Source organism: Eucalyptus grandis, chromosome 8 (genome assembly GCF_016545825.1).
Source record: "Eucalyptus grandis isolate ANBG69807.140 chromosome 8, ASM1654582v1, whole genome shotgun sequence".
NCBI lineage: Eukaryota > Viridiplantae > Streptophyta > Magnoliopsida > Myrtales > Myrtaceae > Eucalyptus > Eucalyptus grandis.
Genome location: NC_052619.1, coordinates 60,774,880 through 60,835,449, shown reverse-complemented (window position 1 = coordinate 60,835,449; position 60,570 = coordinate 60,774,880). Strand labels below are relative to the sequence as shown.

The window sequence follows — 60,570 nt, the reverse complement described above, 5'->3', positions numbered from 1 at the left end:
TCTCCTAATTTGTATTGAAATATTAAGCATTTGTAATAAATAAATACACAAATTTTTTGACTAAACGAAAAATTAAGGATCGATAGGGCTAATTATAATAAATAAAATCATAAGACAAAAAATTAGCAACAAACATGGATTTAATATTAGTTTTATTCCCACAACTATACATGAAGCTACTCATTTATGTAAGCATAAATTCTCCTACAAAAGAGAAATTAGGCTAGTTAATTCATGTCGTTCATAAGAATTTGTCGGCAACAAACATCGTTTGTCCGTCGGATGGTGCGTGAGGGAGCCAATGAGGGAGGAAAGCAAGTGAGGATGAGGAAAGACGAGGAGGAGTGCCATCCGTGTTTGAGAGAGACAAAAGGGAAAATATCGTGTGATTGCGATAGTAATAATAGAAATAAGGGAAAAAAATAGGATTTGAAATTATACTTACAAAACCGGTTCCTGGGTGGGTAATCAATTGGATTTAGTTCCCGGACCGGTTTAAACCGGTTCCGAATTTCGGGAATCGGTTCCCAAATTGGTTTCAACGGGAATCGATTCCCGACCCTATTTTCCTGGTGGGCCGGTCCATTTTTGGTTGCACACCCTTACCATTCAATACTGAGCATGACAATTCTACAATTTAGAGAGAATATCAAAGCAAAATTCTAAAAGCTTATTGGTCGTCTAACAACTTAGTAGGTATGTGCATGACATCGTACTCCCTTAGCGTGTTCAATTTTTTTGAGTTCATGAATTTAGCAGTCGGTTTCTCCTGCAATTTCTTTTTGACCACACCGGTGCATGGCTGATGATGATTCCTAGGCTCAGCTCTATTGAATTTAAAACAGGCGGTTCAGGCAATGTTGATCAAGACAGCTTTCTATGGCATGATGAAAGAAAAAGCTCAGCTTAATCACACCATCTTTGCCTGGCAGTTTTCGAGCTTCTGAGGGTGCATTTTGGAATTAATGGCCAATGATGGTACCTTTTTAAGGGTCCCTGGCTAATTGCAGGGAATCATGTAGGCTTTGAGAAAATTGTGGCTTGAAAGTTGCTGTCTATCGGTCTAGCAGCGTGCCTGGAAGTGGCTTGCTTATGTGGAAGCCGTCTAGGTCTAAAGCTTCGGAAGTCTCAAGTGTAGCGACCAAAGATTTGCAAAAGACGTGCATTTGCTAGATAGTTAGATTTGTAGGGCGTTCAGAGAAAAGCCCGTTGCTGCCTTCACGTCGGCAGTTAAGAAAGCTGCTCGGCCAAGCTGTCCGAATGTTTTGCAGGAATCTAAGATCAGAGCTGGTCTACCCTTAATCTCTTGCCGTCTATAAAATCGGGAAAGGAAATTGATCGTGTCTTGGAAATGAAATAATTTCTTTTGGTCCTAATAATACCTTTTCGTTTTGTGCTGCTGCTTTGGGAATGTTTGTGAATGGATGGATACACTGCAAGAAAGCAAAAACCTGACTTAACCGCACGAAAGCAGATAATGGAATCAATTTCCCCCTTGGCTTTATAGGACTATTGCCAGCTAAGCTGACAGCAAACCTCCCATGAAAAACTCGTTACTCGTTTGTTGGATTGCAAAGAAAGATGCCTAAGAGAAAAGAACTAACATGGAGTGCGGTACAAAACCTTCCATAGACATTGACGTCTCCACCAAATAGAATTGGACATGATCTATAGAAAAAAGTATTAACCTTTTATTCCGGCGGTAGCAGGGCAGAGTCGGCAGACGACTTTCTGAACAGGAGGAAGCTTCTTCTCGATCGACTTTATGGATTTCTACATTCTATTGAATGGAACTTAGTTTGTTTTCAAACCGGGCGTGCCCTATTCTTTCCTACTCCCTTTTCTTTATTTTTTGTGTGGATCCCACCACCTTCGAAAAGTCAAATATTATGGTAAAGGTCTACCGGGAGTCAATATATGAAATGTACTGGAAATTTGTGGTATCTGCTTTGCGCATAAGAAAATCAACTAGTGTGGAAAGTGATGTGGGAGGCCACGTTGACTCTCTAACGACTGTGTTAGGGCGGCCAGAAAACGTCAGCATCGAGGGCCTTTCTAGGTGGTTTCAATTCTATACGTAATCAAGTGAACGTCCTCTTCTCCTGAGGAAATAATTTTTGGTAGAGGCAAGGTGGCTTAAAGACAGTAATTCCTGTTAAGAGAGAGAGAAAGAGAGAGAGAGAGAGAGAGATAGATGGGGGTGTGTTATGGAACTCCTGACTTCCCTACTCCTAGCTATGCTGGTTATCTCAAATCAGGTACTCTTTAAAATTTTTCCGACAGTGATCTTTATCTTTACATCCGTGTAGTCTCTATAAAATGAATCTTTGCGCTTCAGATTGGAGTCTTTGATCTTCTTCTTGTCATCGTCTGAAGCAATTTTCTCTGTTCTTTGTTTTTCTTTTTTGAAACTACAGGAGCGAAGTGGAAAATCACTCCATCATCTTCTGCCGCCACTACTCCATCTCCTGCAGCCAGCAATAGCCTTGACTTACTGGCTGCCCGCGACAAAAAAGCCTTCAGAGGTGGAAAGATTGTGGCAGGCTCCAGCTTGACCGTCTTCAGTTTCGCAGAATTGAAAGAGGCAACCAAAAATTTTCCAGCCGATGCGCTGCTTGGAAAGGGAGGAGTTGGTCGTGTCTATAAAGGGATGCTTCATGGGGAGCAACAGCCTGGAAGTACAGAGACTATAATAGCTGTGAAACTATTAAACCCGGATGCTGCTCAAGGGCATAGAGAGTGGATGGTAAGAACTAATTCGTCTTCAATTCCTTTCTCGGAGTACAAATACTTTGCTTTGCCAATTACAAAACCGAAGCAACCCAAATGCATGATGGTACTGATGGAGGCTTGTCATACCCAACTCAACTTTGTCAATAAACACCCTCATTGTGAAAATAGCAGGAGAAATACTAGACAACCTCAATTATGATGGCTATGTAAACGCAAAATCCAAATGTATTTGAAGTTGATTATCCCAGGATTTCTATAAGTGGTGGCCTGGCCTTTTAATTTTGTTTCTGAAAGGGCCCTTGTGGAATTGCATCTGATTTTGGTTATAGAGAGATCAGATATTTCTGAGAGTTCATTGATGGCCTCATCGGCTTTGTTGGGGTGCATCTATGGCAGTAGGCAGCAGACAACACTATTGTTGGTGATATTACCTAAATGTATGTTCACGATCCTCGTGAAGTTTTCAGTTATTAACCCCCCACTTTAGTGTACACAATGTGCATTATTTGAATTGAAATTAAGTAAAAGGAGAATCTGAGAAGTGATTTTGTTCTTGAGATTATTTGGTCACCCTCAGCAAAATAGATTTTACGGCTTCATTTAGTTAACGGTATGAACTTTCTTCTTGCATTTATTTTATTTTTTAATTGACTTAGTAAACCCATGTCATGTAGTGTGTGTGGCCATTGGCTTGTATGATGCTAACTATTGGAAGAACATACTTAGTGTAATTCGATTGCAACGAATGAAGAAATTGCGCATATATAAGTTCAGTCTTTCATCCATGTAATGATCAACCTTTTCGATGTGATCATAGCCCTTAGGCAACTCATCTTTCTAACCTTCTTTGACTAATGCAATGCGGTTCTTTTCATAGTGAACTTGTTTTCTTCTTCCTTCGAGCGAGTTCTCCTTCTATATTCAAGAACTGAAACACATTGCAAGGCTTATCAAACCATATAGGGTGGATACACCACTGCCAGATAAAGTCACCAGTTTGATCGCAAATTATAAGTGGTTTCAGTCATAAATTCTAATGATACTGCATAGCTAGTACTGGTTCATGGCGAGCTACATATTTTCTACAGAGCTATTATGACTTGAAGTACATTTTACCAATATTGATATGTTTTTAATATTACAGGATGCACAATCACAATGAGTCTTCAATCAAACTACTAGTTAAACTGAACATTTCAATGGAAATTAGGTCTAAGTTCCCATTCTGTACCTTTTGTTCCGATATCAACTTTCCCATTGTGATTGTTTCATTTCTTTGACCATTTAAAGCTTAAGGAGAAAAACATCTACCTGGTTTAGTGTGGGGGCTTCCATTTCTTTCATATCTTTTACTACTGACCATGTGTGAGACTCTTTTGCTTATTTTCGTGCAGAGGGAGATAGCCTCTATTGAAAAGATATCTCACCCTAACCTTGCCAAGCTCCTGGGATTTTGTCCAGATGATGAAAATTTAGCTCTTGTTTATGAGTTCATGCCAAAGGGCAGTTTAGAATACCAGCTATTCAGAAGTAAGTGGTCTAATCACTCTGTAAAATTCGGAAAAGTCTCCTTAAGGATGCCAATTGTTTAGCATATCTACTTGGTCAGTTGATAGTCATAGTCGATACATGTGCTAATTTCAAAATTCAGGCTGGTTTGAACATGAACTTGCATTGAAGCATCACTTACGTTTTACTGTCCATTACTCTGGTACAGGTGGCTCCACTGCAAGTCTTCCATGGGATGTACGCCTCAAGATTATGGTCGGGGCTGCCACAGGCCTGGCCTTCTTGCACAATTGCTGTCGCATGATACACATGGATTTCAGAAGTGCAAATATTTTGCTAGATGGGGTTGTTATTTTATCCTCCTTATAATGATTATTGTCTTGTATCACAAAATTTATATGAACTCTATTATCATTCTAGTTAAATTCTTGGGAGAAGCATAATGATGACGATGACATGCCTAGTATCTCACTTCAAAGACTTGGAATTTTGTCCTCTAACCAGGAGAAAGGAGTCATAGTTGATTGCAAATCTATCCTTCTTAGATTTGATGTTAAGTTCACAACATGAGACATGACCATTAACCGGTCCCCAGTTACTTTTAGATACCTCCAAATGGTTTTTTGCTAGATTCATGGAAATTTTTGATTGATATTTAGGCTGAAACCCGAGTCTAATCCATTGTCTGGTTCTTCTGCAGTCTTACACGGCCAAACTCTCGGACTGTGGATTGGAGAAGTCTGGTCCTCAAGTGAGGGTGTCGCCTATTTCAAAACAGGTTATGGATACCTATGGCTATGCTGCCCCTGAATATATAGCAACAGGTAATTTTTCCATTGTAAAGTGCTTTTTGGTGATTTTTAGTGCTGAAGGACGTTCAGTCTTGAATTTTCACAATAATATCAGGAAGTTATATTCTGATGCTCCTCTGCAACATGGCATAAAACTCGTGGTTTTTACAGGGCATCTCTATCTAAAGAGTAATGTTTTCAGTTTCGGTGTCGTGTTGCTTGAGACACTAACAGGCTTGAGGGCAATTGATCCAAGCCGTCCAGCAGGCAAAGTTGATTTAGTGAAGTGGGCCAAACCACTCTTATCCAGTAAAAAAAAAGTGAGGACTATAATGGACTCTAGATTGAAGGGCAAATATTACGCAGACTCTGCACACCAAATAGCACAGCTAGTTTCATTATGCCTCCAACCGGAACCTGAGCAGCGGCCTTCCATGTCTGAAGTCGTGGAAGAACTGAAATCAATAGAAGCTGCCCGTGCTAATGGAACACTTCGGAAAGCTTGAATTTATTATGTCGTTTGTACTTCATGTCATGGGATCAAAGTCTGTTGCTTCCCAGGATAAATCGTGGGCTTTGAATGTTCTTTTCTACTGTACCCAGTAGTTACTAGGCATTGTGTTTTCTTGTAAGCTCTTTGGAATATTCATGCGTGTCTATCATTATGTGCATCAACCTAGTTGAGATGTTGTGATTACACTTTCTTTAAGAGGGGACTGGTTTTTCGATTGCTAATCCTCAATTTTGTTAGCAATCTAAGGTTTACCAAAAGTAGTCTGTAGCTCTTCAAGAGTCCAAGCTCTTTTGTTTCTTCTCATGCTCAAGCTTTGAACGTCAGCAGAAGCACATTGTTATTGCTGTCAGAAATTTGTTCTTGCAGTTGCAGTACTCGGCCCGCCACCAATCTCCAGAAGTATTATGCTGTTTGGTCCGTTCTCGTAGTCATTTTTGAGCTCTGGGACAAGGTTGGGTTGCTGATTGACTCATTTAAAGCAAAGAGCTGCCCAGTTATTTATTAAAGATGAACAAGACATGTAATGTGGTGCTATTTTGTTGCAGCTAAGACTTGTCCAATTGTTTCGTTATCGTTTCTTGGTGTCCTGGAACAACAGCAAATTGGAGGCAGGACTTCAGCACAATAATCTAGGCTCGATCTGGATACAGATTGTTGAACACGGGAACAACAATATAGTGTCGAAAACACAAATCATGGTATACAAAGATCTGCAGGGAATTGGAAACCGAAACCTCGACACATGACTAATAATGTCAACTTAATCAATTTCTTACCATTGCAATGTATATTATAATGTGCCTATGTTAAGGGACTGTTGCTTACACATGAAGTATGAACAAGATTTTAGTTTTATAAAAAGTTGCATTTCGTTTTTTTCGAGAATTAAAGTACCCTCGAATCGTGCAAAGGTTACATGCTAGTATTGACTAAAGTCGAATTGAAATTCTCTCAAAATGTTATCTATCCTATTTTTAATTCATGTAGGACTAGAGTGGGGAAATTCTTTTGCGGTCGACAGAAAATACACTTCTAAAACCGGGGATCATTTTTTGCCCCTCTTTCTCACGGGCTTCTTGGTACGTCCCTCGGCTCCACAGATCTGCTCCGTTCCCCCAGCTTTCTCAGCTAACCAGGGCTTCTCCATCTCACGCCTCATCTCCAGAGCGTGGACGACTCAGGCTAGAGCTTGTGAATTTTCTGCAGGCGGAGGGGGGATTTTGGACGGAGGAGAGGTAGATTGTAGTGGGGCATGGATTATCTCAGGGGTGGTTGCAGTAGCGGATGAGGAGGCTAGGTCATGGCTTGGCTGGGGTTGCGGTTGGGGTTCCCCGTGGGTTTGTGCCTGGATTTGTTCTAGTATTGATCCAATTTCTTGGAAACAAAGGTAGATTTATCACAAATGAACTAAATTGGGGTTTTTGATGGTAAAAAAATTAATGTGAATACTAATTTGTGGTATTTCGTAGCATTAAATTTCAATTAGTAAGTGCCGTGCAGCACTCCCATGGCTGAAGGGGAGATTTTCAATAATTGTGCCTCACTGAATGGCTTTCATCTTTCTCTCTCATTTATTGTTTTTTTGGTTGGTAAAAAGTCCCCCGCGAGTGCGAACTATAATTGCACTGGAGTTTTGTGGGATCTGCTATGGTAGAGACAAGAAAATCAACTAATGAGGACAAGGATGTGCGTGCAAGTCAGGCTGCTTGTGGGCGAGAAAAAGAAAAAACGATGTACGGTCTTAGGAATTCAGCGTGAGTATATTGGCTGTTGTTTCCGTGGCATGATCGAGGAAACAAGACCTGGGAGAGGCAAGGAGACAGATGGGGGTGTGTTATAGTACTCCTGACTTCCCTACTCCTACCTTTACTGGTTCCCTCAAAACAGGTACTCTTTGAAGTTTTTGCAAGAGGTTTCTTTTATCTGTACATCTATCTTGTCTCTTTAAAATGAATCTTTGTGCTTCAGTTTGGAGTGTTTAATCTTCTTCTTGTCATCGTCTGAAGCAATCCTCTCCGTTTTCTCTTTCTTTTTTGTTTGTGAAACTACAGGGATGAAGTTGACAATCACTGTTGTCTCGTTTCTCCAATTGTTTCTCGAATGCCAAAATAATGTATCCAATATGCACCAAAGTGAAGTGATTTTAATGCGAGAGGTTCATTTCAGGATTAGATGTTGCCTTCTTTTGGCAAGTCCAACTAAGAGGACCGAGCACCAACAGGCAGAAGTCCCTACATATTTCCAGGCACATCAAATAACAATGAACATAGTTTTGCGGCTTACTTACATTTTCTTATCTCAGTCCTTCCTCCGCGTACGTGAGCATGTCTCTCGCTGCCCATTCCAGTCCAAAACTGGATATACAAAACTAAAATCACACTCCTTTTACTGCTGGATGACAGACAATGGCTCTCAAACAGATGAAAATAGTTGCTAGTAATAAGACAGATAGGGAAAAGGATTCATGGAATTTCGAGTCACTTGAACTTACTTCGCACGCAGAAAATTCACGAACATCTTTGACTTCACTGATCTTCTGCAGAGAAGCACTGGCCAATGCTGCCTGTGCGCTTGCCCGTATGCCGGTCCGGCAAAACAAGGTGAAATGCTCATAGTTGTTATTGATGAGGTTGTACTTGCTGAAACTATCGTGCTCATGAAGCTCGCGAGCCTTGTTCACGATTTCCTGGGGCAATTTGGTCTCGGGTAAGGTGGTGCGAGTCCCCCATCTCGTCAGCCAATACCCAAGTTGTGGCCCCCATATGCATATAAGCGGAGGGAATGGAGATTCATGCCTTCTTGCTGGAAGCGATGGAGACTGTCTCCTCAACTCCTGTTCGTGTTAAATGAATCACATAACCCTCTCCAGCGTAGATTCCTGTTATAATCAATAATGAGTATGTGGAAAAAGAATCAATTGTCCAAATTATTCCACATGTGGTAATTAGTTATTGTAGAATCACCATGATTTCTCCGCAATACCTTTCACTAAGTAGAATGATGCATTGGCAGCAAGGAAATATCCAACAAGACAATTTTCAAAAAGTGTTTTACCCTTGATTAAAGCCTCAGAGGGAGGAACAACGACGAGCTTGTTTCCCGATGACGATGACGACGACGACGACGACGACTTTGGGACGCTTGCTTTCCCATGCCATGTTCGTACCATCGTTGTCGGATCTATGTCCTTGAAAACCTGCGAGATGGATCGTTGTCACCAACAAAAAGTAGCGAAGCAGAGATGAAGAGTCTAAGATAGAGATTCGCTGGAGATGGAGATGGTCGAAGCAGGAACTGCTGAGAAGTATAACAGCGAAGCTGGAAATGGATCGGCGACTAGAAAGAAAGAAATGAAGCACAGCTCAGTCAGGTTCTCTCTCTGGCATTTCGTCGAACACCTGGACAGCTGAGGAGAGGGGCGGCAATGGGGGAGCCGCTGGAACGTGCGACGGTGGCAGAGGACCGTTGGAGGAGAGGCTTTATCTCTGAAGCTATGCAACTTTTATTGTTTGGGCCAACATAAGATAATAAAAGGAAAATTTAGTCGAGCCACATTTAAAAATATCCATGCTAAAAATGAAGAACAATAAGAAGAGGAGGATGAATAACTAAACATGGTGGGTGTATAGGCCATGCAGCCGATAAGTACAGATGCGATCTCCAGGTTTGAGATCTTCCGGTCTTACCACGTCCCCTGTGGGTCGCAACAATATTGCGAAAACAGTGATGATGATGTGAGCCAACATTTTGTCTCTCTTGGACCCTTTTGCACTCTCTTGGACTGGTGTGCTTGGGCTGGTCTTTAATTAGCGTCCCACCCACCTAAATGAGCCAAACGGGATCAAGAGAGCCAAAAAAAGAGTTAGAATGAAGGTTAACTAAGGAGGAGGAGGAGGAGGAGGAGGCGGAATATGGAGTGATGGGAAGAGAGGAAAGTGCTTTTTGAAGGATAAGTTGGATCTGGTCCGGGGGTGACATGAGTGAGCGAGAGAGCTGCAAGTTGGGTTGAAGCTGCCCCATCACCACAAGTGGAATCCTAGAGAAGCATGGCACGGTGCCGTTTCTCAAAGGAATTTCCCCAAAACAAGGAGCCAAAAACAGAGAGAAAGAGAAAGAGACGGGGCAGGAGGAGGCTGAATGTGACGGGGTAGGACGAAAGAAGGGGGACCAATTGATGATCTTAGGTGAACCTGACAATGTCGGCACCGCCCATTTAGGTGGTTTCGCCTGTCTATCCGTAACATCAAGTCAACATCCCCTTCTCCCGAGGAAATAAAATTTGGTAGAGGCAAGGCAGCGAAAAGACAGTAGTTTTTGTCGAGAGAGAGAGAGATAGAGAGGGAGAGAGAGAGAGAGATGGGGGTGTGTTTTGGTAGTCCCAACTTCCCTACTCCTAGCTATGCTGGTCATCCCAAATCTGGTACTCTTCAAATTTTTTCCTATATTTATCTTTATCTTTACGTCTGTGTGTAGTCTCTATAGAATGAATCTTTGTGCTTCAGATTTGAGTCTTTAATGTTCTTCCTGTTATCGGCTGAAGCAACTTTCTCTGTTGTTTGTCTTTATTTTTTGAAACTACAGGAGCGAAGTGGAAAATCACCACTTCATCATCTTCTGCAGCCAGCAATAGCCATAACTTGTCGGCTGCCCGCACTACTTCATCATCTCCTGCAGCCAGCAATAGCCATGACTTGCTGGCTGCCCGTGATAAAAGGGCCTTCGGAGATAGAAAGATTGTGGCAGACCCCAGCTTGACCGTCTTCAGTTTCGCAGAGTTAAAAGAGGCGACTAAAAATTTTCCAGCAGAAGCGCTGCTCGGAGAGGGAGGATTTGGTCGTGTCTATAAAGGAATGCTTCATGGGAAGCAACAGTCTGGAAGTAAAGAGACTATAATAGCTGTGAAAATATTAAAGCCGGCTGGTGCTCAAGGGTATAGACAGTGGCGGGTAAGAACTAAGTCGTCTTCAATTCCTTTCTCGGAATACAAATACTTTGCTTTGTCAATTACAAAAATGAAACAACCCAAATGCATGATGGAACTGATGGGAGCTTGTTGTCATGCCCAACTCAGCTGGGTCGATAAACATCCTCGTGAAAATAGCAGTGGCAGAATTACTGGACAACATGAATTTATATGACTATATAGACGCAAATCCATATGTATTTGAAGTTGATTATCCCAGGATTTCTATAAGTGGTGGCCTGGCCTTTTAATTTTCTTTCCGAAAGGGCCCTTGTGGATAGAGAGATAAGATATTTTTGATAGTTCATTGATGGCCTCATCGGCTTTGTTGGGGTGCAAAGTTATGACTGTGGGCAGCAGACAACACTATCGTTGGTGCCTGACTGAGTAGTGTTAATTGTTTGGTGATATTACCTAAACCTATGTTCACAATCCTTGTGAAGTTTTTAGTTATCTAACCCCCCACTTTAGTGTACACAATGTGCATTATTTGAATTTTGAAAAATTACTACCACCTAGAGGGGGGATGAATAGGTGTTAAAAAAATTAAGAAAATAAATGCAGAATAAGTTATATTGCAAACAAAGTTTGAGGAAGAGTCAAAGTCTGACTAGAAGCGCCGCTAGACTTTTGAAGTAAATTCAGACTCAAATAAAAATGGTTTAGAGTTTTGAAAAGTTCAGAAGAAGATTGCAATGAATAAAGCTAAAAAGAGTGAAGGGAAGAGAAAATTGCACAAGAGATTTATAGTGGTTCGGCAAGCCTACGTCCACTCTCCCACGCTGATAGCATTCTAGCTGAAATTCACTAAAGTATCAACAGAGAAGTACAATGTTTTGAGTGCAAACACTCAGTGGAAGATTTCTTTTTCTCTCGCTAAGTCACTTTTCTTGTGTTTTTCTCTCTTGAATACAATTTGTAAGCGCTGTCATTGAAGAACAAGAGGTTGGAAAGGCCTCAAACTTTGAAATTTCAATTTTCACGCCCTATCTCAAATGGACTGAATGACCTCCTTAAATACTCCTCTACGCTTTTTAGCCGTTGGCATTCTCTAGAGGAATTTCTTCCAATCAATCTGTTGGACAAAATTAATTAAGGAAATCTTGTAACTGTTTAAAAGATTGAGATGAAAACTGGTTGCCCATACAATTAGAATCTAGGTTTCCAAAAGTAAATGCTTTCCACAAAGGAACTTGTTTTCAAAATTGATTTCATTAATTCGTGATTGATTCAATCAATGTATTTATAAAAGGTAAGTGAGATTCTTCGCCAAAAAACCAGATATTAAAGATAAATCTCTATAACGTTCATATTGAATCCTTGTTGTAAGATCAATAATCCTGACTCTGATTATATCTTCGTTTTGGACTTGGTTTCGCCTGGATCACGAGTGAGAAAGACTTCGAAATAAATAGACTTTAACAAAAGTTTGTGATATAGCTCAGAAGTCTAATATTCTTCAGAATAAGAACAAAAATAAAAAGTTTTGTCAACTTCAAAACCTGATAGGAGTTTTTTCAACGAATTTAAATGAAGTAAAAGAAGAATCTAAGAAGCGATTTTGTTCTTGAGACTATTTGGTCACTAAGCTCCTCAGCAAAATATATTTTAGGGCTTCATTTAGTTCACGGTGATGAACTTTCTTTTGCATTTCTTTTATTTTGTAATTGACTTAGTAAACCCGTGTCATGGAGTGTGTGTGGCCATTGGCTTGTGTGATGCTAACTAATGGAAGAACCTACCTAGTGTAATTCGGTTGCAAGGAATGAAGAAATTGCGCAAATATAAGCTCACGGTCTTCCATCCATGTAATGATCAACCCTTTCAACGTGATCATAGCCCCTAGGCAACTCGTCTTTCTAAATTCTTTGACTAAGGCAATGCGGTTCTTTTTTTTTCATAGTGAACTTGTTTTCTTCTTCCTGCGGGCGAATCCCCTTCTATATTCAAGAACTAAAACAAATTGCAAGGCTTGTCAAACCATAAAGGGTGGATACACCACTGCAAGATAAAGTCACCAATTTGATCGCAAATTATAAATGGTTTCAGTCACAAATTCCAATGATTTTGCATGGCTAATACGGGTTCATGGCGAGCTGGATATTTTCTACAGAGCTAGTACGTTTTACCAATATTTTTTATATTACAAGATGCATAATGACCATGAGTCTTCAGTCAAAACTACTAGTTAAACTGAACATTTCATAGGAAATTGGGTCTGAGTTCCATTCTGTACCTTTTGTTTCGATATCAACTATTCCATTGTGATCGTTTCATTTCTTTGACCATTTGACGCTTGAGGAGAATAACATCTACCTAGTTTAGCGTGGGGGCTTCCTTTTCTTTCATATCTTTTACTACTGACCATGTGTGAAACTCTTTTGCTTATTTTTGTGCAGAGGGAGATAGCCTTTATTGGAGCGATATCTCATCCTAACCTTGCCAAGCTCCTGAGATTTTGTCAGGACAATGAAAATTTAGCTCTTGTTTATGAGTTCATGCCAATGGGCAGTTTGGGAAACCAGATATTCAGAAGTAAGTGGTCTAATCACTCTGTAAATTTCGGAAAAGTCTCCTTAAGGATGACAATTGTTTAGCATATCTACTTGATCAGTCCCTACATACTAAACAGTGCAAATTGACCTCGATGAAACTTAGTTGATGGTCATAGTCGATGCATGTGCTAATTTCAAAATTCAGGCTGGTTTGAACATGCACTCGCATTGAAGCATTACTTACGTTTTACAGTCCATTACTATGGTACAGGGGGCTCCACTGCAAGTCTTCCATGGGATGTACGCCTCAAGATTATGGTCGGGGCTGCCAGAGGCCTGGCCTTCTTGCACAATTCCTGTAACATGATACACAGGGATTTCAAAACTGCAAATATTTTGCTAGATGGGGTTATTATTTTATCCTCCTTACAATGATTATGGTCTTGTATCACAAAATTCATATGAGCTCTATTATCATTCTACTCAAATTCTTGGGAGAAGGATGATGACGACGATGACATGCCGAGTGTCTCACTTTGAAGACGTGATATTTTGTCCTCTAAGCAGGAGAAAAGAGTCATAATAGCGAGAGGAGATCCTATGTTCCCCTCTGCCCAACTGATGGACGGATTATAGTCGATTGCAAATCTATCCTTCTTAGATTTGATGTCAAGTTCAGAACCTAAGACAAGACCCTTAACTAGTCCCCAGTTGCTTTTAGATATCTCCTTTTTTTTTTGGCTAGATTCACTAAAGTTTGCAATTTATAGTTAGGCTGGAAACCGAGTCTAATCCACTGTCTGATTCTTCTGCAGTCTTACATGGCCAAACTCTCGGACTTCGGATTGGTGAGGTCTGGTCCTCCTGAGGACAAGTCACATGTTTCAACACAGTTTGTGGGTACCTCTGGTTATGCTGCCCCTGAATACAGAGCAACTGGTAATGTTTCCATTGTAAAGTGCTTTTTGGTGGCATAGTGTTGACTGACGCTCGGTCTTGAATTTTTTCAATAGCACGGGGAAGTTATTTTCTGATGCTTCGCCGCAACATCACATAAAACTCTCGGATTTTACAGGGCGTCTCAGTGTAAAGAGTGATGTTTACAGTTTCGGCATCGTGTTACTTGAGATACTAACAGGCGTAAGGGCGTGTGATCCGAGGCATCCATCAGGCATGGCTACTTTGGTGGAGTGGGCCATGCCACACTTATACAGTAAAAAAAACTTGAGGACTATAATGGACTCTAGATTGGGGGGTGAATATCATGCAGAATCTGCACTCCGAATAGCACAACTAGCTTCAATATGCCTTGAACAGGAACGTAAGCAGCGGCCTTCCATGTCTAAAGTTGTGGAAGAACTGGAATCAATAGAAGCTGCCAGTGCTAATAGAATACTTCGGAATGCTTGAATTTATTTGTTATGTTGTTTGTACTTCATGTGATGGGATCAAAGTCTGTTGCTTCCCAGGATTAATCTTAGGCTTTCAATGTTCTTTTCCATTGTACCCAGTAGTTACTAGGTGTCATGTTTCCTTGTAAGCTCTTTGGAATATTCGTACATGCCTATCATTATGTGCATCAACTTCTGAATTGAGATGCTGTGATTACACTTTCTTTAAGAGGGGAATGGCTTTTCGATGGCTAATCCTAAATTTTGTTAGCAATCTAAGGTTTACCAAAAGAAGGCCGTAGCTCTTCGAGAGTCCAGGATCTTTTGTTTCTTTTCATGCTTAGGCTTTAAACATCAGCAGAAGCTCATTCCTATTGCTGTCATGAATTTGTTCATGCAGCATAGGGCCCGCCACCAATCTCCAGGAAGAATTATGCTGTTTGGTACATTCTCGTCGTTATTTTCGAGCTATGGGACAAGGTTGGGTTACTGATTGAGTCACTTAAAGTAAAGAGCTGCCCAGTTGTCCATTCCAATTGAACAAGACATGTAATTTGGTGCTATTTTGTTGCAGTCAAGACATGTCCAATTGTTTCGTTATCTCTTATTGGTTTCCTGGAACATAGATAACAAATTGGAGGCAGGACTTGAGCACAATAATATAGGCTCAATCTGGATACAGGTTGTTGAACATGGAAACAACAATACAGTATCTAAAACATAAATCATGGTATACAAAGATCTGTAGAGATTTGGAAACCGAAATCTTGACACATGACTAATGTTAACTTAATCAATTTCTGATTATCGTAATGTATATCATCAGCTGCCTATGCTAAGCGACTGTTGCTTACGTATGAAGTACGAACAAGCTTTTTAATTCTATAAAAAATTGCATTTTTTTTTTTTTTGAGAATTAAAGTATCCTTGAATCGTCAAGATTACATGCTAGTATTAGATAAAGTTGAATTGAAATTCTCTCAAAATGTTATCTATCGTATTTCTATCTCATATAGGCCTAGACATGAAAAGGGTACATTTTGAGTCTAGAACAGGTCCTGTAATTTAATTTTCAGTCATAATTTATATTTAATCGCAGGAACTTGTTTTCACTTATAACCAATAACTCACCAATAACTTACCTTTATGGACCATAGCTTGATTATATAGTCGGCAATCGTAATTTGAAAATAGTAACACTCAATAATTAATCAATTATAGAAGACGAGTTATTACTCCTTGTTCAAATATTGTTATTTACCTCCAAATTTGAACTTGTGCAGGCATGCTCTTTCACGCACATGCATTGGGTTTACATTCTCCCTTTTTCCCTTTCCACGAAACAACGCCCTAGTAGAACAACGTTCTTTGTGCTGCCGCTCAATACAAGGAGGTAAAGTTGATTGTAGATACTCTTCTGCGACGTCTCTACCGATTTCACCATAGGGGCGTGGGGTCCATCAATATAAGAAATAGTGAGAATTTTTGATCAAATCCCGTCTCCATAACATCTTTGTGATAAAAAGGGATTTGTTCCAAATATTGAATAACTTGATTTATAATAATGAGGTTCCTTTTTCTTTACCAAAAATAAAATAAAATAAAATAATGAGGTTCCTTTTTTATTTCTTACTTTGTGTGCCTTTCTTTTATTTGCAGGTGCAGTTGCGAAATCGGCACAATTCCCCCTTCATGTATGGTTACCTGATGCCATGGAAGGCCCTACTCCCATTTCGGCTCTTATACATGCCGCTACTATGGTAGCAGCAGGCATTTTTCTTGTAGCTCGACTTCTTCCTCTTTTTATAATCATACCTTACATTCATTGTCCATCGGGATCATTCCTTCTCTGGCAAAGCACTCCAGAAGAGACATTACCCTACATGTTGCTGCTGAAGTAAGATGCTTTGAAACAACTGTCCATTAAGTTTGCAAATCGACTGCATTGGGTTTTTGAATAAGGACAAGTTGATGCATGCAAAGAGATTCTTCGAATGGCAAATTCGGACAAGGACACACTGCACTGCACTGTGCAGCGAGAGAAATTGCTGATTGAAGATGATCATGAACTGTGTAACATTTTTAATGCTGCCGATGAATCACCACTTTACGTGGCGAATGCACAATGGGCTCATCAAATTACAAGGCTGATGTTAGATGCATCCCTGTCGTTGTCCTCTTGTGAGGGTCCCAAAGGAATGAGTGCATTGCGTGCAGCAGCAGACTATGCTTGGTCCCGCTGTAAGTATCCCGAGAATCTTACTTATGGGAACCGTGCGGGCGATTTCTACACCAATCTTACTTACCCTCTGGGTATGTGGTTACTTTCAAGAAAGCAAACAACTAGATCAACTGTGCACAAGTATTTAAAAATTGAATAAACCTCTTGGCTCTAGGATCTTCCAGGCTAAACTGCATTAGCAAATCTCATTGAAATGGAAAGGTGAAAACTCGAGAGGCGAGAAGTAACAGAGGTGCAATGCAAAGTCCTTCATTGAGTGATGTTTTCATCAAATTTCTTTTGACCTGATACTTTGACATCTAACTAGAGCCTCAGCCTTCAATTTCAGGAATGAAAGAGCGGATGATTCCCTAGATGAATACTAGAGGAATCCTCTGCCAAAAACTTCTGGCATTGAGTTTTGCATATGTATTAATTGCACCAGTTTATCTAAGAGAGGCGAAGATGGATGATGGAAAAAAATCGTCAAGATAACCATGCCATATATGCTGCCGCATTACCCTCAAGAGCACCGTAAAAAGAATTGAGGGACTAACGCATCATAAGAGTCAATCTCAATTCTGAAACAGTCTTAATTATACCTTGCGACCTTGTCCGTGACCAAAGGGGGATCGACTCTTATGATGTGTCACGGACATTGGCCCTTGTCCGTGACAAAAGGGGGGAATTTTAACCGCTACTAATGATGGTTTGTCCACCCTCCGCATTTTCTATGGTCATCTAGAGGTACGTCCACTTAAACACTATTAGATGCTCTATTTGTTTCTGACTTCCCATGCGGGCGCACCATTCACACTGACTTGAAAACCCAAAAGACTACAACTATCTAACTTAGATGTCTATCGTGCTGCAAAAATAACTTAGGCTCAGGTTGGCCGGGGCATAGAGGCCACTGCTCGGACAATTATTAGTCACGACCATGTATTTGTATTAGCAGCTACAGGGTACCCTTTTTCCTCGGTGAAACGAATCCTTTTGAGGCAGGACCCTTTCCTATGTCTCATCCGAGAGAACAACAAACACCATTCTACCTCTAGATAATTAGATGGATTGTAAACAGAATAGCAACTATTAGTAAACTTTGCTTGCATTTGTGTTCTCTATAAGTGGACTACGAGATTGCTGATATATCCCACTATGGAAGGGGATAGCTCATCGACTGATATATTCTGTCCTTTCAGATTGGTTTCGGAACAGCGAAAGTAGAACACACGTTGAGCAGATCCGCTGAGTTATTGATTATGCCAGGCAACAAAAATGCTTAAGAGTCGATCAGCCATGAGCAGGACCACAGGAAGCAAAATGACACAACTAGATGGAATAGATTCCTTCATAAAGAAGCTAGGAGAAAGAAATCCTATGTAGCAATTTTTTAATAATATAACTTGCTTACGTGACACACCGGAGAACTGAGTCAGCAACGAATCACCAAAACGACATCGTTTTGTCTTTTGAATTCTAATATAAATATTAATTAAATTAAAATATTAAAATATTAATAATTAAAAGGAAAAATAAAAAGGGAGGAGGCAAAAGGTGAGGGTCGAGCCCTTGCCGCCGGGAAGGGCTGGCAACGGGGTCACGAGCGATGGCCCTTAGCTAGGCCAGTGAGGGCCGATGACCCTCGTCAAATCTGGGAGGGTCGTGACCCTCACCTCGAGATTTGGGTGAGGGCTTGCAGGCCCTTGCCCCCTTGCCGATCCATTAGGGCTGCTGGCTCCCCGACCAAGGCTCGATGACTTCGGTGACCCTTCCCCCACTATCACCAGCCCTTCTTGATGACTGTGGGGAGGCGGTGACAAGGGCTTAGTCCTTGCCGCCTACAACCTCCATCTTCCTCTTTTTTTTTTTTTTTTTTTTTTTACTTTAAATGAGTTTTAAAATTTTATTTAATTAATATTTATATTAATTATCTATCATCGTTAACAGCAAAACGATGTTGTTTTGAATTTGTCTAGTCACGTCAGCATGCAAAACAATGTCGTTTTGCACTTACCTCATCGGAAAATTGCCATCTTAGCATTTGGCTGGATTTTCTCGCTGTTGGCACTTAATTGATTTATTTTACCCTAATTTTGGCACTTAAACGTCACTTTCATAACTTTTGGCACTTAAAATGTCATTTTGTGCTAAGTTTTGACACTTCATATGTTTTTTTTCCTAAAGAAGCATGCTTGAGCTTCAGATGCTTGTCGTGGTGCTCATAGCTACTGTCACCTTCATGACTTCATTCACAGTGCCTGGCCGCTATACCAACGATGGGCCTAACCTAGGAAGGCTGCTCTAGCAGGGAGGCCGGCTTTCAACTGCCTTTGTGATATGTAACATGCAAATGCTTTCGGGGGAAATTTCAAGGGGGTGAGATTTGCCAAACATGCTGTTGCCATTGGTGGGATGGTACTTGCCTTCGCTTCTGGTATGTATGTCGTTCCCAAACCACTGGACTAGGAACCATTCCTCATGTCATGGCTGAATGTTTGTGATTATTACCTGATTGTTGCCATGATTCACTGTGCTTCTGCTTTGGAATTATCTGCCACATCGACGTGCAAAATATGTCCTGAGAGCTGCTTTCTAAGTTTTGGATAATCTAGCACATCTTTCTAGTAAGATAGCCTTTTGGCAGAGAAGATGAACGCCTCAGCAGAATGAGTTGGAATTGGAATCCAAGAGGACGAACGAATTTTTGCTCAGTTGATGCAACTTTGCAATCATCTTTACAACATGTTTGATTTTTGGGAAAAAAGCAGCCTTTGTTTCCTTCACGACCTTAATATATTTTGTGTGTGAAGGTGAATGTCCTTAAGTTTCAGTATCGAAAATTACTGGCCTTGACGAGGAAGAGAGAACCTTCGTTAATTATCAAAATCATGCAGATAACAGAAAATGCTCACGAGAGACAACTTGCTCATTTCACCTCAATAAGCCGTGTACCTAGCCACAACAGCAGCTCTCATTTGTAGTGAAAAATTATTTAACCAAGTTTTTTTCTTCGCTTCTTATGTGCTCTTTCTTTCTTAATCCATACTTTTTGACTTCTTGCTTAAAAGATAGTATTTAGGGTGGGTTTGGTGGACACAACTTGAGGTAAAATACGACATATAAGGAGAGTATCCAAATACGAAAAGACTTAATATATATAATTCGTAGGATGACATGAATGAATCCAATTTCATCTAGTGCTAACAAAAATTGACAAAAAATCATAAAGTACAATGAACTGCCAACTTAAGATGTGAACTGAAAATATAGAGAGCACGAGAGCAAACATACATACTGTTAGTCTAGTGTCAACCGTTCAATTCTCTTCTTGTTTAACAATATGGAAAAGCAGTCCAAGGTAGAGGAGGGATGTAAACCTCATCTGTTGCGTGCACTCATTATTTTCAGAAGTTATTGTTGAGAGAGACGAGAGAGATGGGGGTGTGTTTTGGTACTCCTGACTTCCCTACTCCTACTTTTGCTGTTTGGGGGGGTTGGGGCGCAGCAGAAGTTATTGTTGAGGGAGACGAGAGATGGGGGTGTGTTTTGGTACTCCTGACTTCCCTACTCCTACCTTTGCTGGTAATCCCAAGTCAGGTACTCTTTAAATTTTTTCCTAGAGTGATCTTTATCTTTACATCTATGTAGTCTCTATAAAATGGATCTTTGTGACTTCAGATTGGAGTCTTTAATGTTCTTCTTGTTATCGTCCGAAGCAATTTTCGCAGTTCGTTGTTTTTCTTTTTTGAAACTACAGGAGCGAAGTGGAATATCACCACTTCATCATCTTCTGCAGCAAGTAATAGCCGTGACTTGCGGCCTCTCCCTATATCATCTTCTGCAGCCAGCAATAGCCATGCCTTGCTGGCTGCCCACGGCAAAAAGGCCTTCAGAGATGGAAAGACTGTGGCAGACGCCAGCTTGACCATCTTCAGTTTCGCAGAGTTGAAAGCGGCGACCAAAAATTTTCCAGCCGATGCACTGCTTGGAAAGGGAGGATTTGTTTGTGTCTATAAAGGTATGCTTCCTGGGAAGCAACCGTATGGAATTGCAGAGACTATGATGCTTCCTGGGGAGCAACCATATGGAAGTGCAGGGACTATAATAGCTGTGAAAAATATTAAACCAGAATGGCACTCAAGGGTATAGAGAGTGGTTGGTAAGAACTAAGTTTCGTCTTCAATTCCTTTCTCGGAATACAAATACTTTGCTTTGTCAATTACAAAACCGAAGCAACCCAAATGCATGATGGTACAGATGGGAGCTTGTAATGCCCAACTCAACTGTCAATAAACACCCTCGTTGTGACAATAGCAGGAGAAATACTGGACAACCTGAATTATGATGGCCATGTAAACGCAAATCCAAATGTATTTGAAGTTGATTATCCCAGGATTTCTATAAGTGGTGGCCTGGCCTTTTTTAATTTTGTTTCTGAAAGGGCCCTTGTGGAATTGCATCTGATTTTGATTATAGAGAGATCAGATATTTCTGAGAGTTCATTGATGGCCTCATCGGCTTTGTTGGGGTGCAAAGTTAAGGCAGTGGGCAGCAGACAACACTATTGTTGGTGCCCAATTGAGTAGTGTTAATTGTTTGGTGATATTACCTAAATGTATTTTCACGATCCTCGTGAAGTTTTCAGTTATTTAACCTCTCACTTTAGTGTACACAATGTGCATTATTCGAATTTAAATGAAGTAAAAGAAGAATCTAAGAAGCAATTTTGTTCTTGAGATTATTTGGTCACTAAGGTCCTCAGCAAAATAGATTTTATGGCTCCATTTAGTTAACGGTGATGAACTTTTTCTTTCTGCATTTCTTTTATTTTGTAATTGACTTAGTAAACCCATGTCATGGAGTGTGTTCTACCATTGGCTTGTATGATGCTAACTATTGGAACAACCTACTTAGAGCCCGTTTGGTTCGGCTTTTGGGGAATGCATAAATATCTTTGGGTGAAGGGGGTTTTCCGAAATGCAAATATTGTTTGGTAAAATTTGCATTGAGAAACAACTTTGGCCAAAATACCGTTTGGTAAAATTTGCATTTGTAATTAACTTTTATTAAATTAAAAAAGCAAAAATACACATATATTTTTTTGAAGTCCGGAGGCCGGACCGCCAGATTAGACGGTCCGGATGGCCGGATCTAGCCTTCGGACGGTCGCCGGGGTCGGGCGACCCTGGCGACGGCCGCTTGAGGCCGCGCGAACCCGGGCGGCCGTCGCCCGGGGTCGCCCGACCTCGTGACCGTCACCGAGGTTCGGCGACGGTTGCCGGGTCGGGCGACCCTCGGGCGGCGCCGCGGCGTGCACGACCCCCTTGGCGGCGGTCATCGGCCTCCGTGCGGTGGTTTTCCTCGCGGATGAACAATAACCGCGAAGTGAACAGTAACTGGAACTTGCATTCCGGAAATGCAAGTTCCCAAAGGATCTCCGGACCTACTTTGGCCTAAGGGCCCTTGGAGCCCTTTGGAGATGCAATTGCATATTGCTAAAGTCGCTCAAAAACTCAAATCAAACGCATTTGCATTTGGCCAAAGGACTTTAGAGTCCAAATGCTCATTCCCAAAGCTAAACCAAACAGGGCCTTAGTGTAATTCGATTGCAAGGAATGAAGAAATTGCGCAAATATAAGTTCACAGTCTTCCATCCATGTAATGATCAACCTTTTCGATGTGATCATAGCCCTTAGGCAACTCGTCTTTCTAACCTTGTTTGACTAATGCGATGCGGTTCTTTTCATAGTGAACTTGTTTTCTTCTTCCTTCGAGTGAATTCTCCTTCTATATTCAAGAACTGAAACAAATTGCAAGGCTTATCAAACCATATAGGGTGGATACACCACCGCAAGATAAAGTCACCAGTTTGATCGCAAATTATAAATGGTTTCAGTCACAAATTCCAATGATTCTGCATTGCTACTACTGGTTCATGGCAAGCTAGATACTTTCTACAGAGCTAGTATGAATTGAAGTACATTTTACCAATATTGATATGTCTTTTATATTACAGGATGCACGATGACCATGAGTCTTCAGTCAACTACTAGTTAAACTGAACATTTCATTGGAAATTAAGTCTCAGTTCCCATTCTGTACCTTTTGGTTCGATATCAACTTTTCCATTGTGATTGTTTCATTTCTTTGACCATTTGAAGCTTAAGGAGAAAAACATCTACCTGGTTTAGTGTGGGGGCTTCCATTTCTTTCATATCTTTTACAACTGACCATGTGTGAGACTCTTTTTCTTATTTTTGTGCAGAGGGAGATAGCCTTTATTGGAAAGATATCTCACCCTAACCTTGCCAAGCTTGTGGGATTTTGTCCAAATGATAAAAATTTAGCTCTTGTTTATGAGTTCATGCCAATGGGTAGTTTGGAATACCAGCTATTCAGAGGTAAGTGGTCTAATCACTCTGTAAAATTTGGAAAAGTCTCCTTAAGGATGCCAATTGTTTAGCACATCCACTTGATCAGTTGATAGTCATAGTTGATGCATGTGCTATTTTCAAAATTCAGGCTGGTTTGAACACATATTTGCTTTTAAGAATTACTTACATTTTACATTGTCCATTACTCTGGTACAGAGGTCTCTGCAGATCATCTTTCATGGGATGCATGCCTCAAGATTGCGGTTGGGGCTGCCAGAGGCTTGGCCTTCTTGCACAATTCCTGTAATATGATACACAGGGATTTCAAAAGTGCAAATATTTTGCTAGATGAGGTTATTATTTTATCCTCCCTATAATGATTATGTTCCTGTACCACAAAATTCATATGAACTCTATTATCATTCTAGTCAAATTTTGGGAGAAGGATGATGATGATGATGACATGCCTAGTATCTCAATTTGAAGACTTGATATTTTGTCCTCTACCCAGGAGAAAAGAGTCATAATAGCGAGAGGAGATCCTATGTTTCCCTCTGCTCAACTGATGGACGGTTTATAGTCGATTGGAAATCTATCCTTCTTAGATTTGATGTGAAGTTCCGAACTCGACAAGACCCTTAACCAGTCCCTAGTTGCTTTTAGACATCTCCAATTTTTTTTTTGGTTACCCAAAGAACCCCGTACAACCGACAGCCGGCGGGTAAACCCTGGACAGGTAGAGTCACCACCACCCTTACCTGCCGAGTAAGTTGTGGGTTCATTTCCTTCAAGGCAGACGACGCCGTGGATTGAACATTGGACCTTTCGTGAGAGGAACCAGCGCCCAACCACCTACGCCACCACCACGGGTGGTTAGACATCTCCATTTTGTTTTTTGCTAGATTCACTAAAGTTGGAAATTTATATTTAGGCTGGAAACCGAGTCTAATCCACTATCCGGTTCTTCTGCAGTCTTACATGGCCAAACTCTCGGACTTTGGATTGGTGAGGTCCGGTCCTCTAGAGGACAAGTCACATGTTTCAACGCAGTTTATGGGTACCACTGGCTATTGTGACCCTGAATACAGAGCAACTGGTAATTTTTCCAATGTAAAATGCTTTTTTGTGACTTAGTGCTGGCTGATGCTCGGTCTTGAATTTTGACAATACTGTCGGGAAGTTATTTTCTGATGCTTTGCTGCAACATCACATAAGACTCTTGGATTTTACAGGGCAACTCACTGTAGAGAGTGATGTTTACAGTTTTGGCATCGTGTTGCTTGAGATACTAACAGGTTGCAGGGCATTTGATCCGAGCAGTCCAGCAGATAGAGTTAATTTAGTGGAGTGGACCAGACCATACTTATCCGGTAAAAGAAAACCGTGGGCTCTAGTTGACACGAGATTGCGGGGCGAATATTGTGTGGACTCTGTACGCCAGATAGCACAGCTAGCTAATATATGCGTCGGACTTAATCCTAAGTCCCGGCCTTCCATGTCTGAAGTCGTGGAAAAATTGGAATCAATAGAAGCTGTCAGTGCTAAAGGAATACTACGGAATGTGTGAATTTATTTGTTATGTTGTTTGTACTTCATGTGATGGGATCAAAGTCTGTTGCTTCCCAGGATTACTCTTGGGCTTTGAATATTCTTTTCGATTGTACCCAGTAGTTACCAGGTGTTGTGCCTTCTTGTATGCTCTTTGGAATATTCATACGTGTCTATCATTATGTGCATCAACTTCTGAATTGAGACGTTGTGATTACACTTTCTTTAAGAGGGGAACTGTTTTCTGATGGCTATTCCTTAATTTTGTTAGCAATCTAAGGTTTACCACAAGAAGTCTGCAGCTCTTCGAGAGTCCGAGCTCTTTTGTTTCTTTCATGCTGAGGCTTTAAACATCAGTAGAAGCTCATTCCTATTACTGTCATGAATTTGTTCATACGGAACTCGGCCTGCCACCAATCTCCAGGAAGAATTATGCTGTTCGGTCCATTCTTGTTATTTTTGAGCTCTGAGACAAGGTTTGGTTACTGATCGAGTCATTTAAAGTAAAGAGCTGCCCAGTTGTCCATTCCAATTGAACAAGACATGTAATTTGGTGTTATGTTGTTGCGGCCAAGACACGTCCAATTGTTTCGTTATCTTTTCTTGGTTTCCCGGAACATAGATAACAAATTGGAGGCAGGACTTGAGCACAATTATATATGCTCAATCTGGATACAGGTTGTCGAACATGGAAACAACGATACAGTATCAAAAACAGAAATCATGGTATACAAAGATCTATAGGGATTTGGAAACTGAAATCTTGACACATGGACTAATGTTAACATAATCAATTTCTGATTATCGTAATGCATATCATCATGTGCTTATGCTAAGGGACTGTTGCTTACGTATGAAGTATTAACGAGTTTCTAGTTCTATAAAAAATTGCATTTTTTTTTTCAGAATTAAAGTATCCTTGAATCGTGCAAAATTACATGCTAGTATTAGATAAAGTTGAATTGAAATTCTCTCAAAATGTTATCTATCATATTTCTATCTTATATAGGACTAGACATGAAAAGGGTGCATTTTGGGTCCAGAACAGGTGCCGTAATTTAACTTTGACTCATAGTATATATTTAATCGCGGGAACTTGTTTCCACTTGTAACCAATAACTTACCTTTATGGACCATAGCTTGACTGTATGGTCTGCAATCGTAATTTGAAAATAGTAACACTCAATAGTTAATCAATTATAGAAGACAAGTTAGTACTCTTTATTCAAATATTGTGATTTACCTCCAAAGTCTCCTAAGGTTGAACTTGTGCAGGCATGCTCTTTCACGCACGTGCATTGGGTTTACATTCTCCCATTTTCCCTTTCCACGAAACAACGCCCAAGTAGAACAACGTTCTTTGTGTTGCTGCTTAATACAAGAGGTAAAGTTGATTGTAGATGCTCTTTTGCGTCGCAAGAGCAACGTGTCTACTGATTTCGCCATAGGGGCGTCGGGTCCATGAATCTAAGTAGTGAGAATTCTTGATCAAATCCCATCTGCACATCTTTGCGGTAAAAAGGGATTTGTTACAAATATTCAATAACTTGATTTATAATAATGAGGTTCCCTTATTATTTCTTACTTTATGTGTCTTTCTTTAATTTGGAGGTGCAGTTGGGAAATCGGGACAATGCCTCCTTCATGTATGGTAACCTGGTGCCATGGAAGGCCCTACTCCCATTTTGGCTCTCATACGTGCCGCTTCGAAGGTAGCAGCGGGTGTATTTTTTTGGAGTTCGACTTCTTCCTCTTTTTATAATCACATCTTACATTCAATGTCCATCAAGACCATTCCTTCTTTAGCAAAGCAACTATAGAAGAGACACTCCCCCACATGTTGCTGCTGAAGTAAGATGCTTTGAAACAACTTTCCATTACGTTTGCAAATCGACTGCATTAGGTTTTTGAATAAGGACAAGTTGATACATGCAAAGAGATTCTTCAAATGGCAAATTCGGACAAGGGCGCTGCACTGCACTATGCAGCCAGAGAAATTGCTGGTTGGAAGATCATAAACTGTGTAACATTTTTAATGCTGCCGATGAATGCCCACTATACGTGGCGACTGCACAATGGGCTCATCAAATTACTAGGCTGATGTTAGATGCATCCCTGTCGTTGTCCTCTTGTAAGGGTCCCAAAGGAATGAGTGCTTTGCGGGGGGGCAGCAGACTATGATTGGTCCCGCTGTAAGTATCCCGAGACTCTCTACTTATGGGAACCTGTGTCTCTTTCTGACTAGAAATAGAAGTAAATCTGCTAGCGTATCTTTGTCAACCGCGCGGACGATTTCTACCCCAATCTTACTAATCCTCTGCGTGTGTGGTTACTTCAAGAAAGCAAACAATTAGATTAACCATGCACAAGCATTAAAAAATTGAATCTCTTGGCTCTAGGATGCTTCCAGGCTGAACTGCATCAGCAATCCCATTGAAATGGAAAGGAGAAAACTTGAGAGGTGAGAAGTAACAGAGGTGCAATGCAAAGACCTTCATTGAGTGATGTTTCCATCAATTTTTTTTTTTGACCTTATACTTTGTGACATCCAATTAGAGCCTCAGCCTCCAATTTCAGGAATGAAAGAGCGCATGATTCTCTTGATGAATACTAGAGGAATCCTCTGCCAAAAACTTCTGGCGTTTAGTTTTTCATATCTATTAATTGCACCAGTTTATCTAAGAGAGGCAAAGATGGATGATGGAAAAAAATCGTCGAGATAACCACGCCATATATGCTGCTGCATTGCCCTCAAGATTGCAGTAAAAAAAAGAGAGGAAACAACACATCATAAGAGTCAATCTCGAGTCTGAAACAGTCTTAATATACCTTGCAACCCTCATTTAATTGAGATTTGGGAAGGTTACTGCGAAGAAACCACCGCATGACAGAACCCTGATGATTAGAGAAGGAGATGACATTTGGACTCCTCTTCATTACGTTGCTTACTATGGCAGTGCTGAAGCAGTTCAACTATTCCAGCATGCTTACGTTTCTGCAGCAAATTTCTCAGACAAAGATGGGGAGTCCACTCTTCATACTGCTGCATTTTGAGACGACATCAGTGTCGTTGCCGAGATGGTTAGATTGTGTCTCGATGCTAATCAATGACAAAGGACAAATGGTACTTCATGCTGCAGTTATATAGGTGGCAGAGAAAATTGTAGTCAAGTACATATTGCAGACACCCAACCTTAAGGATGTATGAGCCAGAGAAGGATGGAAACATGGCTCTGCATTTGGCTACCCTTTACAGACCATATAACATCATATAGGCCCTTGTCCGTGACAAAAGGGGGAAAATTTTAGCCCCTATTAATGATGGTTTGAACCCCCTCGGCATTTTCTGTGGTCATGTAGATGTACGTCCACTTAAACACTGTTAGAGGCTCTATGTGTTTCTGACTTACCATGCGCACACACCATTCACACTCCAAAAGACTACGACTATCTAACTTTTTTTTTTTGGGTCGGCTACAACTATCTAACTTAAATGTGTTACTTTCCATATAAGATGTCTATTGTGCTGCAAAAATAACTTAGGCTCAGTTGGCCGGGGCATAGAGGCAACTGCTCGGACAATTACTAGTCACTACATGTATTTATGTTAGCAGCTCCAGGGTACCCCTTATTCCTAGGTGAAACGGATCCTTTTGAGGCAGGACCCTTTCCTCATGTCTTATCCGAGAGAACAACGAGCACCATTCCACCTCTAGATGATCAGATGGCTTGTAAACAGAACAGCAATTATTAGTGAACTTTGAATGCATTTGTGTTCTCTATAAATGTACTGCGAGATTGCTGATGTATCCCACTATGAAAGGGGATAGCTTATCGACTGATACATTCTGTCCATTTAGACTGGTTTCAAAACAGCAAAAGTAGAACACACGTTGAGCGGATCCATTGAGTTATTGATTATGTCAGGCAACAAAAAGATAGGTCAAGCGTCGATCAGCCATGAGCAGGACCGCAGGAAGCAATATGACCCAAATAGATGAAATGGATTCTTCATAAAGAAGCCTGCTCGAGCTTGGGATGCTTGTCATGGTGCTCATAACTACCGTCACCTTCACGACTTCATCCAATGCCTGGGCACCATACCAACAATGGGCCTAACCTAGGAATGGCTACTCTAGCAGGGAGGCCGGCTTTAAACTGCCCTTGTGATATGTAACATGCAAATGCTTTTGGGGGGAAATTTCAAGGGGGTGAGATTTGCCAAACATGCAGTTGCCATTGGTGGGATGGTACTCGCCTTCGCTTCTGGTATGTATGTCGTTCCCAAACCATTGGACTAGGAATCATTCCTCATGTCATGGCTGAATGTCTTGTGATTATTACCTGATTGTTGCGATGATTGACCCTGCTTCTGCTTTGGAACCATCAGCCACATGGACGTGCAAAATATGTCCTGAGCTGCTTTCTAAGTACTGGATAATCTAGCAAATCTTTCTACTAAGATAGCCTTTTGGAGAGAAGATGAACGCCTCAGCAGAATGACTTGGAATTGTAATCCAAGAGGATGAACGAGTTTTTGCTCAGTTGACGCAACTTTGCGATCATCTTTTCATCATGTTTGATTGTTAGGAAGAAAAGCAGAATTTGTTTCCTTCACGACCTTAATATATTTTCTGTGTGAAGATGAACGTCCTAAAGTCCCAGTATAAATTTTTACCGGCTTTGACGAGGATGAGAGAACTTTGTTAATCATCAAAATCCCGCAGATGACAGAAAATATTCACGGGAGACAATTTGCTCATAATTGGCTGGGTACCCAGCCACTGCAGCAGTTCTCATTGTGTACTTCTTTCTTAATCCACACTTCTTGAGTTCTTGCTTAAAAGATACTATTCAGGGCGGGTAATGGTGGACACAGCCTGAGGTAAAATACGACCCAGAAGGAGAACATCTGAATACGAGAAGACATAATATATTGAAGGATGACATGACAAATCCAATTTCATCTAGTTCTAACAAAAATTGACAAAATAATAGAAGACAATGAATTGCCAACTTAAGATGCGAACGGAAAATAGAGAGAGCATGAGAGCAAACATACATACAATTTGTCTATTGTTAATTGTTCATTTTTCTTCTTGTTTAACAATCCGGAAAAGCAGTCTTAGGTAAAGTAGGGACATAAACCTCATTCGTCGCGTGCTCTCATTAATTTTCTGAAGGATTTTGTTAAGAAAAACTGTCAAACACTCTTTACCAAAAAAAAAAAAACTGTCAAACACTATTAAAAGCGAGTTTGCAATTTTTCATGGTTCTTCTTTCCCTCATGTATAATCAAATTTGGAAAAAAGTCAATGATTATCAAAGCACATAAAGTGAGATTTTAACTTAGAGAGATCTAATTTTTGTGTCTCGTTGACGAACTTTCTTTTTCTCTCTCCTTTTATTGTTTCCTGTCTGTAAAAGTCCCCGGAGTGTGGAAATTTGTGGAAATTTGACTTTCCACTGAGAGGGGATTGGAAATTCGTGGGATCTGCCATGGAAAAACAAGAAAATCAACTAGTGTGAAAACGATGCGCGGAGCCAGCTTTGACTTTCCCCAGAGAGTTAATGACGGGCCAGAAAATGTCAGCATCGAGCGCGTTTGGGTGATTTGACATGTCTGTACAGAAGGAAAAGTCGATTGCCTCGACTTCCGAAGAAATGAGACTTTGTAAAGGCAAGGGAGAAGAAAGACAGTAGTACCGAGACACGACAATAATACATCACAGTGATGATACGCCGATAAATCATTTTTTTTAAATAAAAAATTTCGAGACGTTAAGATGTATTATATATTAAATAAACATTTTTAAATTAAATTAAATTAAATTAATTTTATAAATAAATAAATATTTAAAAAAATCTTACAATAAAGGGTTAATATCCTCGAAAAACCTTAAACCAGACATTTGTGACAAATTTACCCAAAATTATTTTTTTTTTGATCATGAAAAACCCCAAACCGATATACCTATGACAAATTTACTCCAAATGACTATAAAAAGCCATAACCTGGTACATTTATGACAAATTTACCCCAAACTAATTTATTCGATTGCAAAAAAACCCAAAAATGGTAAATTTGTAACATGTTAAATTTGATTAATACCACAAAAAAAATCACAAAATTGTAAACGGTGACAAACGGAGTATAAAATCCTAAATTGCTATATCGGTCAATTGTCACGTGTCATTTAACTTAATAATTTGAGAATAAAATTTAACGAAAACTAATAGAGAGTAAATTTGTCATAAATGTACCCGTTTGGGGTAAATTTGTCAAATGTATATCGGTTTGGGGTTTTTGGTGATCAAAAAAATAATTTGGGATAAATTTGTCACAAGTGTACAGTTTTTGGGTTTTTCGGTGGTATTAACCCTACAATAAATTCATACTAATAATATTAATAAATTTATTTATAGGAAATTCAAAAGATATTCATAAATAATGTGTATCTATGTTTGTGGATATGTTTCTAATTCTAATAAAAATTATTAATAAAACAAATGACTAACAACAAATTAAAATTAATTAATTAAAATAAATCTATGATTTTTTTATGATTTTTTATAATTATTCAACATTCAATACTTCTATTTTTTGAAATGATTTTGTAGTCTCCTTTATATATTTTTTTGATAAAAAAAGTCCCTCGGGTCCACCTCAAATTTATTCCACTTCCCTATTTCTCAATTTTTCCCTCCTTTCTTCTTCCCGTACTCCCTAACTCGTCACTTCTTTTTCAAAATTGACCTCTTGTCCAATCCACTTCCCTTCCCTCCAGGAAGAAACGATCACGCCAAAGTCCCATCAAATCCCATTTTTAACTTTTTGAGTTTTCTCCCTCACAAACCCTCTGCCTCCTCCTCCTCGCGCGACCCTCTCCCTCTCGTTCTCTGTTCTCTCTCGATCGCCTCATCAAAATTACTCATCGCCTCGCCTCTGGCCTTCCATCACAGTCGCGGCTTAGTCTTTGCACTTCCTGTGCCACTCCCTTACCGTCACAGTCTCGCCTCCGCTCCCTCGCCTCGCCTCCAGCCTGGTCTTCTTCAACGATGTTGGAACATGTCGAGAAAAGCTGAACATGTATCGGAAAATTCGACGCATATTAACTGCGTGTCCGGCACGTTGATACGTGTCGTGGGCGACATGAAAGTTCTAGCAATGTGTCTGTGCTTCATAGTTCCCGTTGAGAGAGAGAGAGATGGGGGTGTGCTTCGGTACCCCTGACTTCCCTACTCCTAGCTATGCTGGTCATCTCAAATCAGGTACCCGTCAAATTTTTTCCTAAAGTGATCTTTATCTTTACATCTATGTAGTCTCTATAAAATGAATCTTTGTGCTTCAGATTGGAGTCGTTAATGTTCTTCTTATTATCGTCTGAAGCAATTCTCTGTGTTCTTTGTTTTTCTTTTTTGAAACTAAAGGAGCGAAGTGGAAAATCACAACTTCATCATCTTCTGCACCCAGCAATAGCCATGACTTGCTAGCTGCCCGCGACAAAAAGCCTTTTGGAGATGGAAAGATTGAGGCAGACCCCAGCTTGACCGTCTTCAGTTTCGCAGAGTTGAAAGAGGCAACCAAAAATTTTCGAGCCGATGCGCTGCTTGGAGAGGGAGGATTTGGTTGTGTCTATAGAGGACGCTTCATGGGAAGCAACAGTCTGGAAGGACAGAAACTATAATAGCTGTGAAAACATTAAACCCGGATGGTGCTCAAGGGTACAGAGAGTGGCTGGTAAGAACTAAGTCGTCTTCAATTCCTTTCTCGGAATATAAATACTTTGCTTTGTCAATTACGAAAACGAAGCAACCCAAATGCATGATGGTACTAATGGGAGCTGGGATAAGTATTTAAAAAGTTCTAAATCTATTGCATTAGTATTAGTTCAGTTTAAAACCTTTTAATTTGACCAATTTAGTCATAAACCTTTTCAGATTGGTACCAATAGTTCATCCGGCAATTTAGGCCGGAAATATGTGACATGGATGCCGATGATCCTACGTATCGCTGACACTGACGTCAACATTTTAAAATAATTTTTTTACTAATTTTTTTTCTGTTCTTTGAACTGTGGCCGGTACTGGCCATTGTCGGTAATCGACCACAAGTGGGGGCTGATGAGGGCATTGAGCCCTTGCCGCCCCCACCAAGTCAGGCAAGAGCCACCCTCGCCCAGGTTGCAAGGGTCTCACCGTCCCTAGATCCGGTGAGGGTTGAGCCCTTGCTAGACTTGGCGAGGGCCGCAAGGGTCTCACCCTTGCCTGTGGCCAGTGAGGGCCATGACACCCTTGCCAGCCCTTGCTGCGGCCAGTCGTTGCCGGTCATGGCTGATATCGGTCACAGTCCAAAGAAAGGAAAGGAAAAAAAGGAACAATAAGAAAAAAGGAAAAAAAATAAAAAATTTAATAAATGATATTTTTAAAATGTTCACGTTAGTGCTAGCGATGCAACGTAGTATCGCTCGTGTCTACGTCATTGATTTCTGGCCAAAATTAGCCGGATGGACTGAATTGGTACAAATGTGAAAAGATTTAGGAATAAATTGATTTAATTGAAAGATTTAAGACTGTATTGGTACCGATGAATTGGTTTAAGACTTTTTTGGTACTTTTACCGATGGGAGCTTGTCATGCCCAACTCAGTTATGTCAATAAATATCCTTGTTGTGAAAATGGTAGAAGCAAAAATACTAGACAACCTGAATTTATATGGCTATATAAACGCAAATCCAAATGTATTTGAAGTTGATTAACCCAGGATTTCTATAAGCGGTGGCCTTGCCTTCCAATTTTGTTTCTGTAAGGGCGCTTGTAGTATTGCATCTGATTTTGGTTATAGAGAGATCAGATAATTCTGAGAGTTCATTGATTGCCTTATCGGCATTGTTAGGGTGAAAATTGATGGCAGTGGGCGGCAGCAACACTATTGTTGGTGCCTGACTAAGTAGTGTTAATTGTGTGGTGATATTACCTAAACGTATGTTCACGATCTTCGTGCAGTTTTCAGTTCTCTAACCCCCCACTTGAGTGGACATAATGCGTATTATTTGAATTTAAATGAAGTAAAAAAAGAATCTAAGAAGTGATTTTGCTTCAATCATTCCGATAGAAAGGAAAGATCAACGATTTATTTACAATTGAAAATACGCTTTTGGTTTTGTTCTTGAGATTATTTGGTGACTATGGTCCTCGGCAAAATATATTTTAGGGCGCCATTTAGTTAGCGGTGATGAACTTTCTTTTTGCATTTCTTATATTTTGTAATTGACTTAGTAAACCCATGCCGTGTGTGTGTGTGGCCATTGGCTTGTATGATGCTAACTATTGGAAGAACCTAGTAAGTGCGATTCGATTGCAAGGAATGAAGAAATTGCGCAAATATAAGTTCAGAGTCTTCCATCCATGTAATGATCAACCTTTTCGATGTGATCATAGCCCCTAGGTAACTTCATCTTTCTAACCTTCTTTGACTAATGCAATGCGGTTCTTTTCATAGTGAACTTGTTTTCTTCTGCCTTCGAGCGAATTCTGCTTCTATATTCAAGAACTGAAACAAATTGCAAGGTTGATCAAACCATATAGGGTGGACACACCACAGCAAGATAAAGTCATCAGTTTGGTCGCAAACTATAAACGGTTTTCAGTTGCAAATTCGAATGATTCTACATAGCTACTACTAGTTCATGCGAACTAGATATTTTCTATAGAGCTGGTATGACTTGAAGTACATTTTACCAATATTGATATGTATTTTATATTACAGGATGCACAATGACCATGAGTCTTCAATCAAACTTGAAACTACTAGTTAAACTGGACATTTCATTGGAAATTAGGTCTTAGTTCCCATTATGTACCTTTTGTTTCGATATCTACTATTCCATTGTGATTGTTTCGTTTCTTTGACCATTTGAAGCTTAAGGAGAAAAACATCTACCTGGTTTAGCGTGGGGGCTTCCATTTCTTTCATTTCTTTTACTACTGACCACGCGTGAGACTCTTTTGCTTATTTTTGTGCAGAGGGAGATAGCCTTTATTGGAAGGATATCTCACCCTAACCTTATCATTCTCCTGGGATTTTGTCACGACGATGAAAATTTAGCTCTTGTTTATGAGTTCATGCCAATGGGCAGTTTGGAAAACCAGCTATTCGGAAGTAAGTGGTCTAACCACTCTGTAAATTTCGGAAAAGTCTCCTTAAGGATGCCAATTGTTTAGCATATCTTCTTGATCAGTTTATAGTCATAGTCGATGCATGTGCTAATTTCAAATTTCAGGCTGGTTTGAACACGTATTTGCTTTTAAGAATTACTTACATTTTACATTGTCATTACTCTGGTACAGAGGGCTCTACAGATCGTCTTTCATGGGATGTACGCCTCAAGATTGCGGTTGGAGCTGCCAAAGGCTTGGCCTTCTTGCACAGTTCTAACATGATACACAGGGATTTTAAAAGTGCAAATATTTTGCTAGATGGGGTTATTATTTATCCTTCTTATAATGATTATGGTCCTGTATCACAAAATTCATATGAAATCTATTATCATTCTAGTCAAATTCTTTGGAGAAGGATAATGATAACGTTGATAGCCTCGTATCTCCCTTTGAAGACTTGATATTTGTCCTCTAACCAGGAGAAAAGATTCATAATAGCGAGCGGAGATCCCATGTTTGCCTTTGCTCAACTGATGGACGGGTTATAGTCGATTGCAAATTTATCATTCTTAGATTTGATGTTAAGTGGAACCCGAGACAAGACCCTTAACCAGTCCCCAGTTGCTTTTAGATATCTCCATTTTGTTTTTTGCTAGATTTACTAGAGTTTGCAATTGATATTTAGGCTGGAAACCGAGTCTAATCCACTGTCCGGTTCTTCTGCAGTCTTACACGGCCAAACTCTCGGACTTTGGATTCGTGAGGTCTGGTCCTCTAGACGACAAGACACATGTTTCAACACAGTTTATTGGTACCGATGGCTATGCTGCCCCTGAATACAAAACAACCGGTAATTTTTCCATTGTAAAGTGCTTTTTGGTGAGTTAGTGCTGACTGTTGCTCGATCTTGAATTTTGACAGTAATATTGGGAAGTTATTTTCCCACGTTTCGCTGCAACATCACATATGACTCTTGGATTTTACAGGGCATCTCACTGTAAAGAGTGATGTTTATAGTTTCGGCGTTGTTCTGCTTGAGATACTAACAGGTTTGAGGGCGTGTAACCCACGGTCTCCAACGGGCCTGGCTACTTTAGTGAAGTGGGCCCTACCACACTTACACAGCGAGGGAAAACTGAGTACTATAATGGACTCGAGATTGAAGGGTGAACATTGTGAAGAATTTGCATTCCAAATAGCACAACTAGCTTTAATATGCCTCGATCTAACTCGTAAGCTGCGGCCTTCCATGTCCGAAGTCGTGGAAGTACTAGAATCAATAGAAGCTGCCAGTGTCAATAGAATACTACCGAGCGCTTGAATTTATTTGTTATGTTGTTTGGACTTCATGTGATGGGATCAAAGTCTGTTGCTTCTTGGGATTAATCTCGGGCTTTGAATTTTGAATGTTCTTTTCCATTGTACCCGGCAGTAACTAGGTGTTGTGTTTTCTTGTAAGCTCTTTGGAATATTCGCACATATCTATCATTGGGTGCATCAACATCTAAATTGAGATGTTGTGATTACATTTTCTTTAAGAGGGGAACGGTTTTTCGATTTCGATGGCTAATCCTCAATTTTGTTAGCAATCTGAGGTTTACCAAAAGAAGTCCGTAGCTCTTCAGGAGTCCGGGATCTTTTGTTTCTCTTCATGCTCAGGCTTTGAACGTCAGCAAAAGCTCATTTCTATTGCTGGCAAGAATTCGTTCATGTGGCACTCGGCCCGACACCAATCTCCAGGAAGAATTACGCTGTTCGGTACATTCTCGTCGTTATTTTTGAGCTCTGGGACAGGGTTGGGTTACTGATTGAGTCATTTAAAGTAAAGAGCTGCCTAGTTGTCCATTCCAATTGAACAAGACATGTAATTTGGTGCTATTTTGTTGCAGCTAAGACATGTCCAATTGTTTCGTTATCTTTTCCTGGAACATAGATAACAAATTGGAGGCAGGAAATGAGCAGAATAATATAGGCTCAATCTAGATATAGGTTGTTGAACGTGGAAACAACAATACAATGTCAAAAACAGAAATCACGGTATACAAAGATCTATAGGGATTTGGAAACCGAAATCTCGACACATGACTAATGTTAGCTAATTAATTTTTGATTATCTTAATGTATATCATCGGTGCCTATGCTAAGCGACCATTGCTTACGTATGAAGTATGAACAAGTTTTTAGTTCTATAAAAAGTTGCACTTCTTTTTTGGAGTATTAAAGTATCCTGGAATCGTGCAAGAATACATGCTAGTATTAGATAAAGTTGAATTGAAATTGTCTCAAAATGTTATCTATCGTATTTCTATCTCATGTAGGACTAGACATGAAAAGAGTGCACTTAGGGTTTGTTGACACCTAATTTTTGCCCAAATTATTGCATATAGATTATCTAGGTATTTAAAATGGAAGATGTTTTCCCTAAAAAAAAAAAAAAAAATTAATTAAAAAAAAAGATAAAAGATAAAAAAAAAATTAAAATTAAAAAAGATTAAAAAGAAAAGAAAAGAAAAAAAGTTGGGGTCAATGATCTAAATGTGACTAGCCAAGCCCAGGAGGTCAGATTGGAATTCAAATGGCAAGTTGGGGCCAAAATGCAATTTCCAAAAGTCGAGGGACCAATTCGTAAATTTTGCAAAATTTGCGCCCGAGCCCTTAAATCATCATCTTGGTCATCAATTAAGTTGAAATTGAATTTGGGCCAAGCAGAATCAATCAAATTGAGCCAAAAAGGACCTAATTGCATTGAATTTGGCATTTTCGGGCAAGAAAATGGCCAACTTTGAGGTACTTTCTTGTAAAATTGGGTGGAGATAATTGCGAAAAATGGTCAAGATCTTAAACTACTATACATGAGCTTTCTAATTGATCAAAAACACAGCCAAATTAGTGGATTAAAGCACTCAAATCAGCAGCCAAAACTCAGTCCACGAGTTGGTCTTAATCCGGAGTTGCTGAGTAAGCAATTTGGTGGCCCCACCATATCCTCCTCAGCTGCCCAACCAGCCCGATCTTTGCACGTGATGGAAGACCGTATATATTAGTGCAAGTGGACGAAAATTGGCCAGAGATAAGCTTCTGACAGCACCGGAAAATCGCAGCAAAACCTGCACACTCAACAGCTGCAGAAGTTAAAAATTGGCTAAGTCAGAAGAGTAGGTGAAGTAGCCCTGTTGACAGGCTTGGTAGGTGGGCAAAAGGCTGACCAAAAATCCCTTAATTCGGGGGATAAGGTCACGGAAGCAAGGTCTTTCGAGAGAGAAGAGAGAGGATACGAGGGGGAGAGGAGAGAACTCGGGATCGTTCCCCCAAAACACACCTTCAGAAGCAACTCCAGAAGAGAGACCCAGAAATTCCAGACCGACCTGGAGAGAGAAAAGTGAGATTTTCACACACCTACGGCCAAAATTAGCCAAAACCTTCAACTAGAGAGTGAAAATTCATTCAAAGATCTTTCCAACCATAGGTCGCACGTCCCAAATGGAGATCGGGAAGGCCTCCTAAAGCCCCCCGAAACAGTGCCCTCCTGGCAGGCCCAGAAAATCCGAAAATTTTTCTATGTGTTGAGCCTGATTGGTCACGAGTGAGGAAAAGCGAGTGCTTTTGAGAAACTTGAGAGACAAATGAGGAAAGACATGACTACATGCCAAACTATAATACATATAGTTTGGGTTGATTTAGCTCGGCCCACAAGGAAGGTCTGGAAGTCTAGTTTTGGAAGTCAACGAAAAGCTTCGTTGTCACTTTTTCTTCTGCAGATCTCACTTTCAGCTTGAAGGAACCAACTTTCACGTGCTTCCAGAAGACAATTTCGTGGTTTCCTTGGCCAAGAGTCACTTGAAAAAGAAACTAGGAAGCAAGGTAAGCATTCTAGATGTATTTTTGTTCAAGTTTGAACATGTTTTGATCACGAAAATCGAGAAGGAAACTAGTATGAAGAGCTGATTTCTGAAGCTAAAATTTTTCTAAGTGTTTAAAACCTCTTCAATGCCCCCTACATGCTCGACTTGTTACTCCCCTTTGCATGCTTGTTTTTTCGTTATGACTTTGATGAATGTTACATGGGAGTACAAATGATGCATAGGACAACCCGGTTGAGTCTTTAAATCTCCTTGTGAACCATGAAACCATCTATAACGTGAGCCAAAAAAAACCACATTGAGACATGGTTGGCCAGCATAGACCATGCATGAATGCTTCTTGGAGAGTTCATTTTGATGCGTTCGGTTGATCATTTTCGGTGATGTTTGTTGCATTTGAAAGTAAGTGTTACCTATTTTCATCTAGATGGAGTAATATTTCATATAGATATGGCATGTGATGGTTGTCGGAGCTTCAATCTGAGCATTTGGCATGGCTGTTTGACTTGGGTTCATCACTAGTTTTGCAAAACAGCCCCAACCCGCATGTTGGAGGCCGTTTTCAGTTCGGTTTTTGCATGTTCTAGGCTGTAATTTCTAGTCAAACACGTTCTTTGCATGTAGTAGTATATCCTTGATACTTTGCATTCACATGAGATTGCTTATGGATCGAGATTGAAGGCCACGAACATGACCCGAAGAAGCCGTTTTGGGGTGATTTGATACAAACCAAGTATTCGATAAAATGTTGAAACCAAGCTCCAATCTCGAAGCGGTCGATTTGAGCTTAATCGTTGTGATATTCATGTGATTTGTTACTCCATGTTAGCATAGATCGGTTTAAGGAATCATTATTAATATTTTTTAAAAAATAATAATAAAAAAAGAGAAAAATCTGAAAATTTCAAAAAATATAAAAAATGTTGGATAACATCAAATTAGGATAGAAATGACATATATGGAATTTTCCTAATTTTAAAATGTCATTTTCCTAATTTAATGCTATTTTGTTATTTTATAACAATTTTTGTAAATAATCCATTTTGCATAGATTAAAATTAATTGGAGTAATTTCATGCATCTAGAGTAATTTCATGCATATTTAACTTCTCATTTTGCTCGCGGGGTCCTGTCCCGGGCGTAATAACAAGGCCATGTAATATTATTTGCCCGACTTGTATCGGGTCTTTCTTTTTTTCCGCATTACTTTCAAGTTATTTCAATTTCTTGGATGTTTATTTACCGCACCGCTTTTCAATAATTTGAGTGTAAATTTCTTTTCTAAATTATGTTAGGATTAGTTTAGACAAAAAAAACCTACAAAAACATTTACATGGACACTTAGCGGTTTCATAAATATTATAATTGGTAATCAAGATGGTGTGGCCATTTAGATAAACAACCTTCCAAGTTAGTGGTACCGCAAGGGCGCTAATAGAAACATTGGCGTAAACAAGTCCCCGTTCCTAGAAATCTCTGGTTGCGTAGAAATCGAGGCAACACTCCCGTGTCTCGGTTGGTTTCTAGCCGACCTCAATAGGCTAGTGGCGACTCCTAGAACTACATAGGTTGTTAAGAATTAAAATTCAAAATCCAATGTTGCGCGAGGTATGGGCTTGGGAGAGCCCACGCCTAATTTAGGGCCGTTGGTCCGCTTCTTTAGGCAAATACCCCTAAACCTTTCTTCTTTTTCCCCGGACGGAAAAAAAGAGGTCGTGACAGCTTGGCGACTCACTGGGGACTTGGTTGCAAACCTTAGAGGACTTAGGCCGTAATAACTTGTTGGTTGTTCACTAACATCGTCTTCATTTGATAGCGCGTGTCAAAGTCGCGTGGAAAACAAGGTTAGCCCGCTAACAATGTGTTAAATGTTTTTGTAGGTTTGGAGTAATAAGGGGTGGAGTGTTTGTTAACCCATCTCTTTTGTAGGGAGGCGTAGGAATGTATGCCGATATGGATGAAATTGAAGTGTTGTTTGGATATCAATTGATGTGCGTGCCTTTATACTTATCTTAGCACTACACATTTACACACACAACCTGCGATCTAAAACCCCGATCGCACTAGGAAGCCCATAGGAGGTGCCAAAAGATGGAACCCGTGCGGGGAATGACCCATGGTTATCCACTTTTGGTCCCGCTCATTTTGATTAATGATAAAGAGAACTGTCCGACGTAAGCGCGGAGTGGGGAAAACTCTTTGATCTAATCAAAATGGGGACCTTAAGCCTTTAGAATTCCACCTTTATGTGTCAAACCTCACAAGTTTGCATCCGCATGTCTATGTGACTTAAAAAAAAAAAAAAAAAAAAAGGGTCTCTTCACCCACTGTAAGTATGATTTCTCCATCTACTTGCTCACTTCGGATTGAAATTTTTATTTATTGGAGATTCGCGGAAATCAATGGAATGCCTTTGAAAATATAGGCTTGGCACTCACTTTTGATAAATAAGCATTTCAAATACCTATGATCTAATAAACATATGTTTTTGTTTAAATTTTCAATTATGAACTTAAAGTCACATTTTGTATAGAAATTCTTCCAAATCAAGATTACATTTTGGGGCAAAGAATTAAAATCAAATTTTCAATAAAACTCTTTATTGGTCACATTTCAAAATTAAAATTCAAATCCCATTTTGTGTATTGATGTTTCAAAATAAAAATCACCTCACCTTTGCATGAGTGAAACCACAAATTAATTTTTTAAAATCAATGCCCCATTTGTGTATGAAACTTTTGGAACAAAGTGGGATTCAATTGATAGTCGCGGATCGATCTTTTAATGAAATCTCCTCTTACTAATAAAATCTTGACGAAATACCAAATTCTCGTAAGTGGATACTACGGAGAAAGTTATCGTCGCCTTGATTTCATTGTAAGAGGCGGCTTTATTGAAAGATCAATTTTTCATTCATGTACGACATAATCTTCCTTTCGCAGGTCATGCGTGACAACCATTCCTTGAACTCCTCTTGCTTGACCATGCCAAATGTGGACTTTAAAGCTAGGATGAGAATTGTGCTTATTATGCTCCTCTACAAAAGAGCTTCTTGTACTTTATCCTTGTCATTATTCCTATTAGGAACCGTGTTTTGTGTTTTGGGTTTTGATTGTGGACCCAATCAAATGCTTTTGTAAATCATACAACTCACATTTTTTAATAATGAAGTTAGAGTTCATAAAAGTTATATTCTTTAAAACACTTGAAGTGTTTCAAACGGACCTTCTGGGTTTAGTTTTATGCCTTAGCTTCAAAATGTTTGAAAATGAGTTTCAAGAACTTGCAAAATATTTTATCTCTTCACTTAATCGCTTTCACAGGTTGATCTGCAGAATGATGCTTTGAGGGGGTAAGGTTGTAATCGTTCCAATAGGAATTTCTTATTCAACAACTAACTCAACCATCCATTTTTGTCAAATAGGTAAAATGACGGTTTTGTTCAAGGCTGAAAAAAGCGCCAGGCCTTTCCCTAACCGAGCAATTCATGAGATGCACCAATTCATGCTCATTTATGGGCATAAGTGGTTGAGCCATGAACTATAGAAATATTTTCGCAGCATATGAATTCAAACATTGTGATTAAATGTGAAAAGAACCGTCAAAGCCTCGAAGATCACAAATCTACTGGCCTAACGAAGTTCCACATCCTGGATGACCTCATATTAATTTGACATTCCTTGTGGAAGAAGAAATATGTAGACATTCTTTGGCATCAAACTACTCCATTGGTTGCAAACATGAAAAGCAACTGCAATCCCTACACTTCCAATGGTGTCTTGACATCCAATCCTATATGAAGATAATTATTGGTGATCTGCAAGACAACACTTCAAGATGTAGATGTACACAAGCAAGAATCCGTCATCAAATGTTGCCTTCAAATAAAAGGTGGTAATCGTTTCAAGTTAAATTCGATTTATTTTAGGAATGATTTGTCCTTGCACTTTGTGCAGATTTTAGTGAGGCAAATTGGGCAAGCAACAAGATTACACAGGGAGGACAACTCTGGTCCGGAATCACACGATCTCGAAAGAAAATGGTGTGTTTGTTCCAAAAGTCAAAACAACTCATTCATAAACTGACATAGCCACCCATGCTTACAGATTGTGAAATGGGAAATGCATTGATGCAGCAAAAATGGCGAAAAATCACCTAGCCTAAAAGGGGTACGCGGGAAATTGAGTAAAGCATGAAGAACTCAAATGAAACAGAGATTCATCAATCCAACATGATGGAGCTGCATATGGACAAGTTATCTAACCTAGTGTGGCATGCATTGGACCATGAGGACAATGTCTTGCCTTCTTCAACAAAGCTACAATGAGATGCTAAATTGCCCGACTTTGAAAAAGGGTGTACTTCGTTCCTAAACCTAATGTACCTAAGAATAGAAATAATACATTGTTTCCATATGTGTAGGAAATTTTAATTGGGGCAGATGGCCACAAAATGGATCTGGGGCACGCAATGCCTCAGTCATCCGACTTCTAAAAAGGGAAATATTCAAATGGAATAGACATTTGTCAAGTGAATTGTTGTCAATCATGCGAGCAAATTCATCCCCATAGCCAAGGAAACAGGATGGAACGCAGTCATCAGATATGCCGTAAAAGGGAGTATACTGTTCCTAAAATGAATCACGTCGAATATGAAAATAACATATTACGTCTATTTTTCCTTGCAGTTGATAAACGGGGCAAGCGACTCAAAGTAGAGTAACTCTCACCCGTGAAGCAAGATGAAACAAAGTCAATTGATTCAGCACAAAAAGGGAGTATCGTTTCTAAATTAGTCCAATTCAATTTTGGAATATAAGTAACATGCCCTATCTCTTGTAGGAAAAGGTGCACATTGACCATTGGAGCAACACCTTATACCAAGAAGGCATGCTAAGGCCCAACCATCCATTTTGATGGAATAAATGGAGTAAAATATCCACGGAGCAATGCCCTCACATGTCGAAACAAGGAGTACCCCTCGCCTTTCATCTTTGATGCTCACTTAGAATGAGTGGATTCGATAACATCTTTGAAAGGAAGATCTTCATGGAAATGTTAACACCTGAGGAGCAAAAGCACATGAAGAGGAAACACAAGACATTTAAAGTCAGCTGCAGGAGAAGGGTAATTCGGTATCGTTTCCAAAATGCCCCTCTCTAACTTCATTATTTGACGTAGTTCCCTTGTTTGACAGGAATCGTCGGTATTCGGGGAACAAGCTCGAGAAATTGATTTAAGCATAATTCATATCGACCAAGCAAGCATGTGGAGCCAACACATGACAAAGTCACCTAAGTTGGCTTAAAATATGTGTCGTTCTAGAGTCGGTTCAATTAAATAAAAGAAGCGCCTATGGACACTACCGGCGCTTCGGCCGTGGTATGGGGAATGAAGTGGGTCCGAGAGGTACAGGGTTCGATCCTGGAAACAGCAACAAGGTTGCCATGTAAATAATAATAATAAATAAATAAATAAAAACTTTTGCATCTCTTATTTTTGCAAAAAGAAGAAAATGCTTGAACTAATGAGACCAAAGACCTGAGATTCTCTTCAAGCCTTAAAACAAGACGTTCATTCCGCTATTTGCCGCCAAATGGTGAAATTAACCAAGGGTAATGTTGTATCGTTTCCAATTTTACAATCCCTAAGGATTCATGTACTAACACATTCCCTTTTGTTCTTCGTAGGGTTGCTGACTACTAAGACACGAGTAAGTGCCCTTCTCCTCAAAATCAAATGGAAAATAAATGGAGAATTTCCATCGCAAAAAAAAAAAGAAGAGAACATTTAGTGTTTTCTAGAAACAAGCGCAAAAATGGAAATTAAAGAAACAAGTTTTCCACAAGGTTTGCAAAAATCTTTTTTACCTTTAAATTGTCCATCCACTCGATGGATCACTCATTTCGAATCAAAGTTCTCTATGGAGATTAATCCACTCAGATGATCTCAACAAAAATGAAAGGCGATGTTGCTTATGCCAAGCGAGAAACACTTAGGATGAGGAAAGGCAACCCATTTCCAAACATGTCCTTTAAACACTCGGAATTCGAGTGAAAAAGAAAGCTTGTGTTGTTTAAGGTCAATGAATTCATTCGCAAGCGGTACATAGATCAAGATGATAAGAGGCATTTCTTTCCTCTAGCATACACACTACGGTGACAATAGTTAGCCCATTTGAGCCTTTTAATGTGAAGAATTTTCTACAAAATACCCCTGTCAAGAACCACCCCACGATGGGGGCAATTATGGAGGTTTGGGTTGACATTATTTGGAGAGGAAAGATGAGAAAGGTCTCTTTGCTCTCACTTGCATAAATCTTTTTGTGGTAACTTCAGGTGAATTCTTATGGACGCTCGAAGCATCCCAAGGTGAAGAAGAGCATTCTTTTCTCTACCCAAACACCGATACCCTTTGCTTAAACCATATTGAGCCTAACTACTCATTTCTAAAACCCGAGTGGTGATTATCTCCCACATTGGGGCAGGGCACATGATTTACCAATGCAATTGGTGTTTATATGATATGAAAAGCATCTTGAAAGTCCCAAGAGCTCAAAAAGTTTGAAAGAACAAAAGTCAAGTGAAAATTAAGGGGCATGAAAAAGCAGTGTGCCTGGTAAAAGCAAGGCCAATGCCCACAAAAAAGGGAGAGAGGGGAAGAAAAACAATTGCATCAAGAGGAATATCTCGTGAAAGCAAAAATGGCAAAAAAATGCATGCATTGAAAAGAAAATCATTGCAAATGCAAAAGCCATTATGTTAAGATGATTAGTCAAAGGACTTTCGAGACAATTTGAATTCTAAACATTGAGTGCTTTAAAAAATGGATGATATGGTAATGATGCCATGATAATCACCAACTCCCAAATCCTCCTTTGACAAAAAGTTCTAAGCCTTTTGAGCTAAGCCTTTTGAACCTTTCCCCGAAACAACATTACAACCCATTTCCAAAGTCTCTTCAGATTGGGATGATTCAAAGTGGAAATAAGGACTTCCTAAAGAAGATGCCGCTCGAAGAAGTGAGAGTAAGGTTGTCTTATCTCATCTTAAGGTTTCTTGACTTGTAAACCTGGCGGAGATGTCGATCGGTGATTAATTCATTTCATAGCCAATGATGCTTATCCATTGCTAAAACCATGACCAAACCTGCACTACGGTCCTTCTAAAAGACCTCTTTGATTGGTCAATGTGTACTTATTGCGAATGATTCAAAGCCTTGCGCACTGGAAGAGTGAGGTTGAGTGATCAGTTTATTTCCCACATGAACAGATTGGGATCAAATAGCCATTTTCTTGAGGATATGCGAGAAGCCCTTTCTGACTAGGAATCCTTGCTTGGCATACTTAACAAACCTTTCTCATAAGTCAGGGTCATTTTGACAAGGACTTTTCTCCCAAGAGAATTTGACGATTAATGGTATCATCCGAGCGTGATGACAGTTTTGCGAGTTTGTCAAGTTGTCGGAATTAGTTTGATTTGTTTATGCAATCATTGTCTTCTCATTACCGATACACTTTTGATATTGTTTCTAATGACATATGTTGAAATTGACCTCATCTAGTATGCTTTCGCTACTAGAACACTTGTTATAATAAATACTATTTGATGTGCGATCCATTTCAGAATATTCTCGAATGACAGTTCCTCCAGTGAAACCACACAATTTCAAAGGGTTCATGGGTTAGCCTTAAACCATGCACTTTCAAGAGTTCTTGGTTACCTTTAAACCTTGCAATTCTAAAGGGTTCATGGGTTAGCTTTAAACCATGCATTTTCAAAGGGTTCTTGGTTATCCTTAAACCATGCAATTTTCAAGGGTTCTTGGATTAGCCTTAAACCATGCATTTTCAAAAGGTTATTGGTTATCCTTAAACCTGGCAATTTCAAAGGGTTTATGAGTTATCCTTAAACCATGCATTTTCAAGAGGTTCTTGGTTATCCTTAAACCATGCAATTCTAAAGGGTTTATGGGTTAGCTTTAAACCATGCTTTTTCAAGAGATTCTTGGTTACCTTTAAACCATGCAATTTTCAAGGGTTCATGGGTTAGCCTTAAACCATGCACTTTCAAGAGTTCTTGGTTACCTTTAAACCTTGCAATTCTAAAGAGTTCATGGGTTAGCTTTAAACCATGCATTTTCAAGAGGTTCTTGGTTATCCTTAAACCATGCAATTCTAAAGGGTTCTTGGATTAGCCTTAAACCATGCATTTTCAAAAGGTTCTTGGTTATCCTTAAACCTGGCAATTTCAAAGGGTTTATGAGTTATCCTTAAACCATGCTTTTTCAAGAGGTTCTTGGTTATCCTTAAACCATGCAATTCTAAAGGATTCTTGGATTAGCCTTAAACCATGCATTTTCAAAAGGTTCTTGGTTATCCTTAAACCTGGCAATTTCAAAGGGTTTATGAGTTATCCTTAAACCATGCATTTTCAAGAGGTTCTTGGTTATCCTTAAACCATGCAATTCTAAAGGGTTCTTGGATTAACCTTAAACCATGCATTTTCAAAAGGTTCTTGGTTACCCTTAAACCTGGCAATTTCAAAGGGTTTATGAGTTATCCTTAAACCATGCATTTTCAAGAGGTTCTTAGTTATCCTTAAACCATGCAATTCTAAAGGGTTCTTGGATTAGCCTTAAACCATGCACTTTCAAAAGGTTCTTGATTATCCTCAAACCTTGCAATTTCAAAGGGTTCATGGGTTAGCCTTAAACCATGCATTTTCAAAAGGTTCTTGTTTATCCTTAAACCTTGCAATCTCAAAGGGTTCATGGGTTAGCCTTAAACCATGCATTTTCAAAAGGTTCTTGGTTATCCTTAAACCTGGCAATTTCAAAGGGTTTATGAGTTATCCTTAAACCATGCTTTTTCAAGAGGTTCTTGGTTATCCTTAAACCATGCAATTCTAAAGGGTTCTTGGATTAGCCTTAAACCATGCATTTTCAAAAGGTTCTTGGTTATCCTTAAACCTGGCAATTTCAAAGGGTTTATGAGTTATCCTTAAACCATGCATTTTCAAGAGGTTCTTGGTTATCCTTAAACCATGCAATTCTAAAGGGTTCTTGGATTAACCTTAAACCATGCATTTTCAAAAGGTTCTTGGTTACCCTTAAACCTGGCAATTTCAAAGGGTTTATGAGTTATCCTTAAACCATGCATTTTCAAGAGGTTCTTGGTTATCCTTAAACCATGCAATTCTAAAGGGTTCTTGGATTAGCCTTAAACCATGCACTTTCAAAAGGTTCTTGATTATCCTCAAACCTTGCAATTTCAAAGGGTTCATGGGTTAGCCTTAAACCATGCATTTTCAAAAGGTTCTTGTTTATCCTTAAACCTTGCAATCTCAAAGGGTTCATGGGTTAGCCTTAAACCATGCAATTCCAAAAGGTTCTTGGTTATTTTTAAACCTTGCAATTCCAAAGGGTTCACGGGTTAGCCTTAAACCATGCATTTTTCAAAAGGTTTTTGGTTATCCTTAAGCCTTGCAATTCTAAAGGTTCATGGATTAGCCTTAAACCATGCATTTTCAAAAGGTTCTTGGTTATCTTTAAACCTTGCAATTTCAAAGGGTTTATGAGTTATCCTTAAACCATGCATTTTCAAGAGGTTCTTGGTTATCCTTAAACCATGCAATTCTAAAGGGTTCTTGGATTAGCCTTAAATCATGCACTTTCAAGACGTTCTTGGTTATCCTTAAACCATGCAATTCTAAAGGGTTCTTGGATTAGCCTTAAATCATGCACTTTCAAGAGGTTCTTGGTTATCCTTAAACCATGCAATTCTAAAGGGTTCTTGGATTAGCCTTAAATCATGCACTTTCAAGAGGTTTTTGGTTATCCTTAAACCATATAATTCCAAAAGGTTCATGGGTTAGCCTCAAACCATGCATTTTCAAGACATAATTTCAAAGGGTTCATGGGTTAGCCTTAAACCATGCATTTTCAAGAGGTTCTTGGTCATCCTAAAACCATACAATTCACACGGTTAGTGGGACTGCCTTAAACCACACGGTTAGTGGATTGCCTTAAACCACAAGGTTAGTGGATTGCCTTAAACCACACGGTTAGTGGGACCGCCTTAAATCGCACGGTTAGTGGAACGCCTTAAACCACAAGGTTTGTGGGACTGCCTTAAACCACAAGGTTAGTGGGACTGCCTTAAACCACACGGTTAGTCGGTTAGTGGGATTGCCTTAAACCACACGGTTAGTGGGATCGCCTTAAACCACAAGGTTTGTGGGACTACCTCAAACCACACGGTTAGTGGGATTGCCTTAAACCACAAGGTTCGTGGGTATATCCTTAAACCACACTTTTCAAATTGTTCACAAGTACATCCCTAGATCATGCTCTTTACATTAAGTTCACTTGCATTTTCATTTTGATATTTAAAAAAAAAAAAAAAAAAAAAAAAAAAAAAAAAAACAAAACAAAACATTAGGTGTCACCTTATCTTTGAAAGAAATCTCTTTCACTTCCTTCCAAAGAGGGGCAGCTGTTGACACCTAATTTTTGCCCAAATTATTGCATATAGATTATCTAGGTATTTAAAATGGAAGATGTTTTCCCTAAAAAAAAAAAATTAATTAAAAAAAAAAAGATAAAAGATAAAAAAAAAATTAAAATTAAAAAAAGATTAAAAAGAAAAGAAAAGAAAAAAAGTTGGGGTCAATGATCTAAATGTGACTAGCCAAGCCCAGGAGGTCAGATTGGAATTCAAATGGCAAGTTGGGGCCAAAATGCAATTTCCAAAAGTCGAGGGACCAATTCGTAAATTTTGCAAAATTTGCGCCCGAGCCCTAAATCATCATCTTGGTCATCAATTAAGTTGAAATTGAATTTGGGCCAAGCAGAATCAATCAAATTGAGCCAAAAAGGACCTAATTGCATTGAATTTGGCATTTTCGGGCAAGAAAATGGCCAACTTTGAGGTACTTTCTTGTAAAATTGGGTGGAGATAATTGCGAAAAATGGTCAAGATCTTAAACTACTATACATGAGCTTTCTAATTGATCAAAAACACAGCCAAATTAGTGGATTAAAGCACTCAAATCAGCAGCCAAAACTCAGTCCACGAGTTGGTCTTAATCCGGAGTTGCTGAGTAAGCAATTTGGTGGCCCCACCATATCCTCCTCAGCTGCCCAACCAGCCCGATCTTTGCACGTGATGGAAGACCGTATATATTAGTGCAAGTGGACGAAAATTGGCCAGAGATAAGCTTCTGACAGCACCGGAAAATCGCAGCAAAACCTGCACACTCAACAGCTGCAGAAGTTAAAAAATTGGCTAAGTCAGAAGAGTAGGTGAAGTAGCCCTGTTGACAGGCTTGGTAGGTGGGCAAAAGGCTGACCAAAAATCCCTTAATTCGGGGATAAGGTCACGGAAGCAAGGTCTTTCGAGAGAGAAGAGAGAGGATACGAGGGGGAGAGGAGAGAACTCGGGATCGTTCCCCCAAACACACCTTCAGAAGCAACTCCAGAAGAGAGACCCAGAAATTCCAGACCGACCTGGAGAGAGAAAAGTGAGATTTTCACACACCTACGGCCAAAATTAGCCAAAACCTTCAACTAGAGAGTGAAAATTCATTCAAAGATCTTTCCAACCATAGGTCGCACGTCCCAAATGGAGATCGGGAAGGCCTCCTAAAGCCCCCCGAAACAGTGCCCTCCTGGCAGGCCCAGAAAATCCGAAAATTTTTCTGTGTTGAGCCTGATTGGTCACGAGTGAGGAAAAGCGAGTGCTTTTGAGAAACTTGAGAGACAAATGAGGAAAGACATGACTACATGCCAAACTATAATACATATAGTTTGGGTTGATTTTAGCTCGGCCCACAAGGAAGGTCTGGAAGTCTAGTTTTGGAAGTCAACGAAAGCTTCGTTGTCACTTTTCTTCTGCAGATCTCACTTTCAGCTTGAAGGAACCAACTTTCACGTGCTTCCAGAAGACAATTTCGTGGTTTCCTTGGCCAAGAGTCACTTGAAAAAGAAACTAGGAAGCAAGGTAAGCATTCTAGATGTATTTTTGTTCAAGTTTGAACATGTTTTGATCACGAAAATCGAGAAGGAAACTAGTATGAAGAGCTGATTTCTGAAGCTAAAATTTTTCTAAGTGTTTAAAACCTCTTCAATGCCCCCTACATGCTCGACTTGTTACTCCCTTTGCATGCTTGTTTTTTCGTTATGACTTTGATGAATGTTACATGGGAGTACAAATGATGCATAGGACAACCCGGTTGAGTCTTTAAATCTCCTTGTGAACCATGAAACCATCTATAACGTGAGCCAAAAAAAACCACATTGAGACATGGTTGGCCAGCATAGACCATGCATGAATGCTTCTTGGAGAGTTCATTTTGATGCGTTCGGTTGATCATTTTCGGTGATGTTTGTTGCATTTGAAAGTAAGTGTTACCTATTTTCATCTAGATGGAGTAATATTTCATATAGATATGGCATGTGATGGTTGTCGGAGCTTCAATCTGAGCATTTGGCATGGCTGTTTGACTTGGGTTCATCACTAGTTTTGCAAAACAGCCCCAACCCGCATGTTGGAGGCCGTTTTCAGTTCGGTTTTTGCATGTTCTAGGCTGTAATTTCTAGTCAAACACGTTCTTTGCATGTAGTAGTATATCCTTGATACTTTGCATTCACATGAGATTGCTTATGGATCGAGATTGAAGGCCACGAACATGACCCGAAGAAGCCGTTTTGGGGTGATTTGATACAAACCAAGTATTCGATAAAATGTTGAAACCAAGCTCCAATCTCGAAGCGGTCGATTTGAGCTTAATCGTTGTGATATTCATGTGATTTGTTACTCCATGTTAGCATAGATCGGTTTAAGGAATCATTATTAATATTTTTAAAAATAATAATAAAAAAAGAGAAAAATCTGAAAATTTCAAAAATATAAAAAATGTTGGATAACATCAAATTAGGATAGAAATGACATATATGGAATTTTCCTAATTTTAAAATGTCATTTTCCTAATTTAATGCTATTTTGTTATTTTATAACAATTTTTGTAAATAATCCATTTTGCATAGATTAAAATTAATTGGAGTAATTTCATGCATCTAGAGTAATTTCATGCATATTTAACTTCTCATTTTGCTCGCGGGGGTCCTGTCCCGGGGCGTAATAACAAGGCCATGTAATATTATTTGCCCGACTTGTATCGGGTCTTTCTTTTCCGCATTACTTTCAAGTTATTTCAATTTCTTGGATGTTTATTTACCGCACCGCTTTTCAATAATTTGAGTGTAAATTTCTTTTCTAAATTATGTTAGGATTAGTTTAGACAAAAAAAACTACAAAAACATTTACATGGACACTTAGCGGTTTCATAAATATTATAATTGGTAATCAAGATGGTGTGGCCATTTAGATAAATAACCTTCCAAGTTAGTGGTACCGCAAGGGCGCTAATAGAAACATTGGCGTAAACAAGTCCCCGTTCCTAGAAATCTCTGGTTGCGTAGAAATTGAGGCAACACTCCGATGTCTCGGTTGGTTTCTAGCCGACCTCAATAGGCTAGTGGTGACTCCTAGAACTACATAGGTTGTTAAGAATTAAAATTCAAAATCCAATGTTGCGCGAGGTATGGGCTTGGGAGAGCCCACGCCTAATTTAGGGCCGTTGGTCCGCTTCTTTAGGCAAATACCCCTAAACCTTTCTTCTTTTTCCCCGGACGGAAAAAAAGAGGTCGTGACAGCTTGGCGACTCCGCTGGGGACTTGGTTGCAAACCTTAGAGGACTTAGGCCGTAATAACTTGGTTGGTTGTTCACTAACATCGTCTTCATTTGATAGCGCGTGTCAAAGTCGCGTGGAAAACAAGGTTAGCCCGCTAACAATGTGTTAAATGTTTTTGTAGGTTTGGAGTAATAAGGGGTGGAGTGTTTGTTAACCCATCTCTTTTGTAGGGAGGCGTAGGAATGTATGCCGATATGGATGAAATTGAAGTGTTGTTTGGATATCAATTGATGTGCGTGCCTTTATACTTATCTTAGCACTACACATTTACACACACAACCTGCGATCTAAAACCCCGATCGCACTAGGAAGCCCATAGGAGGTGCCAAAAGATGGAACCCGTGCGGGAATGACCCATGGTTATCCACTTTTGGTCCCGCTCATTTTGATTAATGATAAAGAGAACTGTCCGACGTAAGCGCGGAGTGGGGAAAACTCTTTTGATCTAATCAAAATGGGGACCTTAAGCCTTTAGAATTCCACCTTTATGTGTCAAACCTCACAAGTTTGCATCCGCATGTCTATGTGACTTAAAAAAAAAAAAAAAAAAAAGGGTCTCTTCACCCACTGTAAGTATGATTTCTCCATCTACTTGCTCACTTCGGATTGAAATTTTCATTTTTTGAGATTCACGGAAATCAATGGAATGCCTTTGAAAATATAGGCTTGGCACTCACTTTTGATAAATAAGCATTTCAAATACCTATGATCTAATAAACATATGTTTTTGTTTAAATTTTCAATTATGAACTTAAAGTCACATTTTGTATAGAAATTCTTCCAAATCAAGATTACATTTTGGGGCAAAGAATTAAAATCAAATTTTCAATAAAACTCTTTATTGGTCACATTTCAAAATTAAAATTCAAATCCCATTTTGTGTATTGATGTTTCAAAATAAAAATCACCTCACCTTTGCATGAGTGAAACCACAAATTAATTTTTTAAAATCAATGCCCCATTTGTGTATGAAACTTTTGGAACAAAGTGGGATTCAATTGATAGTCGCGGATCGATCTTTTAATGAAATCTCCTCTTACTAATAAAATCTTGACGAAATACCAAATTCTCGTAAGTGGATACTACGGAGAAAGTTATCGTCGCCTTGATTTCATTGTAAGAGGCGGCTTTATTGAAAGATCAATTTTTCATTCATGTACTGACATAATCTTCCTTTCGCAGGTCATGCGTGACAACCATTCCTTGAACTCCTCTTGCTTGACCATGCCAAATGTGGACTTTAAAGCTAGGATGAGAATTGTGCTTATTATGCTCCTCTACAAAAGAGCTTCTTGTACTTTATCCTTGTCATTATTCCTATTAGGAACCGTGTTTTGTGTTTTGGGTTTTGATTGTGGACCCAATCAAATGCTTTTGTAAATCATACAACTCACATTTTTTAATAATGAAGTTAGAGTTCATAAAAGTTATATTCTTTAAAACACTTGAAGTGTTTCAAACGGACCTTCAGGGTTTAGTTTTATGCCTTAGCTTCAAAATGTTTGAAAATGAGTTTCAAGAACTTGCAAAATATTTTATCTCTTCACTTAATCGCTTTCACAGGTTGATCTGCAGAATGATGCTTTGAGGGGGTAAGGTTGTAATCGTTCCAATAGGAATTTCTTATTCAACAACTAACTCAACCATCCATTTTTGTCAAATAGGTAAAATGACGGTTTTGTTCAAGGCTGAAAAAAGCGCAGGCCTTTCCCTAACCGAGCAATTCATGAGATGCACCAATTCATGCTCATTTATGGGCATAAGTGGTTGAGCCATGAACTATAGAAATATTTTCGCAGCATATGAATTCAAACATTGTGATTAAATGTGAAAAGAACCGTCAAAGCCTCGAAGATCACAAATCTACGGCCTAACGAAGTTCCACATCCTGGATGACCTCATATTAATTTGACATTCCTTGTGGAAGAAGAAATATGTAGACATTCTTTGGCATCAAACTACTCCATTGGTTGCAAACATGAAAAGCAACTGCAATCCCTACACTTCCAATGGTGTCTTGACATCCAATCCTATATGAAGATAATTATTGGTGATCTGCAAGACAACACTTCAAGATGTAGATGTACACAAGCAAGAATCCGTCATCAAATGTTGCCTTCAAATAAAAGGTGGTAATCGTTTCAAGTTAAATTCGATTTATTTTAGGAATGATTTGTCCTTGCACTTTGTGCAGATTTTAGTGAGGCAAATTACTGGCAAGCAACAAGATTACACAGGGAGGACAACCTGGTCCAGAATCACACGATCTCTGAAAGAAAATGGTGTGTTTGTTCCAAAAGTCAAAACAACTCATTCATAAACTGACATAGCCACCCATGCTTACAGATTGTGAAATGGGAAATGCATTGATGCAGCAAAAATGGCGAAAATCACCTAGCCTAAAAGGGGTACGCGGAAATTGAGTAAAGCATGAAGAACTCAAATGAAACAGAGATTCATCAATCCAACATGATGGAGCTGCATATGGACAAGTTATCTAACCTAGTGTGGCATGCATTGGACCATGAGGACAATGTCTTGCCTTCTTCAACAAAGCTACAATGAGATGCTAAATTGCCCGACTTTGAAAAAGGGTGTACTTCGTTCCTAAACCTAATGTACCTAAGAATAGAAATAATACATTGTTTCCATATGTGTAGGAAATTTTAATTGGGGCGAGATGGCCACAAAATGGATCGGGGCACGCAATGCCTCGGTCATCCGACTTCTAAAAGGGAAATATTCAAATGGAATAGACATTTGTCAAGTGAATTGTTGTCAATCATGCGAGCAAATTCATCCCCATAGCCAAGGAAACAGGATGGAACGCAGTCATCAGATATGCCGTAAAAGGGAGTATACTGTTCCTAAAATGAATCACGTCGAATATGAAAATAACATATTACGTCTATTTTTCCTTGCAGTTGATAAACAGGGCAACTGACTCAAAGTAGAGTAACTCTCACCCGTGAAGCAAGATGAAACAAAGTCAATTGATTCAGCACAAAAAGGGAGTATCGTTTCTAAATTAGTCCAATTCAATTTTGGAATATAAGTAACATGCCCTATCTCTTGTAGGAAAAGGTGCACATTGACCATTGGAGCAACACCTTATACCAAGAAGGCATGCTAAGGCCCAACCATCCATTTTGATGGAATAAATGGAGTAAAATATCCACGGAGCAATGCCCTCACATGTCGAAACAAGGAGTACCCTCGCCTTTCATCTTTGATGCTCACTTAGAATGAGTGGATTCGATAACATCTTTGAAAGGAAGATCTTCATGGAAATGTTAACACCGAGGAGCAAAAGCACATGAAGAGGAAACACAAGACATTTAAAGTCAGCTGCAGGAGAAGGGTAATTCGGTATCGTTTCCAAAATGCCCTCTCTAACTTCATTATTTGACGTAGTTCCCTTGTTTGACAGAATCGTCGGTATTCGGGGAACAAGCTCGAGAAATTGATTTAAGCATAATTCATATCGACCAAGCAAGCATGTGGAGCCAACACATGACAAAGTCACCTAAGTTGGCTTAAAATATGTGTCGTTCTAGAGTCGGTTCAATTAAATAAAAAAAGAAGCGCCCTATGGACACTACCAGCGCTTCGGCCTGGTGGTATGGGGAATGAAGTGGGTCCGAGAGGTACAGGGTTCGATCCCTGGAAACAGCAACAAGGTTGCCATGTAAATAATAATAATAAATAAATAAATAAAAACTTTTGCATCTCTTATTTTTGCAAAAAGAAGAAAATGCTTGAACTAATGAGACCAAAGACCTGAGATTCTCTTCAAGCCTTAAAACAGTACGTTCATTCCGCTATTTGCCGCCAAATGGTGAAATTAACCAAGGGTAATGTTGTATCGTTTCCAATTTTACAATCCCTAAGGATTCATGTACTAACACATTCCCTTTTGTTCTTCGTAGGGTTGCTCGACTACTAAGACACGGTAAGTGCCCTTCTCCTCAAAATCAAATGGAAAATAAATGGAGAATTTCCATCGCAAAAAAAAGAGAACATTTAGTGTTTTTCTAGAAACAAGCGCAAAAAATGGAAATTAAAGAAACAAGTTTTCCACAAGGTTTGCAAAAATCTTTTTTACCTTTAAATTGTCCATCCACTCGATGGATCACTCATTTCGAATCAAAGTTCTCTATGGAGATTAATCCACTCAGATGATCTCAACAAAAATGAAAGGCGATGTTGCTTATGCCAAGCGAGAAACACTTAGGATGAGGAAAGGCAACCCATTTCCAAACATGTCCTTTAAACACTCTGGAATTCGAGTGAAAAAGAAAGCTTGTGTTGTTTAAGGTCAATGAATTCATTCGCAAGCGGTACATAGATCAAGATGATAAGAGGCATTTCTTTCCTCTAGCATACACACTACAGGTGACAATAGTTAGCCCATTTGAGCCTTTTAATGTGAAGAATTTTCTACAAAATACCCCTGTCAAGAACCACCCCACGATGGGGGCAATTATGGAGGTTTGGGTTGACATTATTTGGAGAGGAAAGATGAGAAAGGTCTCTTTGCTCTCACTTGCATAAATCTTTTGTGGTAACTTCAGGTGAATTCTTATGGACGCCGAAGCATCCCAAGGTGAAGAAGAGCATTCTTTTCTCTACCCAAACACCGATACCCTTTGCTTAAACCATATTGAGCCTAACTACTCATTTCTAAAACCCGAGTGGTGATTATCTCCCCACATTGGGGCAGGGCACATGATTTACCAATGCAATTGGTGTTTATATGATATGAAAAGCATCTTGAAAGTCCCAAGAGCTCAAAAAGTTTGAAAGAACAAAAGTCAAGTGAAAATTAAGGGGCATGAAAAAGCAAAGTGTGCCTGGTAAAAGCAAGGCCAATGCCCACAAAAAGGGAGAGAGAGTGGAAGAAAAACAATTGCATCAAGAGGAATATCTCTGAAAGCAAAAATGGCAAAAAAAATGCATGCATTGAAAAGAAAATCATTGCAAATGCAAAAGCCATTATGTTAAGATGATTAGTCAAAGGACTTTCGAGACAATTTGAATTCTAAACATTGAGTGCTTTAAAAAATGGATGATATGGTAATGATGCCATGATAATCACCAACTCCCAAATCCCCCTTTGACAAAAAAGTTCTAAGCCTTTTGAGCTAAGCCTTTTGAACCTTTCCCCGAAACAACATTACAACCAATTTCCAAAGTCTCTTCAGATTGGGATGATTCAAAGTGGAAATAAGGACTTCCTAAAGAAGATGCCGCTCGAAGAAGTGAGAGTAAGGTTGTCTTATCTCATCTTAAGGTTTCTTGACTTGTAAACTGGCGGAGATGTCGATCGGTGATTAATTCATTTCATAGCCAATGATGCTTATCCATTGCTAAAACCATGACCAAACCTGCACTACGGTCCTTCTAAAAGACCTCTTTGATTGGTCAATGTGTACTTATTGCGAATGATTCAAAGCCTTGCGCACTGGAAGAGTGAGGTTGAGTGATCAGTTTATTTCCCACATGAACAGATGGGATCAAATAGCCATTTTCTTGAGGATATGCGAGAAGCCCTTTCGACTAGGAATCCTTGCTTGGCATACTTAACAAACCTTTCTCATAAGTCGGGGTCATTTTGACAAGGACTTTTCTCCCAAGAGAATTTGACGATTAATGGTATCATCCGAGCGTGATGACAGTTTTGCGAGTTTGTCAAGTTGTCGGAATTAGTTTGATTTGTTTATGCAATCATTGTCTTCTCATTACCGATACACTTTTGATATTGTTTCTAATGACATATGTTGAAATTGACCTCATCTAGTATGCTTTCGCTACTAGAACACTTGTTATAATAAATACTATTTGATGTGCAGTATCCATTTCAGAATATTCTCGAATGACAGGTTCCTCCAGTGAAACCACACAATTTCAAAGGGTTCATGGGTTAGCCTTAAACCATGCACTTTCAAGAGTTCTTGGTTACCTTTAAACCTTGCAATTCTAAAGGGTTCATGGGTTAGCTTTAAACCATGCATTTTCAAAGGGTTCTTGGTTATCCTTAAACCATGCAATTTTCAAGGGTTCTTGGATTAGCCTTAAACCATGCATTTTCAAAAGGTTATTGGTTATCCTTAAACCTGGCAATTTCAAAGGGTTTATGAGTTATCCTTAAACCATGCATTTTCAAGAGGTTCTTGGTTATCCTTAAACCATGCAATTCTAAAGGGTTTATGGGTTAGCTTTAAACCATGCTTTTTCAAGAGATTCTTGGTTACCTTTAAACCATGCAATTTTCAAGGGTTCATGGGTTAGCCTTAAACCATGCACTTTCAAGAGTTCTTGGTTACCTTTAAACCTTGCAATTCTAAAGAGTTCATGGGTTAGCTTTAAACCATGCATTTTCAAGAGGTTCTTGGTTATCCTTAAACCATGCAATTCTAAAGGGTTCTTGGATTAGCCTTAAACCATGCATTTTCAAAAGGTTCTTGGTTATCCTTAAACCTGGCAATTTCAAAGGGTTTATGAGTTATCCTTAAACCATGCTTTTTCAAGAGGTTCTTGGTTATCCTTAAACCATGCAATTCTAAAGGATTCTTGGATTAGCCTTAAACCATGCATTTTCAAAAGGTTCTTGGTTATCCTTAAACCTGGCAATTTCAAAGGGTTTATGAGTTATCCTTAAACCATGCATTTTCAAGAGGTTCTTGGTTATCCTTAAACCATGCAATTCTAAAGGGTTCTTGGATTAACCTTAAACCATGCATTTTCAAAAGGTTCTTGGTTACCCTTAAACCTCGCAATTTCAAAGGGTTTATGAGTTATCCTTAAACCATGCATTTTCAAGAGGTTCTTAGTTATCCTTAAACCATGCAATTCTAAAGGGTTCTTGGATTAGCCTTAAACCATGCACTTTCAAAAGGTTCTTGATTATCCTCAAACCTTGCAATTTCAAAGGGTTCATGGGTTAGCCTTAAACCATGCATTTTCAAAAGGTTCTTGTTTATCCTTAAACCTTGCAATCTCAAAGGGTTCATGGGTTAGCCTTAAACCATGCATTTTCAAAAGGTTCTTGGTTATCCTTAAACCTGGCAATTTCAAAGGGTTTATGAGTTATCCTTAAACCATGCTTTTTCAAGAGGTTCTTGGTTATCCTTAAACCATGCAATTCTAAAGGGTTCTTGGATTAGCCTTAAACCATGCATTTTCAAAAGGTTCTTGGTTATCCTTAAACCTGGCAATTTCAAAGGGTTTATGAGTTATCCTTAAACCATGCATTTTCAAGAGGTTCTTGGTTATCCTTAAACCATGCAATTCTAAAGGGTTCTTGGATTAACCTTAAACCATGCATTTTCAAAAGGTTCTTGGTTACCCTTAAACCTGGCAATTTCAAAGGGTTTATGAGTTATCCTTAAACCATGCATTTTCAAGAGGTTCTTGGTTATCCTTAAACCATGCAATTCTAAAGGGTTCTTGGATTAGCCTTAAACCATGCACTTTCAAAAGGTTCTTGATTATCCTCAAACCTTGCAATTTCAAAGGGTTCATGGGTTAGCCTTAAACCATGCATTTTCAAAAGGTTCTTGTTTATCCTTAAACCTTGCAATCTCAAAGGGTTCATGGGTTAGCCTTAAACCATGCAATTCCAAAAGGTTCTTGGTTATTTTTAAACCTTGCAATTCCAAAGGGTTCACGGGTTAGCCTTAAACCATGCATTTTTCAAAAGGTTTTTGGTTATCCTTAAGCCTTGCAATTCTAAAGGTTCATGGATTAGCCTTAAACCATGCATTTTCAAAAGGTTCTTGGTTATCTTTAAACCTTGCAATTTCAAAGGGTTTATGAGTTATCCTTAAACCATGCATTTTCAAGAGGTTCTTGGTTATCCTTAAACCATGCAATTCTAAAGGGTTCTTGGATTAGCCTTAAATCATGCACTTTCAAGACGTTCTTGGTTATCCTTAAACCATGCAATTCTAAAGGGTTCTTGGATTAGCCTTAAATCATGCACTTTCAAGAGGTTCTTGGTTATCCTTAAACCATGCAATTCTAAAGGGTTCTTGGATTAGCCTTAAATCATGCACTTTCAAGAGGTTTTTGGTTATCCTTAAACCATATAATTCCAAAAGGTTCATGGGTTAGCCTCAAACCATGCATTTTCAAGACATAATTTCAAAGGGTTCATGGGTTAGCCTTAAACCATGCATTTTCAAGAGGTTCTTGGTCATCCTAAAACCATACAATTCACACGGTTAGTGGGACTGCCTTAAACCACACGGT

At 39.4% G+C, this 60,570-nt stretch overlaps 5 protein-coding genes and 2 long non-coding RNA genes across 8 annotated transcripts; 6 read left to right on the top strand and 1 right to left on the bottom strand.

Annotated features, from left to right (window-relative positions):
- Window positions 1-2,168: 2,168 nt before the first annotated feature.
- Window positions 2,169-6,096, top strand: LOC104429580 (probable serine/threonine-protein kinase PIX13). Of its 2 annotated transcripts, none has more exons than XM_039301126.1 (6): window positions 2,169-2,258; window positions 2,418-2,746; window positions 4,128-4,263; window positions 4,451-4,587; window positions 4,943-5,066; window positions 5,268-6,096. In XM_039301126.1, the coding sequence occupies exons 1-6, from the start codon at window positions 2,195-2,197 to the stop codon at window positions 5,537-5,539; spliced, it is 1,062 nt and encodes a 353-aa protein (XP_039157060.1). In that variant the 5' UTR covers window positions 2,169-2,194; the 3' UTR covers window positions 5,540-6,096. The 2 variants fall into 2 exon arrangements, with proteins under 2 accessions (XP_039157060.1, XP_039157059.1); XM_039301125.1 differs by having other exon boundaries at window positions 5,205-6,092.
- A 1,476-nt stretch (window positions 6,097-7,572) lies between these two features.
- On the bottom strand, window positions 7,573-8,710 carry LOC120287768. Its single transcript, XR_005546045.1, has 3 exons — window positions 8,602-8,710; window positions 8,039-8,425; window positions 7,573-7,901 (listed from the first exon to the last, which is right to left on the bottom strand). It is a non-coding gene; the product is annotated as an uncharacterized LOC120287768 (long non-coding RNA).
- A 1,163-nt stretch (window positions 8,711-9,873) lies between these two features.
- Window positions 9,874-10,790, top strand: LOC120287763 (probable serine/threonine-protein kinase PIX13). The gene is made up of 2 exons (XM_039301119.1): window positions 9,874-9,967; window positions 10,129-10,790. Exons 1-2 carry the CDS (start codon window positions 9,904-9,906, stop codon window positions 10,683-10,685), a joined length of 621 nt encoding a protein of 206 aa, XP_039157053.1. The 5' UTR covers window positions 9,874-9,903; the 3' UTR covers window positions 10,686-10,790.
- A 3,036-nt stretch (window positions 10,791-13,826) lies between these two features.
- Window positions 13,827-14,548, top strand: LOC104417633 (probable serine/threonine-protein kinase PIX13). The gene is made up of 2 exons (XM_039301124.1): window positions 13,827-13,944; window positions 14,081-14,548. Exons 1-2 carry the CDS (start codon window positions 13,827-13,829, stop codon window positions 14,413-14,415), a joined length of 453 nt encoding a protein of 150 aa, XP_039157058.1. The 3' UTR covers window positions 14,416-14,548.
- Window positions 14,549-20,150: 5,602 nt separating this feature from the next.
- LOC120287764 (probable serine/threonine-protein kinase PIX13) lies at window positions 20,151-21,029 on the top strand. The gene is made up of 2 exons (XM_039301123.1): window positions 20,151-20,217; window positions 20,378-21,029. Exons 1-2 carry the CDS (start codon window positions 20,154-20,156, stop codon window positions 20,767-20,769), a joined length of 456 nt encoding a protein of 151 aa, XP_039157057.1. The 5' UTR covers window positions 20,151-20,153; the 3' UTR covers window positions 20,770-21,029.
- A 2,194-nt stretch (window positions 21,030-23,223) lies between these two features.
- LOC120287766 lies at window positions 23,224-24,790 on the top strand. The gene is made up of 2 exons (XR_005546042.1): window positions 23,224-23,347; window positions 23,967-24,790. It is a non-coding gene; the product is annotated as an uncharacterized LOC120287766 (long non-coding RNA).
- Window positions 24,791-31,750: 6,960 nt separating this feature from the next.
- LOC104417630 (probable serine/threonine-protein kinase PIX13) lies at window positions 31,751-36,024 on the top strand. The gene is given in 7 exon segments (XM_039300210.1): window positions 31,751-31,814; window positions 31,974-32,192; window positions 32,195-32,283; window positions 34,569-34,704; window positions 34,893-35,026; window positions 35,430-35,553; window positions 35,690-36,024. Coding segments are annotated over 7 exon segments (1,101 nt in total).
- The last annotated feature ends 24,546 nt before the right edge of the window (window positions 36,025-60,570 follow it).

What these genes read in the sequence shown, in the direction of transcription:
- LOC104429580 (XM_039301125.1), top strand. Translation starts at nt 2,195, where the DNA reads ATGGGGGTGTGTTATGGAACTCCTGACTTCCCTACTCCTAGCTATGCT. An exon ending in TGCTGGTTATCTCAAATCAG is followed by an intron (nt 2,259 to 2,417) that starts GTACTCTTTAAA and finishes TTGAAACTACAG; the next exon opens with GAGCGAAGTGGAAAATCACT. An exon ending in CCCTGAATATATAGCAACAG is followed by an intron (nt 5,067 to 5,204) that starts GTAATTTTTCCA and finishes TGGTTTTTACAG; the next exon opens with GGCATCTCTATCTAAAGAGT.
- LOC120287764 (XM_039301123.1), top strand. Translation starts at nt 20,154, where the DNA reads ATGGGGGTGTGTTTTGGTACTCCTGACTTCCCTACTCCTACCTTTGCT. An exon ending in TGCTGGTAATCCCAAGTCAG is followed by an intron (nt 20,218 to 20,377) that starts GTACTCTTTAAA and finishes TTGAAACTACAG; the next exon opens with GAGCGAAGTGGAATATCACC.
- LOC104417633 (XM_039301124.1), top strand. Translation starts at nt 13,827, where the DNA reads ATGGCCAAACTCTCGGACTTCGGATTGGTGAGGTCTGGTCCTCCTGAG. An exon ending in CCCTGAATACAGAGCAACTG is followed by an intron (nt 13,945 to 14,080) that starts GTAATGTTTCCA and finishes CGGATTTTACAG; the next exon opens with GGCGTCTCAGTGTAAAGAGT.
- LOC120287763 (XM_039301119.1), top strand. Translation starts at nt 9,904, where the DNA reads ATGGGGGTGTGTTTTGGTAGTCCCAACTTCCCTACTCCTAGCTATGCT. An exon ending in TGCTGGTCATCCCAAATCTG is followed by an intron (nt 9,968 to 10,128) that starts GTACTCTTCAAA and finishes TTGAAACTACAG; the next exon opens with GAGCGAAGTGGAAAATCACC.